This window comes from Schistosoma haematobium, chromosome 2 (genome assembly GCF_000699445.3).
Source record: "Schistosoma haematobium chromosome 2, whole genome shotgun sequence".
Taxonomy (NCBI): domain Eukaryota; kingdom Metazoa; phylum Platyhelminthes; class Trematoda; order Strigeidida; family Schistosomatidae; genus Schistosoma; species Schistosoma haematobium.
In genome coordinates, this window is record NC_067197.1 from 41,249,039 (window position 1) to 41,321,127 (window position 72,089).

General features: G+C 36.9%; 2 protein-coding genes across 3 annotated transcripts; one reads left to right on the forward strand and one right to left on the reverse strand.

Moving 5' to 3' along the window:
- Positions 1 to 2,258: 2,258 nt before the first annotated feature.
- Positions 2,259 to 48,382, forward strand: MS3_00006970 (uncharacterized protein). Its single transcript, XM_051215220.1, has 19 exons — positions 2,259 to 3,950; positions 5,083 to 5,200; positions 13,328 to 13,466; positions 15,389 to 15,570; positions 16,486 to 16,839; positions 19,459 to 19,632; positions 21,827 to 21,898; positions 22,658 to 23,125; positions 23,941 to 24,206; positions 25,230 to 25,416; positions 26,356 to 26,618; positions 27,980 to 28,079; positions 29,454 to 29,556; positions 31,223 to 31,395; positions 33,898 to 34,001; positions 36,145 to 36,587; positions 39,890 to 40,077; positions 41,958 to 42,102; positions 44,473 to 48,382. Exons 1-19 carry the CDS (start codon positions 3,235 to 3,237, stop codon positions 45,225 to 45,227), a joined length of 4,950 nt encoding a protein of 1,649 aa, XP_051068412.1. The 5' UTR covers positions 2,259 to 3,234; the 3' UTR covers positions 45,228 to 48,382.
- Positions 48,383 to 52,242: 3,860 nt separating this feature from the next.
- On the reverse strand, positions 52,243 to 56,936 carry ZDHHC16_1 (Palmitoyltransferase zdhhc16; the record flags this gene model as incomplete). Of its 2 annotated transcripts, XM_012942823.3 has the most annotated exons (3): positions 56,646 to 56,936; positions 54,895 to 55,664; positions 52,243 to 52,731 (listed from the first exon to the last, which is right to left on the reverse strand). In XM_012942823.3, exons 1-3 carry the CDS (start codon positions 56,683 to 56,685, stop codon positions 52,243 to 52,245), a joined length of 1,299 nt encoding a protein of 432 aa, XP_012798277.2. In that variant the 5' UTR covers positions 56,686 to 56,936. The 2 variants fall into 2 exon arrangements, with proteins under 2 accessions (XP_012798277.2, XP_051068413.1); XM_051215221.1 differs by having other exon boundaries at positions 54,895 to 56,936.
- Positions 56,937 to 72,089: the final 15,153 nt, after the last annotated feature.

Here is a 72,089-nt window from a genome sequence, read left to right on the forward strand (position 1 = left end):
TGCCTCTAATTAACCCTCGTGCTATTGATAGGAACCAAACAAGCAGTGAAGGCTGCTATTAAGGACAACTTGATTTCCTAAACATGACAGTCAGCTTAGCAACCAGTCAGAATGGAGCTGGAATTATTGTGTCTGCCATCTTTGTAAGCAGTGGCGGTCGGAACTCCACGTTCCTTGTTTTTTATGTCGCTACGTTATTTAATATTTCAGTGTACTAAAATGCCGCATTTACTGTAATGTTCTAAATGTTAGCGTAAAATTTATTTCCATTCAACATTCTTTCCTAGGTTTTTGCTGCTACTCAAGTCAGTGTATTTCTTCAGACAAGCTGGCTAGTCTTAAGTTATAAAATGCTAATCTGTTCTGTTTTGAGTAATTTTTTTCAGATATCGAGGGCCGAAGTTAGTTTTCCTGGTTAAAATAAGTGTTGCTGCTTCCTTTATTTAGATCTTCGCGCAGTGGAGCGTGGGATCATTTTTTCAGACAAACAAAACCTCTCAACATTCAATATAAAATATTAGGAAATATAACGCCGATAGGAAATAAAGAAGTGAATGAATACTTGAAATATAATGTTTCGACATATACGTAGTCGTTCGAGGTGAACTCTTAACCAACCAACATAAGTTGTTACACGGATACCTGATGTCGTAAGCTCCTGTTTGTTATTTAGACAGAAAGCTCGAAACCAATACTTATTACACAACACCAATAAAATGGAGCAAAACCAATCGACTGAAACTTGATTTCAGTTTACCATATAAAAAAATATCTACTACACTTAATAAAAGAAGAGTAGGAGAAAAACAAATAAAACAAGCGGTTTGTGCATCTCTGTTAGTTTGTTTCCAGAGCAAACAAAATAAATATTGCCGAGCCACAAATGAGTCGGTTTTCTTAATTAAACCTGATTATTTCGAACCAGATATCTGTAACACTTTTTACCCAACCAGTCATGATGCATCAGACCTCAATCTAACATGAATATTCACCACTTGGAGTTGACCCCTACAAATTTCCCGCTCTCCCAATCGGCAATGTATTTTATAGCTACTAGAAAACAGGGCTTTGATACACTATTAACCTTGTCAAAAACTACCGACGACTTCGAACCCTAGTTGAGTGTGAGTGTCGAAAACCTAGAGTACAAATTTCAAACAAAATATACTTAATGAAGAATAGGAGTGATCAGTTTCAAAATGCCAAATAACGGCGATAATTAAGTTGGGAATCTTACTATCGTAAGATTTGGTAGATATAACTGGCCTTAACGTCATGAGTTTGGTAGTTAATAGGTAAACATTGATAGTTCACGATATGATGCTGATCCAATATAAGGAAACATATAGCAACTATTGAAAACATCAATGAAAGTTAATTCTCAGTACGAAAATCATTGATATAATCTTATAGTTGAGCGAGTATCACATTACCAGGCAGGAGGTTGGTTCGTTGTAACATGGAAACAGTAAATTGATAACTAGGGTACTAAGAGATTATTGTTTCAAGACTAAATATTTAGTTTACTTGATTGATAATTTGTAAAAAGACGCAGTCAAAGCGATTGAAGGAGAACGGAGATTATGATAAAGGAGATAAGAAGTAGCTACTGGTTATGAGCTAATGATAGCCGTGGTAATTTATCAGATATGCGCCAGACATAGCTAGTACAAGAGGGTGTGGCAATCCACAGGCCAGTACATGTTTGCCAAGGCTCCTCTAAAAAGTATCCGATTTAAGTGGCTTGTACTGGTCAAATGATTGGACCTATCGACTAGAGTTATCCGACCTACCAGTCAAGGTCACTGGGCAATGGTGGACTAAAAGAACATTTTAGTCTTGTCCGCAAGCTACGATGAACTCTGCTTCATTCATACAAATTATCAATTAAGTAAATTAATTATTTAGTCTTGAAACAATAATCTCTTAGTACCCTAGTTATCACTTTGCTGTTTCCATATTACAACGAACCAACCTCTTGCCTGGTAATGTGATATCTCATAGTATTCAGAATCCCTACTATCTTGAGACAAACCTACCCACACTACCATAAGATATACAAATCCATAAATAACTATCACCAGGATAAGTCCAGTCGAATATCGAACCAACTGCCTACTGGACACTACCATATACCTGGAACGATACCAAAACAACAAGAAGCGAGAGCAAAGAAAACAATTATTCCATACAAGCTCGTGCTAAGATATTGGATACTGTACATATTTGAATTGGTGCCTCGGTTTCGAGCTGTTGGCGTTCTTTCAAAAGGCGAGTTTATTGCTTGTTTTTCAGTCAGGTGTTTAGTACGACGTATTCGAATTCTTATCGGCCTGCTCTCAGTGATGTAATAATTATTTCTTGTGTCCGTTATACGATTTTGGGACAGCTTTGTTGTGACAAACTAGTACGCTCTTACACACATATTGACTTAACCAGCCTTAAAGATGTTGGTACTAAAAATTAACTTTCATTGATGTTTTTAATAGTTGCTATATGTTTCCTTATATTGGATCAGCATCATATCGTGAACTATCAATGTTTACCTATTAACTACCAAACTCATGACGTTAAGGCCAGTTATATCTACCAAATCTTACGATAGTAAGATTCCCAACTTAATTATCGCCGTTATTTGGCATTTTGAAACTGATCACTCCTATTCTTCATTAAGTATATTTTGTTTGAAATTTGTACTCTAGGTTTTCGACACTCACACTCAACTAGGGTTCGAAGTCGTCGGTAGTTTTTGACAAGGTTAATAGTGTATCAAAGCCCTGTTTTCTAGTAGCTATAAAATACATTGCCGATTGGGAGAGCGGGAAATTTGTAGGGGTCAACTCCAAGTGGTGAATATTCATGTTAGATTGAGGTCTGATGCATCATGACTGGTTGGGTAAAAAGTGTTACAGATATCTGGTTCGAAATAATCAGGTTTAATTAAGAAAACCGACTCATTTGTGGCTCGGCAATATTTATTTTGTTTGCTCTGGAAACAAACTAACAGAGATGCACAAACCGCTTGTTTTATTTGTTTTTCTCCTACTCTTCTTTTATTAAGTGTAGTACATATTTTTTTATATGGTAAACTGAAATCAAGTTTCAGTCGATTGGTTTTGCTCCATTTTATTGGTGTTGTGTAATAAGTATTGGTTTCGAGCTTTCTGTCTAAATAACAAACAGGAGCTTACGATATCAGGAATCCTTATAGTTTTATGGTATTTCAAACTCTAGATGACTGAAAGTCGTTTTCCGACTGATAAAAGAATTGTTTACATCTCTCCTAAAGAGCTTTCCAGTCTGTCAACAGATGGACCGATTTATGTACTATCAACTGCAGAAAACCCAGAACTCATCCATTCAGCAAGTTGTAGTTCAACTGAACTTGGTGCATCTAGCCAGGATTCATCTTCGATCACTTGTTCAACGTTTGGTTCGACTTCAACTTCATCTACCAACAGTTCAAATTATTTTAATAACACATTAGTTCCATATTCATTCCCTTATCATGCTAACATTCCATATCCTACTCCTGTGGTTTCAACAAACTTAATTCTTCCTTATGGATTCTGCCCTCCTTTTCAACTTCCACCTTTTGTCGGTTCACAACCAGTTTCATGGGTAGCACCTGCTTTCCCAAACCACACTTTATATCCCCCAAGTACCAATTTATTCCCAGAATCTGCTCAGTACATTCACCCCTACCAAAATCTCCCTACTTTCCAACCGAATGTCCCACCAAATTCATACTTTCAAACATTCAATCCGCACAAACCAATTCCGTCTTTCAGTTTACCTCAGGTAACTTCGAAGTCCAGCAACGCCGTTCTCATTCATAATTCTGCTGCAGTTGTTACTAATAATAATACCGTTACATGTGTCGCGAGTACTATGAATACCAACAATACCAAACATTCTTGTTCATTCAATCGATCAAACGAAGAAAATGGGTATGCGCATCTATCTTATTTTAAATAAAAATTTTACTATGCTACTAGATATTACCAAGCAAATGACTAGTTATTTATTTGGCTTAATTATATATGACAACCCTTTCTCCAAAACCTATTGCCTATTTAACCTGGTGCTCTTTTGTTGACGTAAGATAAAATCATAAGTGAGATTCGTCTCTCAATCTTGTAAGAAGAGAAACTGGATTGTAACTCAGTCATATATACTTCTAACTATTTCGAAACATTCCCGTCCTATTTTATTTTATGCAGTCTGGTAGTATCACTAATGACTTATTTATTTTATTTGAACACAAATATTGATACAAAGGAGCGCCGAATACATGTGCGCTACACAAGTCACTTGGTTTGTGTGTGCTGTGATGCCCGGGCGCCCAGACCGAAGCAGGTAGCTCTCTCAGGGGGCCACACCCAGAGCCTTCGACTTTAGGATCTGGTTCACAAGCCAGTGGAGCAACGTCAGGAGATGCATTCCCATGGTGGCCGGTGACTAATGATTGGTTCTTACTCCATTTGTCCTCTCAGGATACTGGAGCCAGCCCGTGTGCACCATTGGTTTGGAATGAAGGTTTCCCAACTCCCCTAGGTAAACCCTCCGTGTTCATGAACCCAGTTAAAGCGCTAGACATTCGCTTTTCGTCCTCTCACTTTCGTAAATGACACCGCCACGAAAAGGCAGTGAGTAATACTTATCTGGAAGTAGCTGTATACACGTAGCCATGTAAGAGTATTTCGAGAGCTAGAGCTAACCCTACCCACCCTCGACCGTACCGGGGCATTTGGGGTCTATTAAAAGTATGGGGGTCATAATCTATTTCTCGTGGCTGTACGAGATTAATATGCTTTATTCCTTAATCTGGAAGGCAAAATGTCATGATTAGTGCTATTTAAGAACAAAACGTCTTCCAGTATATTGTAATTAGCTACTATTAAGAATTATTCATTTTTATTTCGTCAAAATAAAATCAAAAACATAATAATATTTCATTTTCACGCTCACATTTTGAGAGTTTTGTAAGTTGTTCAACTACTTTTTGAAATACCAGTTAAAAAGTTACTTGACTTTTTTCCTAAATTTTACTTTGCCTTCTACATTCTTGTCTTTCAACAGATTTTCAGAACCGAATAACTTTAAAAGTGAATCAACGTCATCAAAACAATCGCATCCTCTACGATATACCAAACTGATCTACGCTTCGGAACTTGATTACTTTGCTTTTGACAGTAGTGTAAGTAATTTTTTTATTCCTTAGTAAGACAGTAAATTGTCAAGTAGCATGCATTTTTCATGCTCATTTTCGTGGTAATACATACTGTTGTTTTATAAATTAGTCACTAAAAGATGAGCAATGCCGTTTTTAAATTCTTTGTGTCGTACGAACTTCAATAAACAAATAACTCAATATGTTTACTTGAATGTGTAGCATAATAGTGCAATGTTCTGAAGTATACGCTGTATATTTAAAGGTAACCTGTTGTATAGTCTCAAATCTAGTTCTCGTGCTTCCTTTTGTCACGTACCTTGTCATGTACCTATATACATATGATGTCCCTTTATACCAGTGTTTGTGTTCAAATAAATGAAAAATAGTCTGTCCTGATGGAAATCACGTTCTTTCCAATTTTCAAACACATTTTGTTAAGAGAAATTATTATTTAGCTATTGATGTTTATCATCATTTCTGCAGTAAAAATTGCATGATGTATATTACATAACTAAAGGAAAATCAAAAGGTTATAACCTGAATAACTCAACTTTTCATCTGTAACTGTGTTGTCTATTAGATGATAGGTAGATTCCCTGTAGCAGAATGTATTGGATACTGTTTTGTCTGAAGTTTGCGTTCATTTACTGCGTAATTCAACTTCACTTCAAACAAGTTTATTCATTCACCTCTAAGCTCAATAGTAACCCTACATCTAAGACGCTGGGACTGACTAATTGAGAAATATGAGTATCACGTTCAAAACACGATTTTTCGAGACGTTTTATCATACATCGTAATGAGGATCTGTTTCATTGGCTTACGCTGAGTATAATTATGTCCTAAGTTTTCTATCTCGTCTGAGACGAAACGATGCTTTGTATAATAGAGCATCAAGATAGACATCATTTAAAGTTAATTGATCATATCGGAAAGAAATAGAAGAGGAAAGCATATGATATAATAAGCAAGAATAAAATGTGTTAAAGCAGGCTGTTCAAATTAGTGTACAACGAAGATAGATTACGCTCATTTACAAGATGCATCATCCTATTCTAAATCAATAAAAAGTAAATTGACTCATTCACTGGATACTTGAGTATGAATCACATTCCAAGTTTTAGGGTTAATGTTACTACCCGGTTGCCGAAATCGAAGTGGAACGACATAGTGGCTACAAATTGAACACCTTCACCACTAAGTCATCGCCTCAAGTCATACGATTTATAAGAAATCTAGTGAAAAATTGGCAAAAGATAGGTATTGGTTTTTGTTTTTAGTTATGTTTGATAAAATCTGAAGCCAGTGAATCATGTGACCGCCTAAATCCTAACCATGGAGTCGTAATGAGGTAACAGTCACTAACGCAACTATCCTTTATTCTATAGAACCATATTAGAGACTTTCTATTTTCGCTCTGTTTTACATATTTCCAGCATTAGAAATTAATGTGCGGTATAAAAGACACTGAGATGACATACGTAGGACACTCTTACATTACTAAAGTTAATTTTTCTTATTTAGTCATCATTTTCACTATGTCGAACCTCAATATTACGTCCACGGTGTTGTTACCGAACAGAAGGATTATTCTTCATAGATAACTGTGATCGCATTCATATGGTTTTCTAGCATTCTTAACTTGAAGGCCTCGGTTTTACATGTATGTATCAGTACTACCTTTACGATAGTGTTGAGCACCCGATCTTTTATTGGTCAAACTAATATCAAAAATGTATAGAAGATGGTCTAGAGTGACATAAACGACTTTTGGTTTGTAATTTACTTGGAATAATCTTATCTATCACGCCTCCACCAACAATCACACAACAACTTAAATCAGTCAGTCAGTCAGCTACAACGTAGGACCAAGTGCATATATGCATCGGTCCAAGTTGCCATACCTCATTAACACAACAAGATGAACACCGGATTCATAGCAGTGGTTATGTCAAAGGTGGTAATATATAAGAGAAAGATTGCATATAGAGATATAGTACAAGAAGAAAAAATTGGTTCGTAGAAAGAAAGGTATGAAGCGATTTTAATCTCTTAGTTTAAGGCAAGACAGGGAGTGTATACACCGACGCCATTGTGATCGATTCTGAGCCATGTCACCAAGAGTCTCCAACCACCGGTTACGATAGTCACGCGGACCCCAACCAAGTAGTCTGCATCTACCAACATGGCTCAGATTAGAAGTTAGTGACTTCAAGCACTGATGCCACGTTTTGGTTTGGCCGCCCCTAACTTTCTTCCAGCCATCTCCAACACCGGTTAGCATTGCACGTCGTGGTAATCGTTGTTCAGGCGTACGTAACACGTGGCCCAACCATCTCAGTCGATGAATATTCACAACCTCATCAGCTGATTTACCATCATCCCCTAATACATTGAGTCTAACCTAACTATTACTTACCAGGTGATCCCAGCAGATGCCAGCAATATTTCTAAGGCATCTGTGGTCAAATACTAATAGCTTACGAGTGTCTTCTACTCTTAATGGTCGTGTTTCGCTGCCGTAATTTAAAACAGAACGGACTGCCGCGCAGTATACTCGTCCTTTTATTGATAGATGGATATCTCGCCTTCGCCATAGGTGACGTAAGTTGGCAAAAGCCAAGCGAGCTTTTCGAATCCGTGCTGAGATTTCGTCAGACACCAACCCATTAGGGCTGATCAGACTTCCAAGATAAGTGAAGTTGTCAACGCGTCCGACTACTTCACTCTCTATCCTTAGTTCAGGTGTTGACACAGACCAGTCCTGAAGCAACAACTTGCATTTAGATGGAAAGAAGTGCATTCCAAACATTCTGGCATTGTTGCTTAGTGCTACCAAAAGACTCTGCATTTTATCAGCGTCTTCACCAAACAGGACTATGTCATCCGCGTATTCTAAGTCGATAAGTGGACCTCCTGGAAGGAGGTCAATACCCGAGAATTCAGTAGACGAGAATGTTATTTCCATCAATAAGTCTATGATGAAGTTAAACAAAAATGGAGAAAGTGGACAGCCTTGACGGACACCACTTGAGGTTGCAAAAGTAGATGACAGTTCGCCATAAGCTCTGACTCTGTTGGTAGTGTTCGAGTAAAGAGCCTTTATAAGGTTTATGTACTTCTGAGGTACGCCTTTCAATGACAGACACTGCCACAGAATCTCGCGGTCTACCGAGTCAAATGCCGCTTTCAAACCAAGAAAGACCACCATTGTCGGACGCCGATAAGTATGCCTTTGTTCTAGAACTTGACGAATGGTGAATATGTGGTCGACGCAGCCACGATCAGGTCTTAAGCCAGCTTGATTCTCTCGTGTTTGCAGTTCACGAGTCTTGGTTAAGCGTCTGATAGTTATCGAGGCTAGTATTTTAGATATTATATTAGTTAAACTCATCCCTCTATGGTTGTCACAGGATGATTTTAACCCTACCTTATTATATTGTGACGATAAGTGATTGTGACCAGTCAGATGGAATAACGTCTAACTCCCAGATGTTAGCCAAAATATTAGTCAACCTAATCGCTAAAATTGGACCACCATCCTTAAAGACCTCTGGAACCAATCCATCTGGACCAGCTGCCCTTCCTCGTTTCAGATTAACTGTAGTCTTTTGAACTTCTGCTAGAGTTGGGGGACCTACTTCAATGTTCCATTCACACTGTCTGGGAATGGAGGATAGTTGTAGAGTAGCTGGAGGCTAGCTGAACTGTTCTAAACGTCTGGACTGGGAGCAGATGAGTGTCGTCTTTTTTCCGAAATAGTCTGACTTACACTTGACTTATTAATTCCAGTTTTTTTATTAATCTGTAGAGCTATCTTGTGTTCCCTATAGCCTCCGCCTTTTCCGTCTCTTTTGCTTTCGTTGCCCACCACTGCTCACGGTCGTTCCTTAGACTTTTGGTTAACCGAGATCTGATTTGTTGACGCTCTTCATCGTGTTCAAAGCCTGATGGGATGAGTTTACGAGAATCCATTAGTGCAATAGAACTTGAGGAAATCCATTGGTTCTTTGTAACCCTGTGGTTTAAATCACTGATAGATGTCACTGCTGTTTCCACAGCTACTTGTATATATCTAAGCAATATCTGGGTCAGCCTCGTTTTCAGAATTACCTAAGTGTGACCCCTACCTACTTTTGGTTTTCTCGTTACTCATTTAAGTTCTAATAGGTCTTCTGAGTGTGCTTTTTCTGCGTCCAGTGAGGCACAAGCAGATGCGTGCCCGTATTAGAGCATGGTCGGAGTTCAAGCAGGTACTCCAGAATGAGCGACAATCTTCTATCGACCCTCTCCAACGATGACTGATGGCAATATGGTCTATTTGAGTCCATCGTTGGTTTGGTGTAGGGGGTCGCCATGTTAGACGATGTCTCTCCTTATGGTCAAAATTTGCGTCTCAGTCAGTCAGTAACAACGTAGAACTTCGTACGTACGTACATCAGTTCGAGTTGCCATACCACATTAGCACAGAGATGCGGTTGTCGATTCAAATCCCGTAGTGGTAGAGGTAGTAAGAGTATAAGCATTAATCGGAAACATTAAGGTTTGGAGATGTTATTTAGAGAGTATAATCCAGTGAAATAAATTTAGAAAGTGGAAAAAAGGGACATGAAGAATTCAGAAGATTAGAATTTGGGAGAACACAAAGAGTGTATGCACCTGCGCCATTGCAAACGATTTTGAGCCATGTCATTCAGGGTCTCTAACCATCGGCTGCTATCATCTCGCGGTCCCCAACCAGGTAGTCTACACCTACCAACATGACTCAGTCCACTTTTCAGTGACTTCGTGGACTTGTGCCATGTTTTGGTCTGGCCGCCCATAGCTTTCTTCCAACCTTCCAACCTACCACTGAACATCGCACGTCGAGGCAGTCGGTCGTTGGGCATACGTAACACGTGTCCCAGCCATCTCAACTGATGAAGTTTCACTACTTCATCAATTGATTTGCCATCCTTACCTAGTACCCGTTTCCTAACAACTGTGTTACTTACTCGATGGTCCCATGATATACGAGCAATGTTTCGAAGACACCTATGATCGAATACTAGTAACCTACGAATATCCTCTACTCTTACCGGCCATGTTTCACTGCCATAAAGTAGGACGGGACGAACTGCTGCGCAGTAAACACGTCCTTTGGTTGATAGACGGATATCTCGCCTACGCCATAAATGATGCAAGTTAGCAAAAGCTAGTCGAGCCTTCTGTATCCGCGCTGAGATTTCGTCACACACTAAACCACAAGGGCTGATGAGACTTCCAAGATAAGTGAAGCGGTCGACACACTCAACTACTTCACTCCCTATCACTAGTTCGGGTGTCGATGTAACCCAATCCTGAAGCAACATTTTGCATTTCGAGGGAGAGAATCGCATCCCGAACATGCTTGCATTGTTGCTTAGAGTGGTCAGAGGACTCTGCATTTTGTCAGCGTCTTCACCAAATAAAACTATGTCATCAGCATATTCTAAGTCAACAAGTGAACCTCCCGGTAGAAGTTCAACCCCTGGAAATTTAGATGAGGAGAGTGTTATCTCTAAAAGTACGTCAATGACAAAGTTGAACAAGAATGGGGAGAGTGGACAGCCCTGACGAACACCACTTGAGGTAATCAATTCTGATGACAGTTCACCATAAGCTCTCACTCTACCAGTTGTGTTCGAGTAGAGAGCCTTTATAAGGTTAATGTACTTCTTTGTGTGTCTGCTAAAAATAAACTATTGTCTGAGCACAGTTGTAGCAGACGATCACCATTATCTGTTCGTTGTGCCGGAATACTAAAATACCCACCTAAACGCCTTTCTGTTTGGTTTAAACTACCTATCTGGGCATTAAAGAAACCTGCTACGAGCACTATGTCTGAACGTTTAGCTTTCTGAAGAAGTTCAGATAGCTTTCTGTAAAATTCATCTTTCACTTCATCTGAGCTGCTTAAATACATAAACATATTGATTATTTCCAGCTCCTTACTGCGATAGAACTAGTATATATGGCGGCTCTTCTTAGCCTTGTAAAATCTCTTGACAGTCTAACAGTACAAAATAGGTGTGGTGCTTATTTTCATACAATGATTCAAATGTTCCACATACGAGACGATTTTTATATTATCTCTGACTATTCTACTGAAAAATAAGTCTGTTATCCGATAGCATGTGTATTAGATTATTTTTTCCAGATATTTTACGTTTGAAGCAAAAAGAACCATAAGTGTCGACAATAATACGTTCAGGCATAAAATGATATGTTTATAATTTAAAACGAAATAAATGGATCTATTATAGGGCGGGATATTATGGTTCGATTGAAGGATTTTCGCTTATCAAAATCGATGAGTAGAGTGGTGTCCGAGATTTGGTATGTCACGATACGGTGTTTCTGAGTTATGGTTACTCACATGACTTAATTATTGGTGTAAGCCCCCAGAATGATTTTAGATAAAAATCAAGACCACTTACCAGAAGTATAGGTTTCCTTTGTGTAGCAAAGTGATATGCTTATGTAAAAAATATTAACACAAAAAAAACGACATGGTAAAATGATAAGGCGATTGAATAAACTCAGCTGGTAGGTCACTTACTCTCTAATGTATTAAGTCCTGATTGTTTGACCTAATTCTAAACCATCATATCAAGATCTGTCTGATCTAATATGATGATCAATTAATATCTTATCAACACTTTCAATAACTAATTCTTCATTACGTTCAATACCTCAACTAGAAAAAGAATTCCACTAGTTAATAAAAAAAGCCCGTGCGAGTAACATCATGAACGTTCATACTCACATATATACATTAGGGGAATATCTCGTATTGTTGTGTATATTAATAACATCCATGGTATCTACGCTTTCAAGTACGGATTTATTTACTCGACTTTGAGCCACCGTTTGTGTTAGGGTTATTGGTACTGTTACTGCTACTACTAACACTACTAATACTGTAGTGAAGGAGGACACAGGTGAGGACAACGGAATGTATTTTACACAAAATTACAGGGCATGTCAATAAAATCTGAGAATTATCAGAATGGGTTTTGTGGAGAGTTTTAGAAATTTCACAGGTTGAAATCATAAGTCAGTTGAAGCTAGACTACCATTGAAAACCTGGGAGCACTGGACGGCCGTTTCGTCCTGGCATGGGACTCCTCAGCAGTGCGCATCCACGATCCCGCACCACACGGGGCTCGAACCCAGGACCTACTGGCTTCGCGCGCGAGCACTTAACCGCTAGATTTCAACCTGTGAAATTTCTAAAACTCTCCACAAAACCCATTCTGATAATAATCAACTGCTCACTAGTGACTGACTTCAGGAAAAACTTCTGGAGTTCTAGTGAGAGGCCGTTACCAGTGGAGTTCAATCGGTCTGTTGTGAGATAACAACTCACTGAAGACAATGGTGTACGGTGGCGCAACTTCGTGGATTGGTTGAAGTCAGACATTAACACCGTTGGACGCCGGCTCAGTGGTCTAGTGGTTAAGTGCTCGCGCGCGAAACCAGTAGGTCCTGGGTTCGAGCCCCGTGTGGTGCGGGACCGTGGATGCGCACTGCTGAGGAGTCCCATACCAGGACGAAACGGCCGTCCAGTGCTTCCAGGTTTTCAATGGTGGTCTAGCTTCAACTGACTCATGATTTCAACCTGAAAAATCTGAGAACTATATATCAAATCGTTAATTTGCAAAATGTCCACCAGTTGTCTCAAAATGCCTCAGACTTCATTGTTCTTACATTTTCATACAAATTGCATTCTATTCCCGCTTTTGCTTTCTTGATCTTCCCTCATCTTCTGCTGCCAGACATTACATTCCTGACTCGCATAATATACTACTTATATCAACATAAATAGCACGCACCACAATACTAGTACTAACGCTAATACTACTACTACATATCTGTACGAATTTGAGTAGTTGTTGTGGGGTGCGGACCTGCTACTTGTTAGTTAAAAATTAAGTGTTTTAATCATCAAATCACTGATTTATACGTCAGATAAATAATTTGAGTGTGTAGAAAAACAATGTCATTTAAATAAATTAACCAATTAACCTTTCCAAATCAGTTCGTTAATATATAAAGAAATATGCTATGCCCACTGACTACCGAACACTTATTATGCTTGGACTATTGCTTTCTTTTATTTTCAAATAGACTGGATCGTATGTAGCTACACGTCAACTTATTGATTTGGAAGATCGATTTGAAAATGAGGTGATCGCTCGACGTCATCGCGCTACTTTAAATGATCCAGTAAGACAGCCTCCTGAACGTCCTGCATTGTCGGATACTGGTGAGTAGTAGTAAACTCTACTCTTTTGTTTATGGCATAGCTCCAGTTAAACAGAACAAAGTAAATTGTTTCTGAAGAAACAAATTGAGTGTGCAAGTTTTATTGGGTCCCACGTAATCGAGCCAAAAATAATAGAAAAGCAGTACTATGATCTATCTCCCTAGTCCGATTATCGACTAGTTCATCTATAATGCCAGTAGGACCGGTGAACGTCTTATTTTTTGATTAACAGCGATCAACAAACAAAAGCCAAAATCTTAACGTTTATTGTTCCTCAAGTTGTGTCCAACCTGGTGTCCAATTAGAAGAGGAAGACAGAAGGCAAATCATTTTGCCATTGTACTTAATCAAATTATAATTCAAAACTCAAACAACATACCTGAAATCTCTGACTATATAGCAACACGATTAGCAAATTACGATTCGTAAATAACTTGGTCATAAGTGATACATGACTAGAGTAATAGGGAAATAACCAAGTAATGGTAAATCTGGAATAGTAAGACATGGCAAAGATTTATAAATCAAACGAAAGCTTAGAACCAGGGAAATTAAAGAAAATTCAGCAGTCTAAACATTCGACAATCATACAATAAAAATATAAATATTTATTCCTCGTATATTAGCCTCAAAAGTTATATTTCTTCACTATTCATTCCATTATATCACAATTATTTTCAAGAAATAGTTTCTCGACGATAATCAGTACAATTTTGAAGTCTAAAGTAAGATAATTTTTCTCAATAGACTAGATGGAACAGCACCGTTAGGTGCCTTAGTTAATATTAAATGGGTGGGGTTAAGTAATACAGTTTTATTAAATCTAAATGTGAACGGGATTAGGCGGGAAATACAGTTAGTTTGTTGTATAATCCCACGGAATGAAATATAGCTATATATGGTTGGGATTTCCCGATCTGTTGTTACTTTTCGGGTGGGATCTTAAGGGTTATGCAGTCCAGTGGCTTGTAATTCTAGCTTCTTAGAACACTATTAACAAACACTGACACAAAAAATGTGTTAAGAGTTCTCTTGTGTGGTCTCTGCTAACGACCTAACAGATAAATAATTCTTAGAGTATATATTCTAAAATAATATCGTCTATTTGTCTGAGCGGCCGATTTTCAATAATTGATGCAGTGTTTCGTCCCCTTCTACTTCTGCTTGAATAGCTAGTTATCGACTTTCAAAAACCATAGGTGCTATTTGAATGAAAGTATAGAAACCTATCTTTTGTTGTACCGAATGGACATGCCGCTTTGAGTGTAACTTTACCCCCCCCCCATCAAATGTAGCTCATCAAAACACCTCGAATAGAGTTCTAGGGATCGTAAAACTCAGTGTCTTGAGAAGTTATAAAACAAGACTTATAAAAGTCTGGCAATCTTATTCTAGTGTATAAATCCGTATTTGTTTGGGAATTTCAGTTGATACTATTGTTTAAAACAAAATGGGGAGTCGTAGTGTAGTGGACGCTACTCACAAAGCTGCTTGTAAGTAGTGTCTTGCGGAACGTTGCCTCAAAGTTGTTGACGGAGTAAAGAGCTTCAGTACATTGAAAGCACAGCGTTAGCAGAACACTTGGAGACCAGATGATAAAATTGTTCAGATTCCAGAATACACCGAAAGATGTAAAAGGATGAGTGAAGGCTATGTATACGTATAATGTAAATGGTCTGTAACTTCTCACAATAAATATAAATTCCTTCTGCATATTACCTTCCTTTACAATAGCGATCGGTGCGAATTAATTACACAGTTACTTCACAATCTCATTGCATCAATTCTATAGTTACGTAAATTGTTATGAAGTAAACTGTGGTAAACTTGGTCAAGATAAGTTTAGATGGCATAGTATCTATTTCATCTGGTCAGTTGGTTAATTATACACATCTATTTATTATCTATTTATTTATTAACAGAGCATCGACGTAATTCCCGTGCTTCACATCTTCATCGTTCGAAAAAGTCGACCCACAAATGTGATACAGTGAATTCAATGTTTGACAATAATTCCGATAATGATGATGACTACTTGGCGGCTATCGGTGATAACGCAGAAACTTCAAAAGATGCTTGTTTATCGACTGAATCTAGAAATAAGGTATTCTTAATTGATTGTTATAATACTTATTGATATTTTTTATCATTGCTGATGTTATTTTGTAAATAATAATATATACATTTGATGCTCGCATCCTATTCGTCAGCAATGGTTTAGACTGAAAATGATAAGGCTTAAAGATGTTTACATGCAATCGAATTATTCAAGTAAATGGATTGGTGGCATTCAATAGGTAAAGAATCCGTGTTTCATCTATTAGGTCATTAATTTAAACTATTCTTCATTTATTTCGGTTCTTATAGATGGATTGTAGTATTACTGCCCTTCTCACTAACAGTACTGCTCAAAGTTTATAAGTTTATGAGTATCGACACGACATCTATGGTGCATTTTAATTGGTCGGCATCCTATGTATCACAGAACCCAACAATAAGGTTAATCATCATGGCTAGTTCTCGTCAGAGACTGTCAATATTAAACCAGGAAACATTGGATAGCAAATTTTTTGTGGTTCAAGATTGCTTCTCTGTATTTCAAATTTAGACATGATTCCAGGACACTCAGTAAGGAAAATACCTCTACACTAATGAGTGCGATTCTAATGGCTTACATTTGAAACTGCAGTCGATTTTCGATAAACCTCAATCATCATCCATTCTTATCTGTAATAAGTGTCTCATCCTCAATATGACTTATTTTGATTGATGATAAAGGCTTCATATAAAAACCGGGATCTCTCAGTTACTGGTTGTGGTGGTTTGGTTAGAACATGCATCATGTGTCCCCAGCCACTCTCAACTGTGACGCGGTGTGTTTCCTGACGTAGTAGTAAGTTGAAATAGAATAACTCACGTACTGGTAACTTCTTTCAGTACATATCTCATCTCTTTTACAAAAACACACTTTACTCGATTCCATGCTAATGATTGTTTTTTATATTGCTTTAAATTACAGAACTTATCCATCGATCATACAAAACATTCAAAATCATCATCATCTAACTCTCATCATCATTTACGTAAACATAAAGTCAATAATTATGAATCTATTTGTGCATCTAATAATAGTATTAATAACACGAGTAATAATAGCATTTTAAATTCTGATTATCACACTGTCAGTGGCCATTCCATAGGTCAACGTAGTATAAGGCAACAACGTGAAGTCGCTTATAAAATTGAACATCCTAATCGTTTACATCCTGATATTTGGCATAATGAAGCTAACGAGTTCAATGATGGTCCAGCTTGTTCTTGTAAACCGAAATATCGTATTGGACCATTACACAATCAATACGAAGGTGAACAGGTAATGTTAATATAAATTTTTTTGTACTATACGGTTATACTAATCATAATGATATAGATCATAAATGTCTGTCATATTTTTGTTGGATTGGGAAGGGCCATATATATTTTACTGTCCATGTAATAATTGTCTTGTTTTTTTCCGAATTTACGACCAAGAATAATAGTAATCGTCCAGTAGTAAGGAATCACTAAAGGGCGAGTTCATTGGTTAGAGATTTCGACTTTCAACCACTAATTCAAAGGTTTGTACCCCATCCCACCTACTTCGGTCCTGGTAACCGGATAGTATCACTAGCCGTCAATACCATTTGCATGAATCTGTACGTTCTAAATGAGTTAATTGAAAAATCAGTCGCCAAGGATGAATATTAAAGACCACAAAACCATCACTAGGTCTTTGTTTCTTAATTTGTCATTTCTGACTATCTTGCCTTGATTTTTTTAACTCTTCTGTTTGATGCGATGAAATGTAGGAACCTTGACTGATTAGAGTTTTTTTCCAGATTGCACTACTTTGTTTATTGTTGATTGAATTCTAATGAAGCAGTTGCCCATGACTAAATTTTACATCATCTTCAGACAATTTTTCCCATTTATAAATTCGAATAAGATAATAACAACGATCTCTGTAGAATAATATGAATTCATTAACTTCGTAAATTCTCGACTACTTACAACCTAGGAATAGTTGTATTGATGATCTACAAACGGTGTACATAATTTATACTATGATTTCAGAAAGAATAATGTGAATATTGTCGAAGAAAATGCATGGTAACATTTCACAGGAAAAAATAACTTTAAAAATTACGCAGCAACCATTACAAAAAAGGTTTGATTAGAGGAATAGTGAGTAGGTCCGGGATAAGACACACGAATGAAGAAAATAAACTTATTACTGAGGCCCAAACATGAGAAGCTACTGTTGAGCCGGCTTTCTGAGAACTTCAACGGAGCCTCCAGAGGCCCAAAAGGTACCGAAGAGTCCTAGCCAATCAGAGCACGACGGAGCATTCTAGAATTCCAACGTGGTGTGCTACTATTGGTCAGTAGCATAATGTGTCGTTAACGGATTGGTCGAAATATGATGTTGATTTAACAAACGCTAACATCTATAAATACCCATGTTTTCTGTACAAAAACGAACCTTGGAGTAAAGTGTTTCTTTCGTACTTTGCGTCTTCTTTCTGGTGTTCAGGTCGCTGTATAGTTTTAGCGTGTGGGTTATCAGAATAGCTTAGGAACGAATATAGCGTCCAAATCAGCAAGACTCAACAGCTACCCAACTAAGTGTTAGGTTAGATAGTAACACCGCTGGTTGTCTGCTCAGTGGTCTAGATGTTAAGCGTTCGAGCGGGGCTGAAGGTCCTTAGTTCGAGTCTCACGTGCGGGACCGTGGATGGGTATTTCTAAGGAATCCCACACTGGAACTAAGCGGCCTCTAATACATCCAGGTTTCCAGTGATGATCTAGCATTAATCGGTTCATGATCTCAATGGGTGTTGGGAACTAAGGTCACTAGGGCAATGCTAAACTGACAACAGTATCCTTTCGAATGCACAAGTCCAGTTTAAGCCTTTTGACAGCAATAGTTTAGCTGAAATACAATAAATTCAAAGTTCTCACTAATTATTTTTAAAGGATTTTACAAATGATTTATTACTGAGTATTGACCAATATCATGACTGTTTGGTTCTTTTAGTCTTGATCGACTCCTCGCGATGATTTCGAAATATCAGTGTCGTACTCACTATTGAGTAGATTAGAGGTGATTGCACTATTCAAAGTGGGTCAACTTATTAGTCTCGAATTTTGCGAAATGTACTCAGTTTAGGAAGTTGAATAGTAGTATATCAGCACTAACCCTTAAATAGTTATTGATCAATGCCCAGTAAAATCACCTATAGTTTGTAAATAAATTACTTTTATTCTCCTTACATTTGACTTTGAATCCTACTGGTTTGTAGGTTCAAACTTCACTTCGATCACTTTGGTTCATCCATTTGACTAGTATTAATAGCTATCTCCCGCTCACACACGCAAAGTATGGTTGTTCTTGATTCGTCCAATTACATTATCAATTAAAATTAATCTAAGTATAAACTCTCGAAATACTATAATTACCCAGTTATTTCAGAAAAAAACTCTATTTCAGAATTCAAATACGCTAACAGAAACTGATCAGTATTTATTTCTAAATATCAACAAATAAACATATTTGTTATTACCTAATAACCTCTCGACTTAGTAGCTTAGTGGACGATGACATCGTTTAAAGTTATAGGTACTGGGTTGGAGTCCCTTCCTGAACACATACTGGAATGTGACAGGTATATCCAGCTAGTGACGAAACTCGTGTCCTAGATTCCTCTAAGAAAGCCATAATCTAAATTTACCAAAGTACTCTTAAGGAAATATCAAGGCATTTTCTTATGATGTACATATTTCCATAATAACTTTGATCAGTAATGGTATTCAGTCTTGAATAGCAACAAGTAGATAATATTTAAATATTACTCTTAAATGTCTTTTTATTGTTTTGTATTTTAACAAACATAAATCAATATCATAAATTAACATTTAGTTATTTTTAATATTTATCTGTCTATTTTTTCAGCCCATTCCGCTATGTATTCCAGAATCAAATAATCATGATCGTCTTTATCATTATCGTGTGATTATATCACCGACAACTAATTTTGTTCAACCAAACCCATCGAAAATTACTCATAATGAACATGATTATCTATTTGATGGTTTCTCACTGTTTATGCATTATAAATTAGATAAGGTAGATCTAATTCGTTGTGAATCTCGTTTTCAATTAGTTTAATGATTAATTCATTAGTCTTTTCAAATACTATAGCACCTAATGATTGTGTTTATTGCCTCTGTTGTATATTCATTTCAAAGATCATATCCCCTATTCCTCTTGCAATATCTCCCAATATCTTGAGAATACCGTATTATAAAAACTTTCAAACACCGACTAGACAATTTCGCACAGAACTGACACTGAACACTTCTTGACTTTGATGTATGATGATCCTTCACCACCTGTGGAGTATCTAACGTCCGATGCAATCCTGTTGACTTCTGTTTTTATAGATACTCAATCAACAACACAATATTCGGTTAGTGAACTCGAACAGATCACTGGTTCAGATAACCTAAAATATTACAGTATTGTGGATTCATCAAGACGATCACTCCTTAAAGTAATTAATTTGTAGCAGGTTACAATTTAGGAATGTAGAGTATCTCATATTACATCGGAAAATCAAAGTTGATTGGATCGATTTTCCACCTAAACTATATTGCAGCTGATTTGTACTATGTCATAAGGACTACTTAAGAATTCCACCGTTTTTGATATAACAGATCAGCCAACCCAAAGCTTTCCCTACCTATAGAATAGTCGGAGTACATTTTAATGTGTACTTTAGTGAATACATAGCTGCTAGCCACGAAATACACTAATGCGCATGAAACCGTTACTCCACTGCGTTGCAGATTAGACTTCTAGGTGAAAGGTTCGGGGAATGGCCTAAGAAAACCACCTCACGCAAGTCGAATGGTGGTGTGGCACATATATATTTAGCACCCCTTCATACTAATATATATGTTTTAATAAGTAAAACCAACCTATAACACAAACATCTACGTATAATTATAATATTTTTCTCCCTCCATATAGTCAAACTAAGTACATGTGCATCTAAACAGTTTACGAGTTATCGTTTTTATTTGGTAGATATAATAAATTACCAAATTAAAGTAACTGATTTATTAAATACAGAGTTATATAATAAACGCTACATGCACAAAGAAGATTGAGGAATCGTTCTTAGAGAAAGTTTGATCATGATGATTATCCGAAATAGGTTTTCAATGAAATGTGCGGACCGATGATGGGGAATAAGAAATACACCAGACTTTCAACCATTATCGGGTTACTATCCAGTTCAAAACTCAGGTCATAGTTGAATTATGGTTGCGATTAGGAGTTTAGATTAGCGTTAGAATTTAGGTTTAAGATTGGTAGTTAAGATACAGAATATTGGTTAGAAGTTAGGAGTAATGGTTAAAAATAGAGTAAGAATGCTTTCCTAGTCACATGAATGAATACTTGTACAGTTGGTCCTTTTATTTTGAATGTTAAAAACCTTTTAATTGCTTTCAAACAATCATAAATTATAATTCCTGTGCTTTATCCTCTCCATGTTACCCATTTTTATGCATCGTATTACCTGAATATTGATGATTTTAAATAATATAGATACCAACTATCTATCATCAGACCTTGAATTTCATTCACAGATTCAATAGCCATTACCTGTGGTATGATTGGTTCACCAACAAAGTATATTTTAGAAATCCCCATATTGTGAATTAGAAGAACGCATATATAAGCGAACAATATTGTTTTCAATTAGGTTTTCATCAGGTTTTACTGTAATAAACAATAATATTTATGTGCATATATGAAATTATTAAACCAATCAAGGCAGTTTACGCGTCTGTAATAATAGTGGAATAAATGACATGAAATAAACATAATAAGTAGAAAGTACAAATTGATAGTGCGATGATGACAAGTGTATTAGTTGTGATCAGAATAACAACGGCTTGAATCAATGTCTCATAATTCGAAACAAGTCAATGACTTGGAAATGCTGAAATAACATTCATAAAAACTATAAAATTACTTAATAAGAAGTATTCAGATAATTGGACAATGAAGCTTATATTTGATTGGTATATCCATATAAATATAATCGTATATTAGAGTGAAACCTGGTGAGGATTTAATTTAAAGTATATTTTTACTGTTTCTTTCAAATTATATTCCTTTTCATTTAATTTTCAAGGATCACAAATACTATTTCAGCTCTTTTGTTAATTCTTCTTATTAATTTATGGAAATCTAATAATCATTTTGTTGTATTCAAAGTTACCTTTGTATTGCTATATTTAAATTTTAGCCACCTCCATGTCAAGTTCTACGTTTCAATCTGTTATATGATATTTTCCCGATTGAAGAGGAATTCCCTCAGGTTAGACTTTTCTATGTGTTTCTACTACACTTGGTATTGTGTTGTTGATTGTGATGATTACTGGGTTTCACAATCACTATTAATCCCAACTGAGGAATTGTGATAAACTGGCAGGTCCCAGTCATATACAGCTTTGATTCGTATCTCGGGGTCTTCTCATAAATTGACCACTTTCGCTTTTACTCCATTCCATCATCGGCAAAGTATGCCCGATGTGGAAGTCACTAGGAGGACATTCATAACACAGCTCCAAACCACCGAAGCCGGTATTTCAAGATGTCACCAAGTGAGTTATTGTCACTGTGCCTGAACGCCGAACCTCCACATTATTAATATGGTACTGCCACTGGATATCAGCAATTCTTCGGAGACAACGATGATCGAAACATAGTCGTAGGACATCTTCAATTCGGAGAGACCAGGTTTCACAAGTATGGTACAGAATTGGTCACACCGACGCGTTGTAGATCCAAATTCTGACATCTAGACGAATATTACGACAACTCCAAAGGTACTCCAGATTAGAATGAGTCTATCTGCCTTTCACTGTATGTTGATTGATCTAATTGCACCACCATCAAAACTTTCACAGCTACCTAGATAAATGAATTTTTTTATTACTTCTAACGGATTACCACAAAGAATGTGTAAGCATTGACTCCTACGAGTATTGCAGAAGTACTTTACATTTAAAAGATATGTAGTGTATACCGTAGCTTATCCTTCAATTGTTTAAATATTTTCATTTTTATTTTTCAGTATTTTACTGTTCGTTCATTAGATCTACTCACACAATATGTATTCATAGAATTACTGGAGTTGTTAGATTTAAACTGGAAACCATATGGAGCAAAGGAGAGCTGTAATGTGATACATTTAATGCCAAGATTTATACGTATTTTGTCAAATACTGCTACTACTACCAATGATAATTTTTCGATTACAAATACTGCCACTACTACTAACAATAGTATTTCAATAGATAACAGTAAAGAACATAATATCGAGTCAAATAAATTAATCGTTTGTATCGATGATAGTAGTGATAATAATACAGTAATTGGGGAATTACTACCCGTTCATGTAATAATGCGACACTGGTTAAAAGAGGCACTGACTCCGGTAATTAATATGATGGAATTATCTTCAATACAGCGTATGACTACAATTGAATGGTCAAATCATATCGCTAATTTACGAGGCACATTAGCTTGCTTTCCAGGCAAAGTAAGTTGGTTATTGATCGAATTTAAATCAGTCGTTGTTAAGATATGTACATCTTACGCTGATTGCTTTTATGTAGCCAATTTGTGATCATTTTTACGGAATGTGTTGGGACGGCTCCCAAAAAGCACGATGAAGCTTCTAGAGGCTCTAAAGGAGACGAAGATATTCCATCCAATCATAACCCGATAGAACCTTCTAAAATATCAACGTGGCATGCCTTTATTGGACAGTTGTATAACTTTCCTACTTGCGGATTATAATGATGTTATAGCCTATTATAAGAACTATAAATACCCCTGTTTTTGTGCACATTTTCGACTTCTCTTGCTTCTTCTGTCTCTTAGTTTGTGATTATCAGGTTCTACACGTTTGAGCGCTGATATTTGTATACCGTATTCTGCCGTAATCAAGTATAGGACATAATAGAATAGATGGGTTGTGGCTATCAACGAAATTCGGAACGCACATTTCATCTTTTTTAGGACTTGTTATCTGAATCCACCTTCATACCAATGTTGATGTTCACACTAAAACTTTTTAGGTGCATCCAGCTGAAGAGTTCGAAATAGGATGAGATGCACGTCCTCAAATCCACTGCTAGATGTGATCTATCTATTCTATTCAACTACTCAATGGGATTATTGAGACCATGTCGTAGTAAAAATCAAAGTCCAAAATAGAGAAGAAACATATATTTCATTGACCTATCCTATCATTTGGATTGTATACTGTTACTGACTAGTAAATGTATTCTGATAACTTATTACTTTTCTCAACTCCCTCTCTTTGTGTGCCTTTTAATTTTAATATTGCAGAAACCATCAACTATACGCATAGATCAATTAGATCGTCAATCTGTAACAGGTCAATCAAATAAAACCATATTAATTTATCCACTCATAGTACACATGACTTATACACCAATGAAATTAAGTTTAACGCGTGAACCAAAGTATAAATCTGTACTTAAAAATTTTATGAAATTACAATATTTAATGATGAATAAGCCAAGAATTAGCACTTCTGATCGTGTACAGTTGGTACAATTAGCCAGTGAATTAGAAGAGATGGAGCATTCTGGGTAAGTTCTGTTTCGATCGTTAATGTAATGGGTTTGTGGTGATTGTTAACATTTATAGACTAAATAATGAACTGACTAACTTCGCTCAAACAAGCATTAAGAACCAAGAAGCACCGAAAAGCTGTTTTCCAACTGTTTTTTGTGGACTCACCGTATCCAGTATCCTGGTTTAAGGGCCTAACTTATTATTTTTATTCTCTTACTTCGCTGCGTAAACGGAGTGGTTAGGACTTTTCCGACAGAGGCTAAAAGCTGTGGTCGTATGAGAACATTTTTTGAGGACAAGAAAACTTACCACACCCCCTGTCGTACCATGATGTCTCAAGGTTTATTAATTCGATAACTATGTTTGTTGTCTTTTAAAATCGATATTTCATTTAGCGTTTTTTAATGCAACAATCCAAATCAGGTATTTTTCAAAGTAAAAAATTGTATTCAGATTATATTTTCTTAAACAGTTGCATATAACAACACTTGGCTGTTATGGTAGGGATTTTAAACATCTGAAGGTCATTTCACAACTTGATTTTACAACAGATAGCGTCCCTTTATTATCATAAGATTTGGATTTTTTCTATTTATCCGCATTCCTTGTACAGTAAAATCGAGTTGGGGGTCGCTTAACAGATAAAACAACATGTATTCGGTTACATGCTCCAATTTCCCCCTCCTCGTTCGCTTCGATCTAGGCAATCAAGATTGGTATTACAAACTACCTGGTAAAACACTTATGACTCAAAAGTATTATGTACAGATGAACACGTGTACTTGCTGAATATTCTCTGTCTAGTGGAGTGAGAATATATAACACATATAGTGCTGTATTCGTTGGGAAGCTCATTCAAACTTCAAACTATTGTAGACAGATTGGTTGATTGAAATAGTGAATAGCATAAAAAGATTTTAAAAATGTGTCACAATTAATTTTATACCTAAATTAATCAATCTAGTAACTATTTTCCAATTATTTTACAATCTTGTTATTTATTACCTATAATGATAAATATCTGTCATTTTTTCTAGGGTACATCGACGTGAAGTTACTGTAGAGATTAGTTGTGAAGGCTTTTATCGAACTGGAATACGACCAGATATACCACAATATGCATTGAATTTAGTCTCATTAATAGCTCACCTACGTTTTCATAAATCGTTGGAAAGTTTGGAGAATCGTTTGGGATATACATTTAACGATAAGTCTTTACTACATGTAAGTTTCTGTTCTGCTGGTCTTTATGTGTGTATGTATATATGTACGTATGTTTGGGAACACGTACAACATAGAACATTATTTTATATTTTATTGTTGTATATTTAATTCACACAAAATTTGGTTTAAGTGAACTGAGCACCAAAAATAGTATACATCATACAAAATAAAAAGCTAACATTATGAAGGGATAATGAAGAAGAGGCGAGTGCAATCAAAAGAATAAGTGATCACAAACAGTATAGATAAGTTATTTAAAATTACAATCAAGGAAGACCTCTTTTAGTTTAGAGAGCCTTACTTTTATGAAGAGTGTAAAAAATACAGCAGGACAACTACCAGCTTCTATTCTAAAACATATTCGATAATACTTCAAGCTAATCAAGTTGCACCCTGTCTGGGATCTTAACCAGCGAGTTTTGATGAACCAATAGATCCCTGTTATATACAGCTTTAATTTATATCACGGTCCTATGTCGCAAATTGACAGCCCCTCTGTTTCTTCTACCCTATATCGGCATCGGCAATTAATACTTGATGTGGAAGCCTCTGGAATGACATTCGTAAAACATGTTTTAGCTATTGAAACTGGTCTTTCAAGTTGGTGGCATTAATTGGATTATCGTCACTCTGCCCCCGAATACATATTCCCGAACATCCACATTAGCATGATTTGGGCACTGGATATCAACAATTCTTCGGAGTTAGTGACGACTGAACACAAAGCATTGGCAAACATCCTCACCTTGGAAGGACTAAGTTTCAGAAATACGGAACAGAACTGCCATCACAGACGTATTTTAGACCTGACCTTTTACATGCAGATTGACAAAACAATGACGATAGAAATAGCTCAGATTGGAAGAAGTCTAAATTGTGACATAACTATGTAATCATGAATGTTATATACTGTTTCCCTCTTTTTGTTTGTTTTTATAGCAATCCCTTACTCATCCATCATATCGGCGAACAAATTTCGGTACAAATCAAGATCATTTTCAAAATTCATTGGTTAGTTGCGGTCCACGTATTTTAGAATATGGTGATAAGCTAGAATTATACAAGGCATGGCGTAAAAAGGGTTTAACTAAAATGATACAAGTTATGTCATTTTTACCAAAAATGAATGAAGAACGATCGAATATTTATGGCAATGAACGATTGGAATTTTTAGGCGATGCAGTTGTTGAAGTTATCTCCAGGTAGTGAGTTAAATAATTTGAATTGTTGGTTAACTTCAACTCGTAAATCTTTGAAAACCAAGGGCGTGTAGCCTCAGGACTATTTCTGTTCTATCCAATTTATGTGGGATATTCCGACAGTGCATGCCCACGACCTCCACCCAATAAGTAGTTATAAAAGTAGGATGGAACAGCTGTCTATCCCCAGTGCTCGTTGGTTTTCAGTGGTTTGCCTGCTGAGGTTAATCTGTATCAAAAACTTTCAAATTTAGTCAATTGACGATTTTACATAACATCTATTTATTTGGTTATTATTTCATACGTTTTTTATTCCTTCTTTTCATTTATTCTGCTTGGAATTTATGTTCCCTCTCTGTCTCTCTAATATTTGACTTTTTACTTTCATCTGGACTTCTTTGTTACTTTCCTCTTAGTTTGTTAATATCTGAACTTAACTCATGAGATTAGTATCCTGTCCAGACATTCCATTCTTTGGTTTCATTTACACTCTTTACTGAAATTTACTTTTCATATTTAACAATTTACTACAATTGATATTATCATGATTATTATATTCCGCTACGTTCCAAACCTTGATGATTTCCTCATTGTAATTGGGTTGATTTGAAATGAGACATGTTGGATTGGTATTCATCTGTCGCGTCAGGTTATACGTTGTTTATGTGACTTACTTATTGATTGCTTATGAAGATTATCATTGTTGTTGTTTAGATAACTGGTCGTTGTCTGTTAATTGTTCAATAACGATTCGTTTTTCATGCTAGCTCACTGAACTGATGGCTTTGAGTTCGATTTTTTACGGGACTGTGTATACAAACTACTGGAAGGTAGGTGTCCAATAATACTAGGACGAAATAATTGTGTTCTGTACTCCATGATTTTCAACATTACATCTTAATCGATGTCATTCCGTGGCGCGCAGTCACTCAGAAGGCGAATTAATTTTAACAAGACTCTTTCATCTAAACTGTTAATAGTCAGCTCACTAGTTATTTACTTCTAAATGTTCCTGAAATGTGACGTGATCGATGGAGTCCAGGTATCTCAGGAGTAAAGCAGTTCTTACCAGTGGCATTGGATGGTGGGGTAGCCTCGCTGTATCGTGTATTAATTGAGGTCAAAATTTTATTATTAGACACCGGTTCTCTGATTCTGATGGTCTAGTATTCGTTTCAAGACATAAAAGTCATGAATCTGATTGCTAGTGTGGTCCTGGATGCATACTGCTGAAAAACCCCTCTTTGTTTTAATAGCTATGATTTTTTTTCTTAGGAATATTGCTTTTAGATAGTTTCCTTTTTCCTCCACTTACCCTCTTTTTCCCTTTTTCTGTTTATATGTATCTGTATGTCCGTTTGCAGTATCCACTTATTCTTCATGTTCCCTGAATTATCCGAAGGTCATTTGGATGCGTACCGTCAAGCCATCGTTCAAAATCAACATTTAGCTGAATTAGCTGTTGTAAGTTTAATCATCGAACACTTAATGATTTAATCACCCAGTCATAAACGACAGAATTCAGCACATGTGTTCATCAATTCAAGTTGTTAACATGGCGAGCTGAAACTATCAAGATAAATCTAACAGTAGTAAGAGTAATAGTAATGGTAGTGTTATTGGTAGGAGAAAACACTAGGCATATACAATATAGTTCGAGAATAAACAACCAATTTGTCTAATAAAAAATATAATTATCTTCAGATAAAGAGGGAATTCATATGCGTCATTACGATCGATGAGACATGTTACCTAAACTTTTCTAACATTTGGTCACGGTATTTGAGCAAACTCCAATCAGGTGAATTTCACCTACTATCATGACCCAGCTAACTACTCTTACTGTGTGAGCGAGAGAAAGTATTGATTGGTTGTTTACGTAGATAGACTGGTAGATAATCTGATAGGTATTAGGTGTGTCATGTATATATTTCCCTACCTCTTGTACTTACTTGATTGTCTGGTAAATCACGTGTTATTGATTTGAGTTGTGTTAATGCCTGGAAGAATAATGCTGGCTGGGTATCCAGCATAGAGCACGAGTGGATCGTTTATGCAGATAAATCGTTCAGTGCTCATCCTAAGCAAATTAGTGTTCATTCAGGGAGAAATCTGAGCGTTATTTCAACTCGATAGAATGATACCAAATATATTAATGTATATTCTTCCAATTACATCGGAACGATTGTTGTCTAAAGTGATAATTCGCTTTATAGGATTGATCCTCCAGTGTTAAGTGAATGTAATTCAGAAGAAAAAAACTATTATCCAACTGAGTTAGTAATATATATTACAAAAAGAATCGAAACAGTAATTTATTTATGTACAAAATATTCAACTACTATTTTTGTACCATCAGATAAATATCAATAAAAATTAAAGTTACAAACTAACTAGTGATTAGTGCCTCAATTAGTAACAGGAAACTTATTTGGAACTTGTCTCTCAGAATATAACCAGTCACATAACACCAAATTGTTATACTTATCCAAAAAGGGTGAGTTTAAATTAACATCGCAGACAGTAAGTTTGTCACCTAGGTGCAACATTTATGTGATAATCACTAAAAATCAATATATTCATTGAGTAGTTATTGAGAAAATTGTACTGAACATGTGTTTTTTCCGACTTGATTTTTGTTTCCTTTTAACTGCTCAATAGTTTCAAACTCGTACATTCGAATCAATTAAATCTTGGACGATTTTGATTTGTTTCTTATTTGTGAGCATTATATAGCACACATCGTACATTCGAATAAGTGAATATCTGATTTCATGTATCCTATGTATACTTTTATTTCGTTCGATATTTAAGAATAAATTTCTCGTAAATTTTTAGCGTCTTGGCATTCATAAATACTTGTTGTATACTCATAGTGTAGACTTTTGTTATGATTCTACATTTATCTACGCTCGATCTGATGCATTTGAAGCTTTAATGGGTAAGTTTTATCATGTTGGTTATTGATGTTGTATTTATTCATAGAGTTGTATGTGCTCTCAATTAACAAAGGGCCTTGAACAGCTTGAATTTTTCGAGGATGTAACTTTGTAGATAATACATCATTAGGTATATCAGTATCTCTGATCTATTTCAAGCGACAGTTGGTAATGACAGTGTAAATAGTGAATGCAATAATTCAAAAAAATTCCATCAAACTTATATTATCAACAAATGGTATTCCGATTCAAGTCTTAAAAATTGACAAGATAAAAGAAAAACAACAACAATATGTACGGTGAAAAACTGTAGAGTAATTTTTGATTTTTTCGGATATCTTTATTCCCAACCATCAACAATACAAATTTTCGAACTCTGAATTAGTAATTAGTAATTATAAGACGGTTTTCTAGGGTTGATCCGGGTTGAATTTTTTTGACATGATCCATTTTTGAACATTAGGTACATCTACTGACGGGTCTACTGTTAATTAAAATTCACGACTTGCAGTAAAATAAGTTAATATAACTCAACTATGGTCTATAATGTATGTGTGTATACATACAGACTAATTGTACTATCTATTTGTGTCCAAACTGAAGTAAAGCGGGATTAGGACCCACAGCTTACTAGTGTTTGGTAGTTAATCACTAAACTAACCCCTACAGCATGGTTCGCGAATGTTGACGATAGGCTTTTTCTTTCACTGTTTATTTGCATCATTCTAAATAATTTTGTCGCCTTCTATGACTTTCTCTTCTTTTTTCTAAAAAAAGCTCATTTCGTTCCCATGATAACTAGTCACTATCCGATTGAATTATCTAATTCCCCCCATTTTCAAAATAGTTACAGACACTACACTTAATATTCCTGCAAATATATTGTTAACTTTAAAATAGAACTCATCAATCTTTTCAATGTCCAACGTTCCTTCTCTCTGTAGTTTCAATTGACAATGATCACGCTACAATTACCCATAAGAAAGAATGGTTGAATAATTTAAGCTGATTGGTTAGACAATGGTACAAACGAGCCAACAAGATTGATTATTCAGACCATATAACAGCATAAATTAAACTGTGTTGCAATTAGACTTCTGTTTCATCTAGAAATAACTGAAAATGTTGTTATTCGATCAATGCAGATTTATAATTCCACTTTTCATTATGTCAACTTTACTTTTTTATTAGTAATTGGTTCAATGTAACTAACCAAGCGCTTGATCGCTCATTAAGGAGGAAGAATGTATTTGTAAATCTCAGCGAATGAATTTGAAGTAAATCTAACCTTTCGCCTGGAAAATACAAATACATTGTTCCTCTTTAATGTTTCACATTAACTCGGCACCCAAATAGTGTGAAACTATTCGATCAATCGTAGACGAAAAATGCTTGGTCGCTCATAATAGTGATAATGATAATATTTCGCATGCATTTGATTGGTTACTAATAAGTGCATTGGTTAATTACACTATAATTAATGATTATTTGTTACATGTTACATGGTTTTTATTGTGCTTTATATGGTTAGTGGTATAATTGTGAAGCTTTCTTTGTCCTCTATGGACAACTCTTGATTGTCATAATGTATATCAAATGTTTTACTCAAAATAATGTATATATATATATATATATATATATATATATATATATATATATATATCTTAGCTGCAATCACTTTAGACGCTGGACTTGATATTGTTGATAGAATATTTGGTGCTGTTCTATTTGGTGATGATGAAAGAATTCATCGTGTTTGGGTACAAATCCCATTGCATCCATTACAATCACAATGCCCTGAAGGTGATCGATCATGGGCAACAAAAGTCCCTATGCTAAAGGTATTCACTCCATTATTGTTGTAATGTTCATTTTGTATTAAATTATATCTTCAATAAACATCCATTGTTGAGAAACTTTGATCAGTCAGTCAGTCATAAGCAACGTAGGATCTGCCATATATGTAAATTAGTTCAAGTTGTCACATCGTATCAGCGCATAGCCTAATAAAATTATTTAGTCAAATCCTAGACTAATAGAAATAGTAACAATATCAGTGGTAAGTAAAAAGAGTAGACACACGAAATAAACAACCTTGATACATCCTATCTAATCACACAACTTTCATGTTATAATTACTTTGATAGATCAATTTTATAGGCTCATATCATCACATGTGTGTGTGTGGGAACTGACAAGGATAAGCAGACTATTTAACCCGACATATATGTAAAGCGTAACTCGGAATTTCGAATCACTGATTACAAATTAAGCTTCCCTAGTTTGTGAGTTGTCGCTCTGGCATAAACGGAACGTATATTTGTAAATAATAATTCACTGAACTGCCACTTGAAGTTTTTAACAATGGATGTTTATCTTTTTTGATATATATACATATATAATGTTTCATTAAAATGATTTCCGATCATACTTTGGTATAATTGCCTTTTGGTTTGTATCAATACTGAATTCTAGCCAATCAATATATGTTCTGTACAAACTGAAAGTGTTGTTCTACCAACTTGATCGATCTACCATATTTACTTGATTTTTTTGTTGCCTCTTTTTGTAATAATAAATTTGGCAGAAATAAAATGAATTTCCTAATAAAACACTTAGAAAAGAACTTTCAAGCTATTTTCTGGTTTGTGATATCTACCCATTGATCAAGCAGTTCTATGTTCATTATTGAGAAGTATGAGGCATACAACAATAAAACTGTGGGTATATCCAACAGTTCTTGTGTTGTTTGTATTAATTATCCTCAGAACATCTTCTGGGAACTGACGTAGAAAAAAATGAAAAAAAGATTGTTCGCTTTGGTATGTATCATGACCAGTATAATGCTTAGAAAGTTAAATCGCCGATTGTTGTCGACTTATGAATTCTATGAACTTCTATTTGTATTTTACGGTCTATTTTTGTACCACTGATATATGCTCACATTTACTATATGTAATTATTGATAAAAATAATTTCAAATTTACATGCTTGTATATGGTATGTTTTCATCATTATTTACAAACTTATGACCGAGGTATAAAAAAAGTGAATGGGTTAGTTTTCTGCATTTTTATCTATCTATCTATCTAACAATCACCTACAAGTTTGCTAATGTTCGACATGGTCGTTATTATGCTTTTTAAAGGAGACTGAGTGACTGGATATTTTCGATTATATGATAAGTACAGTTGTTTTTTCAAGCATATTCGTCTCCAGAAATCTACTCTCGCCTATTCAGGTTCTACGAAACGCGAATAATTCCAAGCACCAGGCAACGTGGAACCAGGAACTCAACCTAAAAATTTTTGATAACTTTTTAAATTTATCCACATCATAAATACAACGAAACTTTGTGTCAGTGTAACGTCCCGTGACAAGATGTGTAAATAATTAATGTCAGGATTCATTTACGTACATTATGTGTGCTATTGGCAACTTTTAATCTATTTAATAAAATGTAGTGGATTGACTGACTAGTTCCCGGTATACCCGATCAAATAAGGGTTTAAGAATCCGAAAATACTAACTCGATGTCTTAAAACTATATTATAAAGTTAAAGATGCAATTTACACCTGTATAATACTTATTCAGGACTGTATGATTTAGTTAAAAAATGAATGGTTGAAATTAGGAATGAATGCCACAGAATGACTAATAATCTTCCAATACTTCACGTTATATTATTTTGCACTGATATTCCTTCCATATATTCTTACGTACATTGTCTAATAGATGGTCTTTTGAATTTCTGTATAGGCCAAAACATCGAAAATGTGCAGTTTCTTCGACGCTGATTTACTGTTCAGATGATAAATGATAAAACAAATGTGCAAAAAATTGTCTGTGCACACAATTCTAGTAGAAATTCCAAAGTTGAATAGAATGTGTACTAGATCAGTTCCTCTACTCAACAGAGTTTATCACTCTAAAATTGAGTTTTTTTCCCTTAATTGCAAATGGTCACTAAGAAGGAGGGCGCACTATGACAATTTAGCGATAACTAAACACAAAAAGCTAGGCAAATGACTTCTGACAATTTTTAGGGATGTTTTTTTTATCGAAACATTTATCGAAAAGACGAAAATACTAGTACAACTGGAGATCATGATAAATCTGCACCACACAAATAAATTCTTGAGCAGGTAGCTCATCTGAAGTAAAAAAAAACAGTACCTCCATAATTATTGGTTGTCTCAATACTCTCTAATTGTTTTATTTTTATTTTGACATTTCCAATCAAATTTTTCTCTTTTGAAAAAACAAACTATATTCATGTAAATGTTCTCATATTTTTATTTATGTTATTTCCTAACTATCTACCGTCCACTAACCCTTCTAGAAATTGTGTACATTAGAAGATACTTTGGGCATAAAATTTAAACACCTACGTGTTCTTGCTCGTGCTATGACTATACGGAAAACTGGTTTTAATTTTTATACATTGTGAGTTTTTTTTTAATTTCATTAAAGTGAGGAGGTTTTGTGCAAGATTGGTTTTATATGTAGGTTGTATTCATCACAGATATCGACCTTAGTTTGGGCTACCTTTTAAAACCAGTAAGAAACCTGACAGCTATTTAGTTCTCTGTAGCTCTCAGTAGCCTATACCATTAGTTCTAGTGACTATATGTTCTCTAAGAGACCTGAAGGTTCTGTGTTCGGTCTCTGGTTGGGTTGTTAAACATACTGATTATAAATCTCGTACGACTATCTTATGTCTTGGAAAAAAGCTTGGATTAAATGCCTGAGATAATTATAACACCTTTAGTTAGTCCCAAAATTGTTACGGGTTTATACGTTTTCATCATTGATAATATGACATATTTTCAAAGAAAACGGCAATGTCATCTGTAAACATAATAATCTTCTTATATTGATATGGGATTGAAGTTTACGGATCGAATTACATAACAATAAATTTGTGGTCTACACTAGACATTCAACTTTCAATCAACTAGGTCCTTTATTCGAAACTCACTCTTTCCAGTTTAATGTAAACAGCCGGGTTATAGTGTCGTTCTGGTTTTCACATAACCATTGTATTATTCGAAGTCAAATACATTGCTCCTTCTCTGCTCCCTTGCTGGGTTCCGAGAAATCGTACAACACATTGGCTAGAGACATTATCAGATGTGTCTCAGAATAGAAGCCAGTGACGATCCTGCTGTAACCTTTTTATGAGATTGCTGATGTGCTAATCAAATTCTAGCTGTCAGATCGATATTGAGTTATGAGGTTAATTATTATAATACATCCAGTATAGAAATTTCAATGTTTATAGGTTAGTTCTAGGCAATGTGGATGATATATCCGTTGTTAATTCCAACAATAATGATGACCTTATTCAATACCATGTTTGATTACTTGAAAGCATTATCGGCACATATTTTTTGAAAGTTAATGTTCTTAAATGGTGGTGGTTATAACCAATGTAAATTCATCTGAAGATCTTTCGGCATGTTACATTATATATACCTTTAGTACATGAATTTCACTGTGCTTCCCTCTCATTTATCTAGAGATGGATAATGGATAAATAAATCATTATGTGTGTAGGGTTCTGGAGATTGATGAGTTTTTATTTAGGTCATGAACCAGTCAATGTTAGACCACCATTGAAGACCTGTAAGTACTGGACGGTCAGTTCGTCGTAGTATGTAGTCCCATACTTAACACCATGATAACCCAGCTCTGTGGTCTAATGCTTAAGCGTCCTCACACGAAACTGAAGGTCCTGGGTTCGAGTCCCACATGCGGGATAGCGGATGCGCACTGTTGAGGAGTCCCATACCATAACGAAACAACTGTCCAGTGCTCCCACGTTTCCAGTGGTGGTCTAGCTTAGACCGATTCATGATCTCAATATAAGCCACTATTGTTTGATCGTTGAGTAGCTGCTAGTGTCATGGCTCATTAGTCCTTAGCACTGATCGGATTCTATCTATCAAGCTGCTATATAGCCACCAGTATAAATAATTCGAAATCGCATCCATGATATTTTTAAGTTAAAAATAGTCGTAAGTAGTTAGCGGTAAATCTTTAATTTAGGTTTCGTACTAGTTGTCCCTTTTCAACAAGGTGTATCTGGAATCCTGTGAGAACCAATGTTTCCTGTGAGATTCGAACTCATACCACCCAAATTCATAATCCGGAATGTTATCACTAACCTGTTTAAAGTGTGACTAGTACAAGACCATGATCATACAGATTTTATCACCAAACAATTCCAACCACCATTGTTGTCTCGCAAAAATTTATAGTAACCAACTTTGTGATAGTATGTAAGCTATTTAAAACACCGTTTGATGAGTCCATTAGATGTTTATCAAATAATTTAAAACAAACCTAAAATCTGAAAATTTATCGCAATGTTTGCACATTTTGAAAATAGATTATTAGAAACAATTAGTTAATTCATTAGTTTCAGACTAAAACAGAAAGGAAAGGTTTTTCTTTCTCCTATTTCTCGCTTATATATTTTTCTATTCAACTGTCAATGGTATTTTATGATGTAATATCCTTCACTTATTTTCCAAATATCTTATTTTCATTCGTTTTTACTTTGTTTATTTGTATTAATTTTTAGGGGAGATAATCAACGTTTAGAATTTCTTGGTGATTCTTTGTTAAAATATGTGTCAACAGATTATTTATTTCGACATTTTCCACGACATCATGAAGGACATTTATCACTGTTAAAAAATTCACTAGTGAATAAATATACACAGGCATCTGTATGCAGTGAGTTAGGCTTAGAAAATTATGTTATACGTCGTGAAGATAATAGTATGCATAAATACGATTGCAAAATTAATAATAACAATGATTCTACTAATAATAACATATCGAAACATTCAAATCCGTCTTGGAATACTACTTATATAAGTAGTCAAAATTCAAATATACTCAAATCTAAACAAAATAAAAAAGGTGGTCAAAAAGAAGTTATTAATTCAGATGGAAATAAAAATGGCAATTGTAATAATCCACAAAATCAAAATGTAAAATACAGAGCTGATTTATTGGAAGGTAATTATGAGATTATGAATTATGTTTACTGATACCATCAACATCATCATCATCATTGTTGTTGTTGTTGTTGCAAACCTCATTTGCAAAGTATAATATGTATGTACTCAGTCTAAGAGGTATGGCATATTTTGTTTATATGTAGTAAATGTTTATTCAAACTGAGTTTTAGGTAGAATGGGAAGTCCAGCTGTATAGCACATAATGGTTTAAGGTCAAATATTTTAAGTATGAAGTCTTGACATGACCGAACAAAACAATCTATCGTTTTATCAGGAACTCGGCTTTAAGGAATTAGGAGAATAATTGACTGTCAGCATGTTGGACACACAACAACATTATGAGCAATTTTATATTTTTGATGATCATTCAAGTGATAAGTTTTGTACTCTGAATACTTTAAATAGTCTTCTTAGTCGCGTGAAATCTTTGACTCGTGAACACCCCCTTCTTTTGACGGAAAAAATTAGGCGAGAAATATGAAAACTGTATTCCAATGATAAAATTATATTCAGGAAACAAAGTTATTTATAGGATTATGTTGAAGTTCTAAGTTTTGAGAAAAATGCCAAGATTGGTAACAAGTTTGTGATAATTGTTTAATCAAATTGACTCATGATCTCAACCATTAAAATTACTATAATATCCACAAAACTCCTTCTGATACTAAGCGTAAGCAATTGTCCTTTCTTAGACATGTCCTATCATCTTGAAATGTCCAAAATATTCGTAAATTTTTTCACTGACTTCTGAAGAGTTTTTTGAGGAGTTACGCGATGGCTTCTAACATTGTAGGTGCTCATTGTGTTGACAAGTCTCAGATTTAAGAAAGAATAAACATTCCATCCTGTTAGACAGTGTTTCTCAGAATGAAGCTAATTCGTGGCGAATATTATATAGATGCTAATGTACGTATATTTATTTTCAGATGTTCAGACTGAATTAAAATGTTTGAGCGTTTATAACTACAATTTGATTAGTCATTTTTAGTGTCGTATACAATTAACTTGACTGAAAATTGTAAGTTTATATCAATTTTAATACATAATGGTGACTGTATGTAATGTTGTTGTAAGTTTATGACTCCATAATATCAATGAATCAAGTGTTGTTTGAATGAAATAATGTGTTATTATAATTTGACACGGCCCCGGTATGGCCGAGAGTGGGGTGGACCCGCCCTCCCTCTCCAAATGCTCTCACACGGCCACGCGTATACAGCCTCTGCCAGGGAAGTCCTACTCACTGCCTTCTCGTGGCGGGGGTGTTGTTTACGGAAATGAGAGGACGAAAAGCGAATGTCCGGCGCTTTAACCGGATCACAAACCAATGGTGTACATGGGCTCCAGTATCCAGTGGGAACAAATGGCGTATGAACCAATCGTTGGTCACCGGCTACTATGGGATTGCATCTCCTTACGATGCTCCACTGCCTTGTGGGTTAGACCTTCAGGTCAAAGGCTCGGGGAGTGGCCCCCTAAGTTAACCACCTGATTCGGTCTGGGCACCCGGACAGTATCACAGCCCTCACACAAATCGGATGATTTATGTGGCGCATATCTATTTGGTGCCTCCCTGTACCAATATCTATATGTTTAAATAAATAAATAAATTCCATTACGCGACGTTAAAATTGCCTTATTTAAAGCCTCACATTGCAAACTAACGTTCGTTACATAACTGTTAAAAACCAGATAGTACTGAATAGTTGCTTTGTTCTAGTCTACAGGAATCTAAGCTTTGCTAATTGACAACTCCACAAAGTATCGAACTTAGGGCCTCCAAGTCTCACACCAACCAGCTAACTTTCAGACCATTAAGTCAGCGCACACAACAGTTTAAGCCACCAACTATTAATTCACAATACTGTACGACTATTATCAATTCCTGACATTTATCACATATCCGATATCGTTGAGCTGTAGTGTCGGTTGCTATGTAAAGCCCACACAACTTATTCTAGTTTCTGGACAAACTAATTTGTTCTTCTCGAGTCACATTTTGACGTCAATTATTCGCTTATCACCCTTGGCTCTTTTTATATGAGTGTGTGTGTGCACCTCTTATCCTATTCATCACATATCTGTAACTTATTTTAGTCTGACCATAAATATTGATTAACGCTTGACTAAATTGAGTTGCCTCACACACCATCTCCACTATGCGTTGTTTCGCTTCGCTTTATTCTCTTCGCTTCTCTAGTCTTTTGTCTAGATCATCGATTGTATGAAATATACGTATTCGAAATTCATTCTCGTATTTGACTTATTTAATTCCGCTGTTCACCAACGTGATTTAAGTTGATGATAATATACGAGAATAGTCAGGATGTATATTTCGACAGCAATTATTTGATAGCAATCAGAAACGATCCAAATGGAGTCATATATAGGGCCTCCAAACGATTGTACTAATTACGGCCTGTAGTGTCAGTTATTATGCTAAGCCCATATATCTTATTCTAGCTTTCGGACATCCCATTCTATTCATTCTACTTGAGCCATACTTTGACCTTGTTATTTATTCGCTTATCAATCTAGACTGTTTTTATATGAGCGTATATGTGTGTGCCCTTCTTATCCCATTAATCACATGTCTGTAGCTTTATTTTGTCTGACTATAAATATTGAGTAACGCTTGACTAAAATGTAGTTGGCTTCCCAGCCATCTTCCCTGTGTGTCATTTTGCTTTGCTCTGTTTCATTCGCTTCATATACAAAATATATGTATGCACAGGTCAATTATCGTTATTTGACTTATTTAATTTCGTTATTGACTAACGTGATTTAAGTCGACGATGATATACGAGAAAAGGCGATAACAAACATTTATACGATATAAATAGGAGTCAGATCCACGGGCCACTAAAATGGTGAGCCCTTCAACGAACATCGTCCGATCTAAATGAGGACAAAATTAAATTACGGGCCACTAAAGGCCTCCCAGCAGAATTCCGGAAATTATCTTTTGAAATCAACGACTGTTCAGTATATGGTGGTTGTTATTGTAAGGTGTTGAATTTGAGGTTTAATGTCATGAACTTAATTATTTTGATGTTATTAGTGTTTCTTTGACTTTCTTTTTTCATCTTGTCATCTCGCTTATTGATGTGAAATGCAGATGAACCGACGCACACTTTATCTACTTACTGTCTATCTGACTGACAGATCATTAAATAACTATTATGCCATATATCTATAGTAATATTACAATTTTAATTCATAACGTTTAAAAAACGCCCATTACATAATACCACTGTTTCTCTGTTTTCCCTCGTCATATTTTTAAAATTTTCGCTTTAGCATTTATTGGTGCATTATTTGTCGATAAAGATTTAACATGGGTTGAACGTTTTTGTCAAATATGTTTTTGGCCACGTCTTGTTGAGTTTATTTTAAAACAAGAATGGAATGATGCCAAATCAAAATTACAACAATGTTGTCTCACATTTCGTTCATTAAATGAAGATCCAGAAATTGCACATTATAAAGTTAGTTTTCAAACGAAAACTCCCCTTTCTGTTTTACTACCGTACTCTATTAAATTAAAACAAACTAAGGTTATAAAATTTTTATTTCCATTTGTGATTATACACTTGTTTCATCTGCGCCTTGATTGCTCAAAATATCCCTGGGAATAACGAGAACCCTGGCTTTTCTGTTATTTTGTCAAATCATATTTTATCGGTATGGGGATTTGTGGAGATTGTAGTATTCGCACAGTTGAAATAACGAACCAGTCTAAGCTAGAAAACCATTGGAAACCTGAAAATGCTGGACAGTCGTTTCTTTCTAGTAGTATAGGGCTACTCGGCGGTGAGCACCCACGATCCCTCACGCAGGACTCGAACCAAGGACATTCGGTCTCGTTTATGAACGCTTAACATTTAGACCACTCAATCGGCATCCAACAATGTTCATGTCTAACTTCATTAAAAACATAATCCTTCTCACCCTGTTGTAACGTGTGACTGCAGATTAGATGCGCAGCGTATTATCGATCGGATCAATGACACGTAAACACGCAAGGAACGACCTAGAGTCCCGATTGGCCATGCTTCGCTGTCTAGCCCAGCCATTTGAGTCCAGAACACAAGTCTCAGCCTCTGAGATATGAATCGTTATATTTCAAACATACTCTGTTTATATACCAATCAACCAGACCACATCGTACCATAAAATAGAAAACAACATTTACAAAATATTTAACAAGTGAAGTAAACATCGACCAATAGGAAATGTACATTTAAAGTCCAAGGACACCATTAGACTTAACATGATAATTATTGGTATATTTTTCCGAATATCCTAACACACCCCTTCATCCATTGCCTGAGGTGGACAACCGTCTCACACACCTTACTTTCTAAAATTCTATATATATCGTTGTTCCGGTTCTTCTCATTCCCAACGTCCCTTACCTCATATTGTGTTATATTTCAATGTTACAGTTTAATATTAATCTACTTGTAAGCGGTTGAAGAGAAACTACAAAATACAATATGTTCATACTATCCTGACTCAGTTGTTGTTTTGACTTTATTCAAAGGAGTAAAAATATGAAATAAGACTGTCCCAATTCGAAACAAACGTGTCTTTAAAATAAGACTAGCATTGTTTGGAGCCGTCTACTGGACAAACGACGAATAATACTGTTTGTAATTTGTTTAGTCAAGATCAGTTCACTATGTTAACCATAATGATAGGATCGGTTGGCGAATAGAAACAATCATGAGACACACTTGTTTACAAACGAGACCGAAGGTCCTTGGTTTGAGTCCTGCGTGCGGGATCGTTGATGCGCACTGCTGAATAACCCTATGCTACTAGAACGAGACGGCTGTCCAGCACTTCCAGGCTTTCAGCAATGGTCTAGCTTAGATCGGTTCATTATTTAAACTGTGTAAAAAAGTTCATACCTTTGTTAGAATTGTGTCCATAGTAGATTTGAGATGATTAACAATGTTTGTAGCTCAGGATGAGGATACTGAATGTTTTTTTTTCTGAGCATCTCAGAGACCAACAAAGACGATTTCTTCTGAATTCACTTAATCAATAATCATCTGAACAGGTAATTAGCGATCACAAAATACAACATGCTACCCACGTTCGAAGTTTTCATAAATATAGGTTTTAAATTGTGACCAAATGGCTTCATTGAGACGGTTCGCTTAGTTCAGTTAACGCTCAACACCAACGACAGGCAAATACAAACGACTTGATTACTTCTACTGTTTATCTTCTGGTGTCAGCTTTTGTTGACAATTTATCTTGAATTTAGAAATACAGAATCCCTTGTATTAATTAGTAGAATAATGTGCCACATTTTGAATAACTTATTATTCTCTTGTTATGTTGTTATCTTTATCAGGTTTTAGAACATAGTGGGCCAACTAACCAACGTGTTTATCGTGTTGGTGTTTATTTTCGTGGTCAACGATTAGCAACTGGTGAAGGTCGGTCTGTTCAACAAGCTCAAATGGAAGCAGCTAAAAAGGCATTGGAATTACATCAAGGTGAGTATTAGTAGTAGTCGTCTGTTTAAATATATATCATATAATGTTGATGTTTGTTGCGCGAACATTCGCTTGTGAAACCAGTTTCCAAGTTGTTTTGATGAATTTTTGTATTTTACACATTTTGTAAATAGAATACACGAATTGAGTTTTTAAAGTTTTGCTGAAACTTGAGTAAAACGTTCAAGAAAACCATGAAATGTTGTTAGCTGTTAACGGAGATAACAGTGTAATAATCTATTCTTTTCAAATAGGCTAGACGTTTTAGTAACCACTATAAGAACTAAAAAAAGGTATGAAACCATAGCTACTATTAACCTCCTGTCTTGATGGGAACTTTGAATATATAGTCTGTTTTCTTTTTCGCGAAATCCCCGTCGCCAATTTGTTGTGTTTTTATGGCCTGCTAGTTATCACGTAATTTATTCTCCAATCAAAATACGACTTATTTGCCCTTGTACTGTACTAAATCAATGACGTTTGTTCGGTCTGATTAGTTTAGCACCCTATTGGTCCGTTGCCCGGCTAGCCCGCCCAGCTGAGTCCAGAATGCCAACAACAGCCTCCACTACGCGAACCATTTATTTCAGACATATTGGGTTTATAAATCAACCAAACAGACCGCAACGCACCATAAAATAGGAAATAACATTCATACACAATAAAGCCAAAATGTGGCTGTGATTGTGGGAGACTAAATAATAAACTGGGTATAATTTAAGAACAGTAAATCGTACATTAATAATCTATAGGTCGAAATGAAGCTTGTAATAAAGGGAATATAAATGTACACAATCTAATTACTAAATAGTTATACCATAAGAATATGTAGATAATATTAGTCCATTAAAATGTCTCAGAAGTTACTCGTAATTTAATCTTCGCTAGGATATAACACAGTCTCTTTGGCTTTATGATCGCCAGTCAACCGTTACAGCGGTTATTCAAGCAAAGAATTCAGGAAAACCTTTTATGGACAGGATTATAGCGAAACGCGGAACATTTCCCATGGAAAATCAAGTATCTGACTCCGGTGAACTCTTAGGTTGTGTAGTGAAATCATCATCCTTATGTCACGGTATCTTACTAAAGTTTTAGAACATCCATGTTGGAGCTACTCACGAATTTACCAGATACGGAACCGCGTACCTGGCTTCAAGCTACACTTTAATGGTGCAGGATAGTGGTACCAACTATTTCTGTAGACCAAAGTATATGAAGCCGGGTTTAATCCTGCAACTTAGTGGTCGCAAGTTGAGCGTTTTAATCAATGAACCATTTGAGTATATTGTTTGAAGACAATTATAATAAGGAAATTGATGTCACTTGATAAACCATTGAAAACTAGAGAGCACTGAGTCTGTTTCATTTTAGTGTTCTCACTACTACTTCGCCAGTGATTGTGTCCAGAACCTGTAGGTGTGATAGAGGGTACATGGTTTATTGCTAAAAGCGTTGGAATTTCAGCCCATAATTCACAGAACCAAGTCCTTCTCAGCTTACTTCGGTCTTGATAACCGAGTAGTATCAATAGCTGAGTGCACGAATCTGTTCGTGGTAAGTAGGTAACCACAATTTCTCATTAAAACTCTAATGAATTCGCCCCAAAGTTAATCACCAGGGAATAGCTAATTAGTGATTGTTTCTATTAAACTACATTTTGACTTGGGAAACTATCTTCAAACAAATCAATCTGTACGAATCTCTAATTTGAATATTTAAGTTGTGACCACTGAGTTATCAATTTCCAGATTGAACCCAGGGTACTGAACAGAAATGGTAAATTGGTTCATAAAATTCCAAATCCTCACCAAGTGAAGTCATTGTAACACGCGTTGTGCATGCCCAATTACCCTTTACCTTGATACACGATGTTGACTGGGCTACTAGAGCAAGTTTCAGGAAAGAAAAAAGCTAGCAAGCCAAAACGTAGCATCAATTCATGAAATCATTGACTGTTTAACTAAACCGTGTTTGCAGGTGCCAACCACCTGATCGGAGTTCCTTCGCTTGTCGTGACCAATAGTTGAAGATATTGTGAGATGACTTAAAATCGACCTCAGTAAAGCTCGATTATTTACTATTTTTCTCCCGTTAGATCCTGAATTTCAACATTTCATATTTTTTTCTCGATACTAGAGATTGATTCTTTCCTCTCGAAGCATATTCTACTTGTGTAATCTTTTTTTACCATTACTGATGCAAATAGTTCGATTGCTTCAGCATTCATCTTGTTGTGCTGATTGTATAATGCAGAACAATCTGGACCAATGCGTTTATGAGCTAGGCTCTTTTTTATTTGAATAAATGACGAACTAAATTCATTAAACATTGAACACTATTTCGAAATTTTCTTAAAATTTTCAACAGATACATTTCGTCAATTGGATTTTCAACGTTCAGTTATTTCAAAACGATATAAACAACCTTATATTAATAAAATATTGGATCAAGTACAAAATTGGGATGAACAATTAGTGGAATATTTTATTTCAGATAAACCTACATCTACAACAGTTATGTCCACCTTGACTTCAAATACTACTACGAATAATAATAATAATAATAATAATAATAATAATAATAATAATAATAAAATTACTCCTATAAATACTTACAGAATGAATAATAGTGAAAACCAAACAATGAAACGATCATTTCTACCAAACCATAACAATGATATCAATGGAGAAGAATTATTATTGTATAGAAGTACTAAACGTCGTTGTTTTGACAAAAACATTCCTAATCAAAATGCATGTACAAATGAAAAAACATCATATCTCTCCGCCGTATCATCAACATCAAGATATGGCACTTCCCCTTCAATATATCTATCATCACAGACGTCAACTTCAACTAATAATAATGAGGAAGATGATATTGCAATGATCGACAGTAAAACAGAACAACTGAACGCGGTGGAAGACATAGAAAAAGGGAACGAATTGTTTGTTGTAATAAATCACAACGACAATGATGACGTCGAAGACAATATAAACGAAAAAGATGAGGAGGAAGAAGGCGAGATTGTAGAAGACGATGATGATGATGATTTTTGTGATGATTCTAGTAATGATATTCCGAATGAGAGACATTATAAATATAAATTACTTTTAAAATGAAAAAAAAGACAAAACATTGGAACACTGTGTATCTTAATCGTTGTAAATACTACTATTAATAAAAGTAATAATGACAGATGCCAACCCTGACTAAGTAGTCGAATGCATTTTACTCTCTTTTCATTTGTTCGGCCTTTTCTTTTCGTAAAGTCAACGAATTATACGAATTTTCCTTCTTGCTTAACTTAGAAAAATTCATTTCTTATTGACGGAAGAAAGTGGTCAATCAAAGTTGAACTACTGTTTTATATTTTTACGAACTTAATTATATCACGCAATTTTGAATTGTAGTTATATATATATATATATATATATATATATATATATATATATATCGCTGTGAAGGAATTTGTCATTCTTAAAAGACATTCATAATCTTAATATACAAATAGTGCAGTTTCATAAGTGATTGTTTAATAGTAATTGAAATGTGTTGGGGACGATATATCCCGAAAACTCATAGTTTGTAATTTTGTCTTTGTGGAGCTTGTATGCAGATGTATGCGTGGGCATTCCTTACCACCCACGCACATAGTTGATTGATGAACTTATCGATTAAATGTTTAAATATATCAATGGCAATCAATTGACGAACTTATCGGTTAAATGTTTAAAAGCTCCAGAGCAATATCGATATATATTTGTATATATACGTTTTAAATTGTGTTTGGTGCTCGCTCGTTTTTTGGCTGTTTGCAGAATATATTTTCCATACCAAGCTTGGACTTCTCCTTCTAGGCCCCCGAATGCCCTGGTACGGCCGAGAGTGGGGAGAGTCCGCTCTTCCTCTCGAAATGCTCTCACACGGCCGCGCGTACACAGCCTCTGCCAGGGAAGTCCTACTCACTGCCTTCTCGTGGCGGGGGTGTTGTTTACGGAAATGAGAGGACGAAAAGCGAATGTCCGGCGCTTTAACCGGATCACAAACCAATGGTGTACATGGGCTCCAGTATCCAGTGGGAACAAATGGCGTATGAACCAATCGTTGGTCACCGGCTACTATGGGATTGCATCTCCTTACGATGCTCCACTGCCTTGTGGGTTAGACCTTCAGGTCAAAGGCTCGGGGAGTGGCCCCCTAAGTTAACCACCTGATTCGGTTTGGGCACCCGGACAGTATCACAGCCCACACACAAATGATGAACTCTTTATGTCTATGGAAATTACTTTTCTCGCTTTGAAAAACAAACAATTGATTCAAATTATTATCATTACAATTATTGTCATTATTATTACTATTATTATTATTATTACTATTACTATTATTATTATCATTTTCCACATTATTCACCCTCTTTTATACTTCTACAGTGGCTCGTCTTTGGTGGAAATTTGACTGTATCTAAACGTTCTCGAGTCACTGTCCGGTTGAAAATTGTGTTACCACCGAATACGAGAACTGAAGCAGTTTTTCTGAAACCACGTGCACCATTCATACTGGCTGCCTTCAACGTTCGCACATTTCTGCAGGTCGGACAACAGATAGGGCTGGCTATGTCTTTGGAAAGTCTTAATATTGATGTTTGTTGTCTATTCGAGACCCGTATTCAAGACTCTGGTGAAGTACTACAAATTCGCTCTCTATCTGTCGCTTCGAAAAGCTTGTTTTACGTGCGCTTATCCGGGGACCCTGTGGCATCTTCGTCTGGTCTTGCTGGCGTTGGTGTCGCACTAAGCGCTAGAGCTGAGGCAGCACTAGTCGATTGGATCCCCATTAACAGTCGGTTATGTGCTGTTAGATTAGAAAGTTCCATCAAAGTGAGAAGAAATCGGCGTGAGAAACGATGTCTTTTCGTCATCTCCACCTATGGCCCGACAGATTGCAGCCCGGATGCAATCAATGATGAATTTTACCACCAGTTATCTGTTCTTCTCCAGAAAGTGCGTTCGACAGATATTGCAGTGCTAGCCGGAGACTTGAATGCTCAGGTCGGGCGTCTAGGCACAGAAGAGAGTCGTTTAGGTGGTCGATGGGGACTCGTTGGTCGCAGGTCAGATAACGGGGACCGTCTACTGCAACTGTCTTGGACGATGGGCAGAATTTTTCGAAGGGCAGTTCAACTGGCCTGCTGCTCCGGCAACATCGGTCAGACTGTCCTGCCCTCCATGGCCGGTGACGACTGATCCACCAAACGAGGAGGAAGTCCGCAAGGAACTCCAACTCTTGAAGCGTTACAAATCACATGGCCCAGATGACTTACCTCTGGCTCTTTTTAAAGATGGTGGTGACTTTTTGACTAAGGGACTGACGACGTTGTTTACAAAGGTTTGGTAACTAGAGAGTGTACCAACGTCATGGAATGAGTCGATAGTTGTCCCTATCTTTAAAAAGGGTTCACGTCGTTCCTGTAACAACTATCGGGGGATAAGTCTACTTCCGATTGCGTTCAAGCTATTGGCTTCCTTCATACTTCGTAGGTAGTTCAAACCCGTGAAAGATTGACTCGCGAGAAGCAGGCTGGGTTTCGTTCTGGTCGAGGATGTATTGATCATATTTTCACCCTCCGCCAAATGTTAGAACACCGCCATACTTATCAAAGGCCAACAATCGTAGTGTTTCTTGACATCAGGGCTGCATTCGATTCGTTGGACAGGACTGTTCTCTGGGATTGTCTATTGAAGAAGGGTGTGCCTGAGAAGTTTATTTACATCCTAAAAGCCCTATATAAAAACACCTCAGGCAGAGTGAGGGCATACAACCACCTCTCTCCATTGTTCCATTCGAGCAGTGTGGTTAGGCAGGGTTGCCCAATCTCACCATTCCTCTTCAACTTTGCCATCGATGACATTCTGGGAACAGCTCTGATGGATGTAAGTGATGGTGGTGTGAATCTGCTGCCTGGAGAAAGACTCCTCGACCTTGAGTATGCGGATGATATTGTCTTACTGTGCGATAATGCCCAAGGCATGCAATCCGCACTTAATCAGTTGGCAATCAGTGTCCGTAGGTATGGTATGTGCTTTGCACCTTCGAAGTGCAAAGTACTCCTACAAGACTGGCAGGATTCCAATCCTGTACTCACCCTGGATGGTGAGCAGATAGACGTAGTCGAGAAGTTCGTGTATCTGGGTAGCTGCATAAGTGCTGGTGGGGGTGTGAGTGATGAGATCAATGCACGAATAGTGAAAGCCAGAGCGGCTTATGCCAATCTGGGCCACCTTCGGCGCCTTCGTGATGTTAGTCTGGCTGTAAAAGGTCGGATCTACAACGCGTCAGTGAGAGCAGTTTTGCTCTATGTTTGTGAAACCTGGTCTCTCCGAGTTGAGGACGTTAGACGACTCTCTGTGTTCGATCATCGCTGTCTCCGAAGGATTGCTAACATCCAGTGGCAGCACCATGTTAGTAATGCAGAGGTTCGGCATCGTGTGTTCGGGCACAGAGACGATAATGTAATAGGTGTCACCATCTTGAAACACCGACTTTAGTGGCTTGGACAAGTTCTACGAATGTCGTCCCAGAGAATTCCACGTCGTGCATTACTTGCCGACTCTGGGACTGGTTGGAAAAAGCGGAGAGGTGGTCAGTGTATGACATGGTGTCGTGGTATGAAAGAAAGCTACAAAGGACTGGCTTCTGTTGGTCCTTCACGGCTCCCTGGTTGGGGTCTGAGAGATGGTGCTACACAGTGACTAGAGACGTTATCAGATATGGCTCAGAATAGAAGCCAGTGGCGATCCTGCTGTAACCTTCTTTTACTTTCTTCGTGAAAAGTGGTTGTGTCTCCTTTAACTAAAAGATTTCTTCTGATTGTACCTTTCCGTTCGCCCATTATTGCTATTATTATTATTATTACACTACCCCACACCAATCTCTTCGTTATTGTTCTCTTCTTTTACACTCCTTACCTTTTTTTCCTTCTCTTTAACTTCTCATTGTTTTGTGTGGCGCATATATATTGGCGCTCTCTTGTATCAATATTTATGTGTTCAAATAAATTAAATAATAAATAAATGCCATCAACGACAACCCAAACAATGCAACTTTTGACTGAGATGTTCTCCCGCAACGGATTACCGGATATAATCGTATCCGACAGCGGTTCGCATTTCACCTCAAATCAATTTCAAGAATTTTGAAAATGCCTATCGATCAAGCATTTCCGCTCTCCACCTTACGATCCACAGTCAAATGGCCAGGCAGAAAGATTTGTGGATACATCCAGTAGAGCTCTAATGAAGTCGAAAGGGGAGGGAACGCCGGTAGAAATACTGCAGAATTTCTTGTCTCTCTACCGAACAACACCTAGTGATATGCTACCACAGCAGAATTCCCCAGTAGAGGTCCTGATGGGAAGGAAATTGGGGACGATCCATAGTCTCATGTGCCCAAGAAACACACCACCACCATCTCAGAAGCTTCCAGCGTACGAGGTCAGATGCCCGGTGTTCGCTCGAGACTACAGAGCAAATCATGGTCCTTGGATCGAAGCACGTGTGGTTGGAAAGCTAGGCCAAGTTATGTACGAGGTAAACGTGGGAAGAGACACGTGGACTAGACACCGAAATCAATTACGGAAGCGGAAAACCCCGGACCGCCTACAAAAGGAGTAAATCTTCCCCTCGACATCTTGCTTGATACCTTCAACTTACCTGCAGCCCCACCACAAGAAGCTCAACGACAAGCTGATCCCCGTCCCAGAAGGTTGCCTCTCCGTCAGCGGCGAACTACAGTCAAGATGCAAGTCGACCCCAGAAAAGTACACTATTAAAAAAGGGATGAGTGTTGGGGACGACATATCCCGAAAACTCATAGTTTGTAATTTTGTCTTTGTGGAGCTTGTATGCAGATGTATGCGTGGGCATTCCTTACCACCCACGCACATAGTTGATTGATGAACTTATCGATTAAATGTTTAAATATATCAATGGCAATCAATTGACGAACTTATCGGTTAAATGTTTAAAAGCTCCAGAGCAATATCGATATATATTTGTATATATACGTTTTAAATTGTGTTTGGTGCTCGCTCGTTTTTTGGCTGTTTGCAGAATATATTTTCTATACCAAGCTTGGACTTCTTCTAGATAGCGGGGCTGGAACTCGTCAATAGCTAGATTACTGGTCTTTGGTCACTGAGTCTTGTTCTCGTTCGCAGATTAAGTGAACTCGTGAAGCTTCAAACCTAACAAAATGGTTGACAGGTGTGTCTCATGATTTTCTTTATTCGCCAACCGATCCTATCATTATGGTTAACATAGTGAACTGATCTTGACTAAACAAATTACAAACAGTATTATTCGTCGTTTGTCCAGTAGACGGCTCCAAACAATGCTAGTCTTATTTTAAAGACACGTTTGTTTCGAATTGGGACAGTCTTATTTCATATTTTTACTCCTTTGAATAAAGTCAAAACAACAACTGAGTCAGGATAGTATGAACATATTGTATTTTGTAGTTTCTCTTCAACCGCTTACAAGTAGATTAATATTAAACTGTAACATTGAAATATAACACAATATGAGGTAAGGGACGTTGGGAATGAGAAGAACCGGAACAACGATATATATAGAATTTTAGAAAGTGAGGGGAATAAGGAAGTAATTTTTCGTTATATCTTTGCTATGGTTGCTCTAAGGTGTCCAAAATATCCTATATTTTGTAAGCCTATTCACTGAATATGACTCATTTGTGTGTGTATAATTAGATAAATTAAGTATCATTCCTAAAGGAATATATTCAACGAAATTAGGCAAAACTAAGAACAATGGGTCGCCCTTACGAGCACCAGTTGGGGTTACCATTTAGGATGTTAGTTAATTAGAAACTCTGATTCGAACATAAGTTTCCAAAAAATGAAGCGTCGGAAACTTATCCTACTTTCTCAGTGCACATTTCCGTGGAATATGTTGCGACACAACCTCTCTATCAACGGAATCGAGTGCTGGTTTAAGGTCAAGTAATATGGTTATCATCGAGCATCGATTTCCGCATGTTTCAAAGCTTACCAGAATGTAATAACTTGATCAATAAACTCAAGATCAGGTCTACGATCGGCCTGTTTTTCTCATATTCGCTATTTATAATCTCTGTTCATACGTTCAGCAACTACGAAGGTTGATATTTTGGTTATTGTATTGGTCAAACTAATTCGTTTGTGAGGATTACAAAGAGATTCCTACATATTTTACGATCAAAAGTTGAGACCAGTTAGGCTAGATAATGTCCAGCTTCCAAACTTAATTTTTAGTCAAATGAACTACTAAAACTATGTCGCCATCTTCGGGGTTAATTCATCAGATCATTTAGCTCACCCACGCTTGAGATTAAATATGGTGTTTCTAAATTTGTATCGATTTCCCATTCCGATTGTTTGGAAATATTGGGTAACACGAGAGTAGCTGGAGGGAGATTTAACTATTTCTGCAAGTGTTCTATCCGTTCTGGCTTTAATGAATTGTGAGTGAATCACTGTCTCGTCTTTTTCTAAAATAATCTAATTAATAGTTAACTGTTTAATACCTTTTACATTTGCGAGCAAGATTTTTTTAAGGGTTACCTAATACATCTGCTTTTCAAATCTCATCACGTACAACAGCATTCAATAGCTGGAAATTTTTTATCATTCAACGTTTTAATGTTCAACATCTGAGGGTGGTCGAGATTACAAGATGTTTCTCAGATAACAGACGATTTGGTAACCTTCAACGCGTTACTCCGTTGAAAATAGTATATTACATTACAGATGACTTAGATCAACTTTAGTGAAGATAATGTGTGACTTGTTGGAGTTTATGAGTTGTTAACAATAATATCCTGTAACGTAGCTCTGTTACTGACAAGGCGTAGAATGCACTCGACACAACACCCTATACTGCTGTCGCGAATTAAAAGCAAATGGAACATAAACCGACAGAATACATTATTTTTCACAAATACTGCCCGTAACGACAACGTATACACTTATACTGCTTGAACAGTAATAAGTAATATACCACGAAATAGAAAACAAAGAGAAATATAGAGTTTTAAAAAGACGCGAAACAAGACCTAAGAATTACAAAGACGAAAAGTACATTAAAACATTCCAGACTCTGATAAAGATTCTAAAACTGACTTAGCAGTATTCAAACTTAATTCATAGTTAAAACCATCATCATAAGGTTTATGATAGGAAGGTAATAGAATACGATTAAAAAACCTTTTACAAAGTACAAAATATAAACGAAATGATTTTTTCTTGACATGATAATTAGCCATTTCATGCTTATCAATAAGGCATAGAAATTTTATCCAATTTAAAAATATACCAAAATCATGCGGATTACGATAAATCACTCCACGTTGTTTTAATATTTTAGTGAATTTTGCATTAATATGTCGTTCAATACTTGTCTCACCATTACTAATTAAATATGTATGCCAAGTGCATAGAGCAATTACTAAAGGAACTGCAATTACACTGAAAATGAAACATCCTTTGAACAATGGAATGAAGAATTTATTCGATGGTAAATATGTGTTATAGTTGAACCAAATCGATGAATACTTTACAGTGGTATTGATCTAAAAATTAAAAATAAACATCTGAATGTAATACAACACATTTCTGATAAACGGCTAGAATATTATTATTATTCTACAGCAATTTAATGAGTTGTGATTTTTTATGAAAACCAAGTTGGAAGTGTAAAGGACTATCCACAAATATAATAAGATGATGATCACATAGAACATAAATTATTGAATCCTGACAAACTGCTTAAATAGTCAACTTTTTGCTAACAAGTACAAAAGTTATAGGTCTAATGGTACATCAATCCGTGGATATATAGTGATGATATAGAATATAGTGTAACCCAGCATCAAAATACCAAGGGCTTATATTGAATAACTTTCAGAAATTCAGTGTAACAATCATCAATGTTTATCGTATCCAATTAAAATATACGTAATCAGGAAACTATAGCTTATGTTTTTAAAATTTAATCTTAACTCTATCGGCACTATTAAATGTAAACTGGTAGGAAAAGATCTCAATAAATATGAGTTGTTGAACCAAGTACAACTGAGGGAGTATAACCAAATAGATATAGAAAACATAAGATCTGGGACAGACCTATATTGGCTCAAGTTATCACACTGATACTTAAATTGTTATAATTCTCTCTTACGGTTATAACCCAGCTATTCCTATTGCTTAGTATTTTTGAACATCGATTCACTCGACAAGTCGCCAAATCAGAACACGATTGAACAGGAAAGAGATTATATTCCAAATAACAAGGTTAGATGGAAGTAGGAAGCACAATAGGGGAAACGTTAGTATATTTATAGTTTTTCACATGAGATTTCTAGTGTTCACTAAGTACTGACTAACGCTGATTGGCTAATTCTTATCCAATCAGCGTGCAGCAAAGCAATCGTGCATTGAGCATGCTTTAATCCAGTCTATGTCCCGCTAAAATAAATCCAGGACCTTTCGCCTTAAACATTGATGTATTATTCACTAAGCTACTGGGGTTAAATAATTATTCAGTAGGAAGACATTACTGGTAACAGTTTGAATTTTTCTGTAACTGGATATCAGCAGATGCTAAATAAAAACCTTTAGTAATAGGAGATATAACTTGAATAAAAATGAATAAAGTCGTAAGATGAAAGTTTCGGAATAATTCCATTAAGAAAAAGTGGAAGTATGAGCAATTCCTTTACTTACTTTTAATAATGATATTTAAAGTTTCCAATGGCGAGACTACAATTTATGGACGAGCCGATCAGAAGCGTTTGAGGGAATTCAAGGTCACGGCACCAATTTTAGTACCTGATACTCAAATACGGTCGGTTCACAGCGGATCTTAGAGAAAGCGTGATAATTGAGCGGCTACAACAAATGGGACTACTAAGAAATTCCTTTGTTCGTGATTGTGGTAATCAAATGACTTGTGCGGCCTACCGCGATGATGTTGTCTTTCGATGTAATGTGTTGGAGGAAGAAGTCTGTTAGAATAGGATTTTTTCGCTCGATCCAGATTTAAACTAAAGTAAATTATGACAATTGTCGCGAACTGGATAATAAAAGCACCAGTAACACTGACTGAAGCCAGGTACTACAATATATACGGAGGATTGGAGAGCGCACAGATGTCTTTATAGACTTCGTTATGTGCATCGTTTTGTATAGTATATTTTACTCTATACTAACTTTTCTGATTGGTTAATATTTCTCAAGGTTACTTAAAACTCGTTCAAAGGTCGTCCATAAATTATAGTCTCGGCGATTTTTCTAATTGACCCCGTATTTTTATCAGGTCATCGCAAGCCTTTTCCCAAGTAACTCAGAGTAGACAATAGCTCAAAATACGTGACATATCCACCCAGAACAGTTGACAACTAATTACCATTTCCTCAGTTGAGTGAGCAACTTGAACCAGTATTATGTGCCTAACGAAATCGTTGTCTATTCTGTCGTTTTACTGTACGAACAACAGGTACACACCTCAAATACAGGCTCAACCAAAAGCCAATCACACCACAAAGGGTTTGTGGAGATTGCTGAATACTAACGTTTAAATTTTGGATTGATTTTAGTGAGACAAATATTAAAAACCATTTGATCTTTTACGACCAACTAATTATTATAATATACATCCCACCATCCAATTTTGACAATGTACTAGAAGAATTTTCAAATAAATACTTTTTCCACTTCATACTAGTCACACTTACTTGATTTTCATTAATTTCCACTAAGTAGCTTCGAAAGTCTGACCAACCAACAGTTAGCAAATATATCCCACCAATACTCATAAATATCAATACTAAATAAAAATGGCGATGTGTATACAAACCAATACAATTAGCTGTCCATGGACAATGATGATCCATACATAATATACATGTTTTACATATAGCACAATGATGTGCTCTTATTGGACGTGATACAAAACATCGTGAACACATAGTACTAGTAGTATTATATGGAATTCGTGGTACATTGCCGGGATTAATGAAAACAGCAGATAAATAATGGAAATAAATATTGACGATGATTAGATGACTTAATGTAAAATGTAACGAAAACCATGTACCCTCAGTACGTAAACTACACTTGATCGAATTATATCCACTATATAAATAACATGAATTCAAAATGAAAAGACGACGTGGTATCAAAACTGTATACAATAAACATAGAATCAAGCATAAATAAGTTAATACTAATGCGACTAGAGTTCGGCCGAAATTTTTCCGACCACCAAGGTATAACGAGAAACAATTTAAAATTGGTCCTAATATAAAAATTGTGTAAATGTTTGATATAAAATATAAAAACCAATCAATACATTGATAAATAGATTGGGGTGATGATAAATTTCTGCTTAGGTTAATCATCATTATCTCTGGCATGTATAAACGAATTAAACATTTTAAAATGTAAATGTGGTCAGAGAAAAATGTAGTTTTCATTATTCCAGAAAGAAAGTGCACAAATAGAGCTGAAAAATCGAGAGAAAACAAAGAGAGAAGTTAGGGTTTTCGCAAGAAATTATCGGACAATTTACCATTTTTATAGTGATTATTGATTTGTTTAAACGGAAGAATATTAGTGCAAGGGGAACCAAATATATATGCACCACACTTTATCATCCGATTGCTGTGAGGGTTAGGATACTGCCCAGGTGCCCAAATCGAAGCAGGTGGTTTTCTTAGGCTACTCCTTGAGCCTTTCACCTAGAGGTTCAATCCGCAAGGCACTAGAACGACGTTAGGAGATGCAGTCTTATGGTAGCCGATCACCAACAATAGGTTCAAACACCATTTGTTCCCTCAGGATCCTGGGGCCTATGTGCACTACTGGTTTGGAATCAAGGTTTTCCATCTCCTCTTGGTGGATCCTCCATGTCCACTAACCTGGTTAAAGCACTTGAGATCCGCTTTTCGACCTTTTAATTTCGTAAACAACACTCTCACCGCGAGAAGTAGTGAGTAGAATTTCCCTGGCAGTGGCTGTATACACGTGGTCATGTGAGAGCATTTAGAGAGGGAGAAGACTACCCAGCATCGGCCGTACCAGGGCACTTGGGAATTATATTCTAACCATGGAATTTTATTGTCAAAGTTCAACGGTCATAAAAGTTCGAGTTTACCCGTTTTTTTATAAACGAATAAATACTAAGACTTATAGTTGCCAGTACCGATTGCTTTACGTTGTCACTAACAGACCACGAATTGGAATACATGTAGATGACCAGAGTTCATTCGAGTGGGTAGGGAATGGTGCAACCCCCAAGCTAACATAGAATTTATACCTCACGGTTAGTAACCTAATACAGATTACTCTTTTGTAATACCCAAGACCTACGGCTATATTGATGTCTGTATAGAACAAACATGACCATACTAAGGAAATATATTATGGAAAAGTAGAGAAACGTATATTAGAGACACGGTTGCATAAGCTAGTCTATGGTGTGTACCTAAGTCGTTTGCGCTAGTTACCCTTGACCTTGACAACATTCGACACTCCAGTTTTCAGTTTCAGTTTCAGTTTGGGAAGGACAGGAGGCTCAATGGCCTATGTTAGTCCTGGCAATGGTGGTCTCTCAGTTGATCCAACTTTCTTTTGAAAGAGTCGACGGATGGAGCCTCAACCACGTGCTGAGGTAGTGAATTCCACTCGTTGATGATTCGATGGGAAAGTCGATAGTCAGCTGACAAGTAATTTGTTCTCGGCTTGTGAACTTTTTTGGAGTGTCCTCGTAAATTCTCTGTTTTGGAAGACAAGAAAAATGAGGGCATATCAGGTGCAAATTTGGCACTAAGCAATTTGAAAACTGTAATCAAGTCGCCTCTAGTTCTGCGATATGACAACGGGAAAAGGTTCAGCTTGGCCAGTCGAGATTCATACGGAAGCTTCGCTATTCCGGGAACCAGCTTAGTGGCCGTTCTCTGAACCTTTTCCAGAAGCTCACTGTCTTTTTAAGCAGGGGCTAGCCGCTTGTATGCAGTACTCAAGTTTAGGACGTACGAACACTGTATATAAGGTCAAAAACGTCTTAGCGTCGACATGACTAAAAGCCCTACGTATTGACCACAACGTTCTAAAACTTTTGGCGGCTATTGCACGGCAGTGTGCAGTAGTCTTTAAGTCTTGACTAACGATAACTCCTAAGTCATTATATGTCTGGACGACAGGTAGCTCAGTGTTATTCATCGTGTATGCATCTGTACCTTGATGACCGATATGCATCACAACACACTTGGAAGTATTTATCGGCAACTGCCAGGCTTCAGACCATTCAGATAATCTCTTCAGGTCATTTTGAAGTTCTAAGCTATCACTCTTACATCGTATCGTTTTCCATATCTTGACATCGTCAGCATATAGCAAGACCGATGATGATAGGAGACAAGGAAGGTCATTTACATACAAGAGGAATAGCACTGGCCCCAAAACTGTACCCTGGGGCACTCCACTAAGCACAGTTTCCCAGCTAGATAACTTTGAGTTCACCCTTACTCTTTGTTGCCGCCCAACTAAGAAGTCTTTTATCCACATCAATAAATTGCCTTCAATCCCGACTTTTCTTAACTTATATAACAGCCGGTTGTGCGGAACTTTATCAAAAGCTTTACTGAAATCAATGAAGGCGACGTCTACAGGTAGCTTTTGGTCCTTAAGAGCGCACCAGCTTTCACGAACCACTAATAAGTTAGTGAGACAAGAATAACCTATTCTGAAACCGTGCTGCTTCTCCGAGAGGATCCGGTTTTTATCGAGATACTTAAACAGCTCCTTCCGAATAATCTTTTCTAAGATTTTAACAACCACACTAGTTAGGCTAACGGGGCGGTAGTTCTCAGGTTTGTGTTTCGTGCCTGTTTTGAAGACAGGACTTACTATGGCGTTTTTCCAATCTTTCGGTAAGCGACCCTGCGTAACGGATAGGTTAAAGCATGTACTTAAAGGGCTTGCAACGAAGTTAGATAATTCTTTCAGTAGCCTAGGATGTAATTCATCGGGCCCCGTGGATTTACCTATGTCAAGCTTATTTAGCAGACCAAAGACATCGAGTTCTTTAATGGTCACGCTATCCAGTGTATGTATGGGGGGATCTGTATACGCTGACGAGAAGGGCGCTTCTATGGTATACACGTTGCTAAAGTAGTTTGAGAACGCTTGAGCCTTACCAAAGTCGTCCTCCACTGATGATGAAGCAGTACTGTCTCCCCATAGAGCAGGAATATTTCCTTTTCTCCTTGTCCTTTGGTTTATATAGGAATACAAGCGTTTAGGACATTCTACGGATTCCTTAACAAGTTTTTCTTCGTACAATTTTCTAGACTTACGGAGGGTCGAGGCACAAGTGTTCCGAGCCTTTCGATACTGAGATTTTGACTCATCAGTCCCCAGTAACCTAAATCTATCCCACATTTTCCTTTTCTTACGGAGAAGGATACAGACCTCCCTACTGAACCACGGTGGCGAGTTTTTCGGCCCCTTTGGTATAGTCCAAGGGATGTGAGGTGTGGTAACTCTTAAGTATGAATTTCGAAATGCATCCCAGGCCGTTTCAATGGAGGACTCTGGGTCTATTGTCCAGTCTATTAACGATGCTGAGTGCATGATGTCTGGTATGTTTGCTTTCCAGACGTTGGGTCTGGACTGGACTGACGCGTCCTCATGACTGGCAGTTATATGGAAGTCGAAAGTTAAAACTGCGTGGTCACTTTTACCTAAGGGTGGCATATGATGGAGGTTCACAACATCATCCTCATAGTGACTCAGTATAAGATCTAATAAGGATGATTCAGTGTCCGGATCGTACCTTGTCGCTTCTTTCACATGTTGCACTAGAGCACATGTGATAACCGCATCAACTAGTTCCTGCTCGAAAGAATTCTCCGACGATTTAGTTCGCAGATTTTCCCAGTCTACCGTAAGTGCATTAAAGTCCCCTAGGATTAGACATCGACCACTTTGGGACCAAGTATTGAGACTGCTTAACAGGATCTCATTTGCCTCACAGCTTGGACTGCGATAGACCAAACCAATCAGCAGCTCTTGTCCCTTGCATTTTAAGCGAAGACTAACTAATTCACACGTCCCACTCTCATGGGATACACTATCGATAATGGCAAATGGGATAGCATTCCTAATGAATAGAGCTACTCCCCCTCCTTTGCGTTTTTGTGTTCTGTCGGCCCTTACTAACGTAAAGCCCTCGAAATCAAGTTCTATACTATCTATAGCCTGTGTCAGCCAGGTTTCTGTTACTGCAATTATATCTGGCTTTGTAGATTCAATCTGTACACCTAGTTCCGATCGCTTATTAAGTAAGCTTCGTGCATTGGTGTAACAGATCCGAAGCCTCTTTAAGTGCCTTCGTGCTTCACCCAGAGTGGCTTCGGCATCATTCTCTGTCGAAGACTTACAACCCGAAAATTTACAATTTTCAGGTCCTTTTCGCCAGCGTCTAACCTATGTTGTAGTTCTTTCTCGGCTTCCCGTCTTTTAACACGGTCTGCCAACGGTAGGTCCTTTCGGATAAAGACTCCTGAACCCTTTAATTTGTGTCCATTTTGTAAAATTAGGTCACGTTCGTTCGAAGAGCCGAATACTACTTTAAGTAGTCTGGAATGATTTGGTTTCGAGTCCGTTAGACTCCCTAGTCTGTACACCTTTAGCAAGGTGACCCCGGTCATATTTTGAGGCATGAGTTGATTAAGCAGCTGCCTAATCAGTACAATGTCATGCTCAAAACGAGCTTTAGGTTCAGAGCTATCGCTCTCCTTGATTCTATGAAAAATAGCTGATCTGTCGCTATAATCAGCTTTCGATTTTTCAACCACTCTTACGGGGGCAGGTTTCTCTTTTATATCCCTACTTTTCTTTCTTACAACCTTTACCCATTCGTCAACGGTGCTGGTAGAAGCAATAATAGTTGCGTCAAACCTAGTGTTGGGTTTTGGGGGGTTGTCGACGTCCTGAGAGGTCGTGTTATGTTTACCGTTCAAAACCGATCGAGCCTTGCGATTGCGGCTTCTAGGTGTTTCCTGTTGGATCCCATCTGGAAGACGGGGAACAGAAGACCCTACTGTTCTTGAGCTTTTGTTTAAGGCAGGCCTCTTTGGAGACTGCTTTTCCTTCTTTGACGGGCGTGAGTCATCTGTCACCGGACTAACCTTAGTTTCCTTCACGTTGATTTGCGTGTCGGCAGATCGAGTGCTGTTTGACGCGTTCCGACTATGCTTGCTAAAACACTTCTTTGCAGCATCAACCAGTGAGATGGCCTCGGTTAGCAAGCTGTTTGCATCCGAGCAGCACTGTTGACAAAGCCACACACAACCCTTCTTACTGAACCGTTTGAAAGCAGCAGGCGTTAAGTTCGTGCAAACTTCGTGGTACCAGCCTTTGCACTCGTCGCACTGCATGCCGCTTTCAACAGGATAACGACAACCCGGACGTTGACAACTGCTTTTTACACTGTCCGGTCATTTAGGAGGGGTTCTTTTTTAAACTGTGATGACACTCAGAAACAAAAAAATTTATCAGTGACCAAAAGTGAAGAGCTGTAGATTGCTAGGACCAAAAGTACTAACAGATACAGTTGAAAAAGAGGTACTCAAGAGTACCAACGACAGAACAGTAAAAACGATACTTTAGTCGAATACTTTAACTGAAATAAATTCAATTACAGTGAAAACAGTAGTCTTGATACGTAATAAACGACCAAAACAAACAAATTTACTCAGCGAGGAAAAATACCACTGTCCTTTTTTAAATAGCGCGCTTAGTGAATTGTCGTATAATGTAGAAAATATTTAGCTTCACAGTTGACTTGGCTATGGCTAAGTGGGATTTTACCGGCCCTACACACTTATTATACTTTATAACTTAGAGCCTGTGGTGTTTGAATGAATTAATGATACCTTTGTACTTGTTGAATGCTCGATTTCGAATTCCAAATACAATACATCCGCTTGTGCTTGTGTCTTACTTCTTAATTCGATTGCGTTAATTCTGGGATTCCTAGTTCATACTACAATTCAAAGAATTCAAAATATTATATTGGCGTCGCGATGGAGCCTGTAATGGAAAAGTTAGATATTCATTCAACTTCGGAAGCTTTTGAAGATTACTTTGAAAGGTTCGAAATCTGGGCTATGACCAAGGAAGATGATGAGGATGTTAATATTGTGGCACACTTCCTCACATTCATTGGGAGAGAAGCATACAGCCTATTAAGAATTCTGACTATGCCGGAAAAGCCTATCTCGCTTCCTTATACAACTCTCAAGGAACTGCTGCTAGACTATGTTAATTATACAAATTTCGAATGCGGTAAAGGAGGAAGATCTCATAAAATGATTCATGAGGATATAAAAAACACCACTACATTACTACGTCATCCTGACCCAGTGCATACTCAAGGTTATGCAAACAATTCATCGAGTTTGGATGCAGTTCACGAGGATGGAGACAAGTTTGGTCAGTGTTTGTCCTGTTGTAAGTTCCACTCTTCTAATTCATGTCAATTTCGTAACTCTAAGTGCTTCAAATGTCGTGATATTGGACAAGTTCAGACAGTTTGTAATGCTAACGTTCATCTTACTGCAACTAATATTAAGTCTTGTAATTCTGATTCTACTGAGTCGAGTATTCATGATGATCATTTATCTTTATCAACGATTTCAAAAGACAGTGCAGAGTCATATGGCAGTTCAGAGTTAAATGAAATCCAGAATTCTTGTGAGACAACAGTTCCTAATCAACCGATTTATCAGAATTCTCATGCTATTGTACCAGGTATGACTTTTCCTAATGATTCACATATTTCTAATGAAATTACTTGCAATTCTGAGGAAAATATGTTAAATGAACCTAATCATGATCGGAAACCCGATGTGGTTTGGATAGATGCTGATTTTTCTAACGATCCTACGCTCTGCAATTACAGTCCTAATGAATTTCATGGGAATACTTCAGAAAAATCAAATCCTGATGTCATATCATATATTACCTCTCCTCATAATGCATTTGATCCTTGTGAAAAGCCTGCTCAATGCGAAGCACGAGTACTAAGTGACCTCGAGTTTGATTACATTTCGGATGATTTCATATCAACTGCTGTTTACCCTTATCACAAAAACAGTTCTAATGTTTACTCTAAACAATGTGAGAAATATGTCTTAAATGAAGCCACATTATTCATAACTTGGGGATATAAAGATCCAAGATTATTTCGTGGGGAGGATAGGGTTGAAAAATCTATGGTTCGAATTCTAGATATTAATGATTTCATTACAAAACCGACATGCTGGTTGTATACAATTCCAGGTGAGTCTGTTCCGATTTCGTTTGTTAATTCCAATACTAATGAGCACTTTCTAGATACTACAAAGTTTTTATCTTATACAATGTCGGACAGACTCAGGATGAACTTAACAAGAAGACGTACAACCGATTACAAACACATACTTCTATTTAAGCTGTGGCGGATGTGGTGCTTGAATGAACTAATGATACCTTTGTACTTGTTGAATGCTCGATTTCGAATTCCAAATACAATACATTCGCTTGTGCTTGTGTCTTACTTCTTAATTCGATTGCGTTAATTCTGGGATTCCTAGTTCATAATACAATTCAAATTATTCAAAATATTATAGAGCCCCTCACTAAAATTTTCATACATATATACTTTATTGTAATGACCTATTAGCAGTTGAATTACTGACTGTTTGAACAAAGAAGCTTCATTCATCTAAAAAAGATAAAACCAGTAATGGACTTATCAAAGTAAACAATTGTTGTAACAAAACAGAATGGCAACAATTGTCGGATGAAAATAAACTAAAGATTTTGCATATACTGACCTAGAACTGTGTATCCAATAAATTATACTGGCCAAACTATAAAAATGTGTGAACACCTAAGGAGTACGTAAAAACCGTAATAAAAATACATTTTCCTGTTTATTAACCAATACTTGACTGATATATATGCAGTAACTGTTTAGCTTGAGTCTAAGCTGATAAATGTTCGCCTTTTACACAAAATTACCAGCCTTCCACACTGATTTACCTACGATATACCTACTAATTATTTCATAGCTATAATCGGCAAGAACAACTACCTGAAGAAATTTATAGCTAAATATTTGTTTATTACAAGTTATTTCTGTTACCAAAGGTCAGGAGTAAACAAAGAAAGGAAACATGTGCACAGTACTCGATGTTTAGTTAGTAAACAGATATCTTTGCTGCGCTACAGGTACAGAAAGTTCCCCAAAACGGTTGTAGGACGTTAACATTTTTATGACTATTCGTAAACATCCATTTTCAACCATTTTACGGATATATTTGAGGCTTTGTTGGCAAGAAACATTTGATTTTTATCGTAGTGAAGAATAGTTTATGAAGAAAAAGCAGCCCAAAAACTATTCGACATTTGAGGTTAATCTCGAACGTCCCAATAAATTTAACTAGCCGAACGCGAATGGTAAAATCGACGACATATACCCTCATGTTAATCGACACTACCATCGATTACTAAAAGCAGGTAAAACTACCGGAAGAGTAACAACTGTCTTAAAAAGCCGGTGACTGGGTCCACTTTGAACACCATTAAACGAACATTTAACAACGAAAGCTACCAAAAAGGGAAACTAGACGTAAACACGGGGAAAGTAAAAGGGAAACGCGCTATAAAGTGCGACACTTTCCCTTACTGTCACTGGATTGTCTACATCTCCCTGGACGTATGTCGCCAAATCACTCAATCCAACTACCATAATTAAGTACTTAATTATTAGCCACGTTGCTTTTTATCGCGAGGTTTATCACTCAAAGCAAAAGGACACAGAAACTCAAACGACCCAATATAATGTTAAAGCTATTATGTTGCAAATTACTAGTACTCCCAAGAGATAAAATTTCATTGAACATTAGGTTTTGATATAAAAATCAACTCACTTCAGAGAATTGCTACGAACTTGAATAGAATTCCGTAAACACTCCACACGATTGAAATCATTATAACTATTTACATTATAATACTATGTGTGTAAATATGTACATAGTTCTTTGACTCACCGCCGACACTATAATTTATGGGCGAACTAATCAGAAGCGTTTTAGGAATTTCAAGGTCATGGCGCTAAGTTCAATAAGTGAAGCTCACATAGGATTGTTTTACAGCAGATTTCAGAGAAGAGGTGATTGTTGAGCGACTACAACAGATAGGACTATTAAGAAGTTCCTGTATCTGTGGTTGCGGCAATCAAATGACTACAGTACGACGTGTAGACTACCGTGACGAGATTGTGTTTCGTTGTTCTATATGTTGGAGAAAAAAGAATGCTCGGACTGGCAATTTCTTCACTCGATCACGACTCAGACTAAGGCAAATCATGATAATTGTTGCAAACTGGATTATAAAGTCACCAGTAACATTGGCTGCGTTTTTTGCAGATGTTACAGTACGTGCAGCCTGGCAGTACTATATATACCGATGATTGGAAAGCGTATAGATGTCTCCATAGACTTGGGTTTGTGCACCTTAGCCCTAAATACTAACCCTATGCATTATGATTTCAGGATATCTGAACCTTTATCTAACCTTAACCAGTTTTTAATTCATGTAAAAGAAGAATATCCGCTGTAATTCATTGGTTTTTATAATATATTTTCACTTTATGCAAACTCTTCTCTGATTGCCTAGTAGTCTCAGTCTTCAGTAATAAGGATAGGAGGTCTGTCGATCTATATTAATCGTTACAGTTTTTAATACTGTGGAGGTCCAATCTCGTTTTGAATATATTAGCAGAAGGTGCTGATATTACGTATTCCGGTAGAGAATTCCAGTAATGCACTACTCGGTGCGAGAAACGGAACTCCAGACGTAAACGGTTTGATCTCGGTTTTTGAACTTTCTTCGAATGTCCTCTCAAATGATCGGTTCTAGACGGAAACAAAAGATAAGACATGTTAATACCAAGGTCATCGTTCAGTATACGATAAGCCAATATTAGATCACCCCGTATTGTACGGTAAGATAACGGAAATAAGTTAAGGTGTCTCAGTCTGTCTTCATAAGATAGGCCAGCTAGACCTTGTACCATCTTAGTAGCTCGTCGTTGGACTCTTTCTAGCATACCTGCTTCATATTTGAAACAAGGACGCGCTGCTTGAATCCCGTATTCTAAATGTGGTCGCACATAAATCGGGCATAGTAATCCAAACATTTCATCATCTAAATACTGAAAAGACCTACGAATTGACCATAATATCCTATAGCCTTTTGCAGCAACAGCCTTACAGTGACTAGTCGTTTTGAGGTCATTGCTTAATATAACTCCTAAGTCTTTATAGTTTCTTGCTTTGGGTGGCACGAATCCACGTAGTGTATAGTCATACGATTCATCAGAGTTATTTAACTGCATCACTACACTCTTATTAGGATTTACTTCTAGTGACCACCTGTCTAACCATGCCACCAATGAGCTAAGATCGTCCTGTAATACTATTCTATCCGACATACTATGTATGGGTCTCCAAATCTTTATGTCATCAGCGAAGAGTAGAACGGATGATTTTGCTACAGTTGGCAATTCATTTACATAAAGTAAGAAGAGAAGAGGAATGAGGATTGTACCTTGGAGAACTCCACTTTTACAGGTACCCACGAGGAGAGAGCCCCATTAACCCCTACCCTTTGTTTCCTGTCATGGAGAAAGTTACTTATCCAATCGACGACTGTTTATTGGATTCCAAAACGTTTCAGTTTGAATTTAAGACCAGAGTGGGAAACCTTATCAAAGGCTTTACTTAGATCTATGAAAATTACATCCACAGGAGCATTCCGATCCTTTGCCGCAACCCACTCTTCTCGTGCAACGAGAAGATTTGTCAAGCAAGATAGGCCTTTCTGAAAACCATGTTGTTCCCTGGAGAAAAGATTTTGCCCTTCAACATAGTTTATAACAGCTATCCGAATGATTTTCTCCATCAGTTTCACAACTGCACTAGTTAAGCTAACGAGTCTATAGTTACTAACTAAATCCCTACTCCCAGCCTTATACACCAGACTTATTATGGCGTCTTTCCAGTCTCTAGGCAGTCTGGACTGTCTCAGAGACATGTCGAATAGTATCGCTAATGGTTCAGCAATTTCATCTGATATGGCTTTCATAATCCTAGGCTGAATATCATCAGGACCACTGGACTTATCAGGTTTGAGATGCTGAAGTAGCCTTAAAACAGTATCTTTCTCAATGACTACAGGATCCATCAGCGAGCCATCACGGTCATGACGAATCATTGGTCGTTCCTCATTACCAATAGAAAACACTTTACTAAAATATTCCGATAAAGCTTCAGCTTTTTCGGCATCATTCTCTGCTAAGATTAACGGATTGTCTCGTATCAAAAGCGATGGAATTCCATCGCTTCTCTTAGTTCGCCTTTTTATATACGAGAATAACCGTTTCGGACTATATCTAGAATCCCTAACCAATTGTTTTTCGTATGATAGTCTAGTCTTGCTTATTAACGCTTTACAGGCATTCCTAATCTTACAATAACTGGATCTGTATTGTTCTAAGCCAGTAGGGATGAACATATTCCAGTGATTCTTCCTTTTTCTAAGGAGTTTCCTGACTGTTTTAGCTATCCATGGTGGACTATTATTCGGTCTTCGCGGTACCAGGTATGGTATGAACGGGGACGTAACTAGTCTAAATTTACCTTTAAATACAGACCATGCTTCTTCAACTGATATGCTAGTATCTACTAACCAATTTGTCTTAGCAGCACATTCCTGAATGGCTGATATGTTAGCTTTCCATACATTTGGGCGAGGTGTAACCTGATCGTATAACATGTCCCTATTTCGAAACGCGAATGACAAAACAGAGTGATCGCTGTTTACTAACGGTGGAAGAATATTTAAGTCGACAATATCCTCAGTCTCATGAGTGATTACCAAATCCAGCAGAGAAGAACCCTGGTTAACACCAAAACGTGTGGGTCGGGATATATGCTGCACTAGTGCATGCTCCATTATTGTTATCAGGAACCTACTATCAAAGGAGTTTATAGATCCTTCTGTGGTCATATCAGTCCAACTAATATCAGGTGCGTTAAAGTCTCCTATTATCAAGCATCTGGTATTATCACTCCAAAGATGAATGTGCTCTAAAACAAAGTCATCAGCTAAGCAGATTGGGCTCCGATAGATGACACCTAGCATAAATGTACTACATCCTATAGCCAACTTACAGCTAATGACTTCACAAGTGCCGCTATCATGGGATTCGCTAGTAGAGGAGCGGATATTTATGCCATTGGCTATATATAACAGGACGCCGCCTCCTTTCCTACATCTATGTCTATCACTCCTGATGCAATGGTATCCGGATAATTCTGGAGTAATGTCTAAGTCATGGACTAACCAAGTTTCTGTCACTGCTACTATGAGTGGCTTTAACCTTTCTACTAGTACTTCTAGTTCATAGAACTTATTTCGTAGACTACGAGCGTTGGCATATAAAACTCCTAAGTAGAACAGCCTATCCACACAGGCCTTGGTAGCATTCGCTTCCAAGAACTGACTATCCGAAAGCCCACTAGTCGGAGATTTTCCTCGCCGTTTTGCCGACGGGTTTCAAGTTCAGCTAGTGCTTTCTTCCTTTTTATTCTATCTTCGAGAGATATGTCAGGTCTAACTCGGATGTCAGAATTGTCGTGACAACGAGCGCTACTTAACAAGAGATCCCGTTGCTTCTCCGATCCTAGGATTACCTTAAGGAGTCTGCATGGACGGGGTTCAACATTGTCCTCGGTCCTCTTGCCTATTCTAACCAATTTTTGACCTGAACTCCTTTGGAGTTATCTGGTAAAATACTACGAATGTATTCTCCTAGCTTTTCTGAGTCATGCGCGTGTCTAATTTTCGGATCAGGGTCGTTTGACTCCCGCAATTTGCTCATAATAATATTCGATGTTATTAGATTTTTCTTCTCAGTCACGCCAGGATGGGTTTCACTCTTACCATCAGATCTTGGTAGTGCAATTTGTGGCTCACAATTTGAGTCCACTAGTGAGTTACCAACTACCTGTGTACTGCTTACAGCTTTTTCTTTTCGTTTCGTTTCCTACGTACCGTAGTCCATTTTTCATCCCTCATAACACTGGGACTATTTGGAACGGTGACTGTTTTATCCAGCTCTTCGGTTCCCATTAAAGGTGCATTATTAACAATGTCAGTACCAGGTGGTACTACTCCCCTGTTAATGTCAACGAAGATTTCACTTTTACGTCGGTCATAGTCGGTTGTTTGAGGCGTCGCGTAACAGCAGGTACTACACTGACACATTCGTCACTGTCAGTGCCCGTGTTGTCAGCGCATATGCCATCCTTCTTCTTACAGGCCAAAGCCAATAGGCTCATAGCCTCCTGTATTAGTAATGCCTTGTTGGCACAGCAAAACATGCAAAGCCAATGTGAGTTAGGCTTCGAACATCTTTTGTATGCGGTGGGACTTAAGCGGGTGCACATTTTGTGGAACCACTTATTGTATTCGTCACACTGCATTCCCTCCTCCACAGGGAACAAACAGTTTGGTTGTCTACATTTGTGAGCACCACCAACCATTTTAGTCTGATCAAGGTGTAACACACAATATGATCACAGTATGAACACAAATGTCAGTCAACGAATAAAAGTTTTATACAAGAAAAACTTTAGCAAGACTTCAAACCTTAACTAAAGTACTTTGATACAGACCAAGAATGCCTCGAATGTAATAAATACACGAAAGCCAAAAAACTCAACAGAATATAACTTTAACTGTATTAGATTCAATTAAAGTGTAAATCGTAGTTTTGATACGTAATTTACGATCAAAACAGTTTACTAATCCAACGAGAAACAATACCACTGTCCTTTTTAGATAGCGCGCCGTGACCAGGGTTACTTAAAGGTTCGTTCAAGGTTGTCCATAAAATATAGTCTCGCCGACTCACTCAAGCAACCAAGAAAGGGGAAATAAAGCAGACGACGACGTAAATAAAGATGAAATATCGCTTTCTCGCCTTTACGTCGGTTATTTAGGGAAATATCGGTTTTCGCGCCCTTACGTCGTGTATTTGGTGGAAATTTGTCGACAATTATACTTAACGTACAGTGTTTGAATATACCACAACCCCAAATTACGTTTTCATAAACGCCGACAAATTAAGGCACGGCTTAATAAAAAACAAAACTATTTTCATAAAAACAAGGTTTAAAATACGGAACCAGGCATTCGGTTGATACGCATTTACACTGGCTTCATTTTTTGTTTAGCTAAAGTGTTCCGACATGCTAGGGAGCCATCACAAATAACTTACGTGATGCAGGTGAGTGACGTGCTCTCAGATGTTCATGTTCATTATAACTAATTGCCTTCCTAGTCCAATACTATGAGTTTCATTGAAGTCAGTGAGAGTGTTCGTAGACTTAGGGCCACTGTGAACTTGGTTACGTTCCCTTCGCTGTCATAGATCCACTTATAATCAAAGGTGGAATAAAATGCGAGCCACTTTCATGAAAAATATGACTTTCTTTCGTTCAGTGAGTTTGCTAATGAAAGCACCCTAAAAAGTAACTGAGTTCAACAGTGTTTTTATTAAATTGATAGAAGTAAAGACAGAAACCACTTGTAATGACAGTACTTCAACTGTAACACCATCCACTAGCAACACCAATCAAAGGCCTTTAGATAATAGTGGTATGTACATGAAGTTCATACGTGAATATATTTCTTATAGGATGTAATGAAGTGAACTTGTTCTCTCAGAAGTTCGTCAATCGCAAAGACCTGATGAACGACGTTATGATGTATATAATGTCAAATACATCTCTGAGCATAAGAGATGTTGATCGGGTTCTGTATTGTTTCCGATTTCTTATACCGGACTTACCGAAAAGCATCCGAAGTGTCCTGAGGACGTGCACAAGTGTACAACCAATGTTCATCGGCAGTGGGGTTTACTACCATCTAGGATTGAAAACCGATCTGCTAAGATACGTTGAACTTTGGGTGTGTACTTTTGATTTTGACACTTTAAATTTATATATTAATTTGGATGAACCTTCTATGTCTAGAAGCTCCAATCAACAGTTGTGGCCTATACTAGGACGGATCATTGCCCCTAGGTTTAGTGACGTGTTCATGATAGGTATCTACGGAGGGAATACTAAACCGGCAGAATTTAACGAATTTTTGCGGGCACAATTTCTGGAATAAAAGAAATGGCTGACGTGGGTCTTTTTAGTGTGAAGTTTAATAAATACATAGCTATTAGGTTGGCGGCTGTTATGTGTGACTCACCTGCCCGTTCTTCCGTTAGGTACACGGCAAATCATAACGGTAAGGCAGGTTGCGATAGGTGTACTGTACTTGGGAGACGGCCGGAGTGGAAGACGATCTTTCCAAATGGGGCATATACTTTCAGAACAGACGACACGTTCCGTTTTCAGACTCAATCTATTCACCATCAAGGACATTCTATTATGGAAACGCTTCCTATTAATATGATTATAACTTTTCCTTTAGATCCTATGCACGTGGTGTACCTAGGTGTTACAAAAATCTGGATAATTTATGGATAGATTTAGCACGCAGAAGACTGCTGAACTTTAACCAATGTGCAATTAGAGACATAAGTAATTTAATATCAGGTTGTGTGGCAAGTAATCCTTCCGACTTTCTGTGTAAATGCCGTACACTAGACTTTGTATCGACATGGAAAGCTTCTGAATGTAGGTTGTTCCTTCTGTATTTAGGCCCGGTGATTCTTCAAAAACGTTGCCACAACCTTTGTATGTTAATTTCCGGCGTTTAGCGTTATCCATTTACCTGCTTGCACATCCTAAACTACATAATACTGTTAAAGAATCCGCCAGAATAGATTTACAAAACTTCCTTGAGGAATACGAATGGTGTTATGGGTCTGAAACCTTAGTTTACAATGTGCATTCGTTAGAGCACCTCCTTAACGACGTTCGTGCACATGGACCTTTAGATAGTTTTTCAGCCTTTCCGTTCGAGTCCTATATGAGACAAATTAAGGATTCTGTGTACAGTGGGTTTGCAGTAGCTAAGCAACCAGCTCAGCGTTGTGCTGAAAATATGTACCTCTACGATAGGCTTCAACTTGTTTAACAGATACTACCTCAATAACTTCATTTAAGTCAGATAACATAGTAGTAGTAAACGGAAAGCCTGGTTTAGTCACTGATATAAAGGAGGATGGACTACCAAAATTTAGGTTTTTCACTGACCCACGCAATTACTTTGAAGATCCTTTCCCATCTAGTGATATAGGAATCTTTATGTGCTCTGTAGTTATCCATGACCACACATGGATATCGCTTAAGGACATTGATTGTAAATGCATAGCCATAAATTTTATCAATAATCTAGTTATAATCCCATTGTTGCATGCTTTAATGTAAATGCATTTTGCTTCATTAGTGTTGAGTTAATGACGATAAACCATTTAATTACATCTTATGTTATTTTTAGCCCACTAACAAGCGATACGTCATTGTTGACGTCCTCAGCAAGAAACAACTTATGATAGCATCCAAGGAGTGGATCGTAGGCAAGGAACCGATTTGTAAGTCATCAACATTAATTTGATAATTTGTTCCTGTTACAGATAGCAATGGTTACCCGGTTATCGGGTGATGATCCGAAAACATCAATGCGGTATGTTCTGTCGCACCTCTTGACACCTGAGGTTGCCAGTAAATTCAAGTTACTCGGCACCTCTCCAAAACGAGCACTTTAGAAATGCCAGTTTTACGGCTGCATACGAAGTAACTCTTATTTATTATTTAAACTTCAGGTGCGTTAACAAATCGCTTTCTGT

What these genes read in the sequence shown, in the direction of transcription:
- MS3_00006970 (XM_051215220.1), top strand. Translation starts at nt 3,235, where the DNA reads ATGACTGAAAGTCGTTTTCCGACTGATAAAAGAATTGTTTACATCTCT. An exon ending in TCCTGCATTGTCGGATACTG is followed by an intron (nt 13,467 to 15,388) that starts GTGAGTAGTAGT and finishes ATTTATTAACAG; the next exon opens with AGCATCGACGTAATTCCCGT. An exon ending in CAGAAATTGCACATTATAAA is followed by an intron (nt 40,078 to 41,957) that starts GTTAGTTTTCAA and finishes TATCTTTATCAG; the next exon opens with GTTTTAGAACATAGTGGGCC.